The sequence below is a fragment of the Amblyomma maculatum genome, chromosome 8 (assembly GCF_055883805.1).
Source record: "Amblyomma maculatum isolate TAMU_Amacu chromosome 8, ASM5588380v1, whole genome shotgun sequence".
In the NCBI taxonomy this organism is placed as follows: Eukaryota; Metazoa; Arthropoda; class Arachnida; order Ixodida; family Ixodidae; genus Amblyomma; species Amblyomma maculatum.
Window position 1 is genome coordinate 127,466,230 of NC_139351.1, and position 72,089 is coordinate 127,538,318.

Sequence of the window (72,089 nt, forward strand, 5' to 3'; positions counted from 1 at the left end):
AATTGAAATCAAGTGAGTTTTGTAAGGAGCACGTAAAGTACCCACTGGTGATTTTTGTTCAGCCTGCTTGAACAATATATTGATATTAATTAATTAATATTTTTAAACGTCGCTCTAAATGGTCGTGTGAACGAGAAATAGTCAAGGGCCTGATATTAACTAATTAACATTTTTAATCATCGCTCTAAACGCTCGTGTGAATGAGAAATAGTCAAGCGCCAAGAAAATAGTCCAACCCGGGTGTTTTCGACGAGATATCTTTAGCGTAGCAGTTTTTATTCGGCAAAACTGAAAGCCCGTGAAGTTTAAAACAATAGCACGATACAGCGCGCTCCGTGCGCGCGAATGCCTCACGATGTCTTTGCTTTTCTCCTGTGACATTTTTTTTTTCTTCTTCTCAGATTTAGCTGTAAAAGCACGTTCTCAAGAACTGCGGTAGTTCACTTCGTGATGGCTTAGCTGATCAAAAGCAGCCCTGCGGCTCCTGAAAGATAAGGAGCTTTGCCTGTTACCCCAGAGTCAGTGACTGCACGTCTATTACTGAAGCCTAAAATGCCAGTATACTGGAGCGTAGTCGGTGTGTATGCATACTGCTACACATTGTGCGAAGTGTTATAGCTCGACAGAAGAGATATCTGAAACACGGTGCTGCAAGCAGGACGGACCAGACTCTGATCGAAGACAGTTCCAAAAACCGATCGGTGGTGCAATTTATCCCGGTAAGAAGGCAGGTTGTGTAGTATTACATGATGCAATGCTTCCAACGTCGGCATATTGACATTCGTTTTCTGAACTAACACAGGCGCTTCGATTATTCGATCCAGCCGTGCCAAAGCGACGCCGTTCTTTGTGCGTGCGTAGATATCGTCAGTCATTCCAGATCGACGGACGGCAGGTATACACAGTATGGAGGCGTGGATCTATGAGGGTATACGTCAACAGTGTGTCTCCGACCGCCCGCCCCCATTTTTTGTTTTGTTTTCTCTCGCTCTCGATCATATCTCTGGGACACTATTGCTCTGCTTCCCGCTGCTTTCATCCCGTGCAGCTTGTTCGTTTCTTGTCCGCGCTTCTTTATCGGCTGCTGTTCAAGTTCAACCATGTATCCTTGCTAGTAAGACCCAGATCTCTCCTCTTTATCTAATAGCCCGAGTAGGCTTGATAAGGCACAAAAGGCTGACGAACCTGACCTCGTCTGCTGTGAAGCATGCACGAATACAGCGCTGTCGTCAAACTAAGCGCGAGTACACATACACGAGATATTAGCGTATGAAAAGTAAATATGGGTGGAGCCTATTCAAATTCCTAGGGAACCGCATCTTCGAAGTGAAACTGAACTGCGCTCGTAGTCAGCCCCCACTGGATAATGGGTTCTCGTTCTGCCGTTATGTTTCATGCTGCGCTGATAATACGCTTCTTCTGACCGGAACCATGGGTCGTCGAGCCGAGCATAAAGCTTAAAAATGCTAGTTCCGTTATACTGCACGTGTTATATTTTAACAATTTGCGAAATGGTTGCATGCTCATATTACGACGAAGGAAATTAAAAAAAAAAGATAATTTGAAATGACGTCAGCATTTCATATTTTATATTGCATTTCAACATTCAACATTCATAATGTGCAGCAATATTTTTTTTTTTGTATGTGTACTGGTAAGAATATTCAAAACGCAGGTGAAAATCATTATGCGCTAAAGCGCACATAGATCTTAACTGAATATGCAAAGTTTACTAATAAATTTTATTTGGATCTCGACGAATGTCGTCTCTCTAGTCTAAATATTAGCGCCAGTTGCTTAGCAGAATGCGGCACTCAGGCTTTCGCCTTTCACTACTTTAGTCGCTAGGTCCCTCGTAATTTTTGGAATGTATCAGACTGGTTTTAATTACTATTATTTTTAGCGCTGTGGTGCTAATCATAATGTATAGTCGACTAAGTGAAGGCGTGAATCACATTCCAGAAGCACAGATTGCCTCTCACCCCGACCTGTCGAGAGAGCTTTCAGCCGTGACGCCACGGAGACCTGCGACGAGAGATTCCCGTAACACCCCTGTCGCACCTTTCAAAGGCTATTGAGTCGAGAGCCGATTCTCAATCGCTATCGAACTCGAAGGAGTCTCGAGGTGCCCTTGATAGCCGTCGACAGATTCCATCTTCTCAGGTGTTGCGGCGTCTCTGTCACTGTGATTTATTTGTTGTTGCTTTTTTCATTCTCAAAGCCAAAGCATTACAAAGAGGGTCATGGGTCAAAATACTAAAACATAGCACTACGAACAGAATTATTACAGCAGGGCTGCAAAATATAACCAGTAACAGCAACTTTAAACAAGTCGATATTTGTTATGGAGGCAATGGAGGTGGCTCCATTACTTGGATGTCGTTTGGATGAATGAACCTAAATGTAAGTTGGGACAAATGAATCTTCTACTGGTGGTCTCTGCAGGATGAAATGTATGATGGCGGCGCAACATGCGAATACCTGAGTTGATGATTAGAATTGTAGATTTTGTGCAAAAGCCATATATATGCGCGAAATTCTGATACATATTGAAAGATAAGCCAAGTTCGGGTTTTACTTAATTAGAGTTACGCTTGAAGTTCGAGTATAGTTAGAAATAATGAATCGAATGACACCGCTTTGGATATATGCAATCTGCACAGTTAGCGAGTTAAGGTGTGGGCTCCATACTGACGATGGATATCAGTTTTTGGCCTGACTAGTGTTTTGTAGACTACAAGTTTCAAACTAGTGGGCGCTATTGAAAAGTTCTGTCGTCTTAACCCAAGTTTTCGGTTTGCGTTGTTTGTTATGTAGTCCACGTGCGTTTGGCAGGAAAAGTTGCGAGAGATATGCGCACCAAGGTATTTGTAATGGGAAAGCTGGGTAAGTGGAGATTTATTAAGCGAGTAATTGCAATGTAGTTCATTAGATGCATGACGGCAAGCCCTCATAGACCTGCATTTAATAAGGTTAAGCATTCATTAACCAAGTATTACAATAAGCAGAAATCTTATTAAGGTCGGATGGAAGGATAAGGCGGTCTGCAGAACTTGCTATTTGGTGATAAGCAACGCAATCATTAGCAAAAAGTTTCGTGGAAAAGTTTAAGGCAAGTCTTTAATATATCAGAAAGAGAAACGGCGCTAATCCATCTGAAACACCAGAAGTTACATTGCAAGAATGAGAGCTACGGCTGTTAGCAGTTATATATTGTGCGCAGTTAGACATTCAATCCATTTTAAAACATTAGGGTCCAGATTAGGCTTGCTTAGTTTCAGGAACAGTAGTCTAGCTGTGATGGACAGTGTCAAAGGCGATGGTGAAGTCAACGAAAATACAGTTAATAATTAATGAAGAATCAAGAGCGGAGAGCAAATCCTTTGTGAAGCTTAAAAGCTCAGTTTCACATGAATGAAGCTTGCGAAAACGGTGTTGCTGAGCCTGAAAGAAAGAGCTTGCCTCAAAAATAGTTACAAAACTTAGCAAGAAATCCGCCGACAAGTTTAACCTGAATATATTATAGGAAGCAGGTATCGTTTATTTTAATATAACCGGATCAATGACATTGTTATTCCGCAGCAGAGTTCAATGTAGAAGCGTTTTTAACCCATGGACTATCTTTTTCTTCAAAATAAGTTTTAATGTTGTTAAGTTACATAATTTCTCCGCGATTATATAGCTCTGATTTCATTCCTTAGCCACGAATCTACGAGTGCTCCACGTCCGATCGTGCAACCCGGCTGTCGCTCGAATGCGTTTGAAATCTCGATCCGCCAAGTTCTCGCTGCTCCCTTGACCCGATAGAAGGCCCTCAAAAACATATTGGTATACGGAGCCGCATAGAGAAGACCATCCCTCGAGTGCCAGGGGCCGGAAAACCGCAAACATAACAATAAAAACATAGATAAAACCGATACTAAAATGAAAATAAATATGTACAAAATAAATAAACGAAAAGTATCGTTCTTTGACCACAATCTCTCATCCTCCGCCGCCTAAACGCCGGACAGTCGCCATTCGAGTATGTCTAGGATAGAACTGCCGAAAGGATACAACGGTCGATATCACAGTCACTTATCCTCAGACAGATTCAGACTAGAAGATGATAGTGAGGGCCTTGTTTTTTTAGACTGTCGATGTCCGTCCTAAGTTCACGCAGATTAAGAAGTCGGTACCTCTTTTTATTTTCACAAAGAACGCATGCCGTCTAGGGTGAGGCCGTTCATTTGATTTTAGTTTTAAAACCAGCCTCATAGTAAAGCTGACTCGTGAAGCATTAGCACAAAGGGTGAAAGGGCGCATCATAGCTACAATTCCGCTGGTCGCATGTTTAAGACCCCCGCGATGGACTCATGCCCATTGAACGGTTCGTGTTCAGTGGCTTTTCATTGAGTAATGTCGGTTAAAGGACCTTCGAAATCCCGATTAAGTCAATGGCCATTAAGTTAGTATTCGAGGATATTCAGATCCAACCGAAAAGCGCTCCCAGAGCTCTTTTGTGATGTGCCACACTAACTGAATGCATTGATGTCACTTTTAAGACAACGAAGCGCTTGGTTGGCAAAGGAAGGAAGAAAGAAGACGCCGTCACGAATATAATCGCCAGCAAAACCTTAAACGCCGCCGAATAACCGCTTATGTTGCCAGTTCGGAAGAATTCATTTTTCTCGATAATAACACGCTGTACAGCCTGTTGGCAGAAAATAATAAAAGGGCTCTATGCACCCTCCATCCACCAGGCACCAGCACCATCGATTGCCATGAAGCGCCACCGCTTAGCTGCTTTTTCGTATAGCAGTCTCAAGGGGCTTCATGGAGCTTCAGAACCTTGATGTTTTTCCTCTTTTTTTTTTTATCGTGTAGCAAACTTGCAAAGGCGACAACTTCTACTTGAAGAGGGTTATCGCCGAGAAATGCATTCCGCCGGAAAACACGACGCCAGCACGGGTCAAGGAGTTGTGTTGATGTCACAGCGTTATTACTAGAGTGCTCTTCGAGATGCCAATGACATTTGTTATCGAAACGTTGCCACTTTTATAGGTCTACGACAGCCGGTGAATCAGTGCTGCCACACCTGCGAGTGCCGCGCTGGCGTGACTATGAAGTTCAGCCACACTGATAGTTGTTGCCGCATGTGTTCAAGAATACAGGTGTAACTGACGTACGAGGATGCATGATAAAAAAGAAATGCAAATAAAGCGGCGAATTTGCGTTGCGCCGTTCGAATTGCCTGTAGTCATGCTTGTACCTAGGTGATGACAACCAGAGCTTTTGGATAATACCAGTTGCGGAACTCTACTTGAAAAAGTGACCAAATTTTGTATTCATTTTTCGTATGCTTATGAAATGTCGCGCCATCTGGAAGCGATGAAGAAAAGCTTTTTGCAATTGCCGTCATTGCATTTTAGAAATCGCATTTTTCTCTCTTTTCCATTTTAATTAAATGCATTGTTGTTATCTTTAAGAAGTTTTGCTACTGCAAGTCTTCAACTAACTTTTTTTTTTTTTCATGATGGTTGTGCATTTATCAACAATCTGAAAGTTTTCAATTTAGACGCAGTTTCTTTAATGGCCGTGGGAGGCGCCACCAGTCGTATACACCTAGCAAAAGCTAGCAAAAAACGACTGGAAGATTGGTGGCTTAAAAGCAGAGAAGTGACATAATGTTAGTAATGTAGAAACAAAAATTTAATAAATAGAATGATGGTATAGTTAACCAATCTAAAACAATAATTAAGATATAGGGAGAAAAATGAGCATGATAGTTACTGCTACCACCCCGTTTCAAAGGGGACGCTCCTATATTCCATCCATCCACCCATCCATTCATCCACCTAAATTTTGGCCAATCAAAACCGCCGTTTTTTTATACATGAACCCTATGGGCAGTTTTGCAACTGGTAGTCCAGTCCAGCAGTGGTAGCCCAGTGGTACCAGTCGAGAGCGTGGAGCTTTCCGTCTTGGAGCGAATTGTACTCGAAACTGTCACAGTTTCATCCGCTCGTCAATAAAATGTTTTAGACGTTATACACTACCTAAAAATCAGGCCCCATAGACTTAAAAAGCAGATTGCGCTTGATTGTTTGCTATCAATAAAGCTGTTACTTTTCAGTGTATGCGAAAGGCATTGACGTCGGTCATGTGTGACGTTCTATGGAGAAGTCAGGTGCCCTTTCACTAAGATAATCATTAGAGAGCGAACTCGATTACTGTCAAGGGGCAAGCGCTTATTGAATGACAAAGAAAGGGCGAAATTTTGTATATGTGATGTATAGAAATATAGTAGCATATTAGACTTCAAGTGATGCATTTGGATTGGAAAACATTTATTTCGTTAAAATGCAGATGCGGACGGTCCGCTCTAGATGGCCTCAAGTCCGTGGCTGGCGGCGACCTTAGTGGCCCACTCGGTGGCCAAGGCTTGAATGCCCGGGTTTGAGCTGATCAAAACGGCCTCCCATTGCTCTAGAGAAGGAATTTGTACTAGATCTTCCGGTGGAGGTTCTACTTTACATTGCCATAGTATATGATCATACGTGGCTGTTTCTCCACAGAACCTGCACGCGGGGTAAAGTCATCCGGGTACATTTTTGCTAATAGATATGGGTTAAGAAAGGATCTCGTTTGGAGTCTCCTCCAAGCAGTCTCCTGTGCCTTATCCAACGTTTTGTCAGGTGGTCGAAGTTTGTGCCGTTCCAATCTGTAATGACTTGTGATATCGTGAAAAGATTCCCGCCCCTCCTTGGAGTAACCCATGGATACGAAGGACCCACCGACTCGGTTGACGAAACCTCGAGCCATGTTGTGGGCCGCCTCATTTCCCGGATTCTCCGAGTGAGCCAACACCCATATCATCTCAATTTCTCTGTATGGTAGCCTGGTCAGTTTCAGTATTTTCTGCGCCTCAGTCTGAGCTATTGCTGTGATTTATAATCTCCTTCCAGTTCGGCGCACATTAGTTCAGTAACGAAGGGGACCTTTCCCCAATTCCAAAAATAACGTTTAGTGACGTACCGTTATTTCGGCCCATCTAATCAATTAAGGACGCGGGAATATTTGTCTGGCGACAAATGAATAAATACAAATGGTATTTAAATACTGCGTGCTTGGCGAGTTCTTGTACTGGATGTTACACAACACAATACGCCAGTTTTCGTTCTTCGAACGCGACCCCGCAGGCCGAAACACACACACACAAAGAGTGGGGTTTTAAGCATGGCTTGAACCTAGTCATGCGAGTGAAAGTTTTATTAAGCATAGTTTTGCATTGTTTAGCAAGGTTGTGCACGGTTCGACTTTAAGCCTTACTGCTTTTCATATGATGTGACGACGTGACGTCAGTTCTGCCACCGTTGGCATTTCCCTCCTCCTCCCCAGCGCAGCTTTTGTCATTTCCCCATACACCCTCCGATGTCCTTACGCAAGACAAGGACGATTATGGCCGAAAGTAATGACGAAAGTGAGACACCATTCAGGGTGCGCTTTGATCGAGCTGGCTAACTTAAAATGTTTTTGAACCACGGTTCAACCTTACTTTTCGCTGGCGCTCTTCGTCATATTGTACTTCATTGTATTTTTCATTGTGAACAAATAAAGGGGAAAAATATCGGTGTGGAATAGGGGTTAGTGCGCTCAGTTGGGACATGTAAGGATGGTGATTCAAGTCATGGCGAGGGCTCGATTAAATTGCTCTTATTTTCACCTACGTTTGACCTTGGTCAGCACTTCGAAGTCTTTCGATCCCGTCGAGGCGAAAGCCGAAGTTGCACCCCGATAGTGCTTCCACTATAACATTTGGGAGCTTACTGCAGCTAGGGTGCTTTAGATAGCAATTTCCACGGCTGGCAACTTTGTTTGACTTGTTTTCTTTTTTGTTATAATAAACCACTGTCATCCGCAGTGAAAGCTACATCGATGCTGCGGAGTTACCCGCGGGCGGCTACCACTGGCCTCTACAGCGCTTTCTCGGTACCGATGTTACATTTGCAGGGTGCCTATCGCAACAACTTGCGTGTGTCGTCGTCGCATTTTTTTTTTTCTTTTTTGCGGGGTTCTGTTTTGACTCGGTACCACTTTGAACAAAATGCCTTCTAATTGACGAGTTTACCGCCATTTTTTGTTGTTGTGGAACGAAGCATTACCACACAAAGAAAACGCAGAAGCTCGGTGAAGGGGGTGAGCAAGGCGAACCTTATACAACGGGCTTGAGTTAGGTAGCATTTGCTCTCAAGAGCGCTTCTAAATTTGCCTATCCGCTCAGTGTCGTAAATCTCGTCATGATTTGCTCTGTGAGAGCCTGCAGTCACACGCTTGTGCTTTGTTTTGTTTATTTTTGTTTATTTGTTTGTTTTGTTTATTTCGTGAATGCTTATTCGTGCACTTTTATTTTCGCTTCTTTAATGAATAACTGAAACAATATACGAATTTAAGCGTGCACAACGCTCTACTAGTCATAAATTTGCAATCTGGTCGTCGCCATATTGCTTGTTGGGGTAGCTGCAGAAACAGTGCTAGCATGGTCGAAGTGGTAACATCAGGAGCGAAAACTATTACTGACGCGTTAGCGTTAAGGCTCTGTCCTCTAAAACATCCCGCGTTGGCGTAGTGGGCACAAAACGTAATTACCGGCATGCCTCTGGCAGGCGGCCGTTGGCGTAACCGGGCACTGGTTGTTCGATGGGTAGCGTGACGTCGCGATGCCGCGTGACATAAGGCGGATAACAGCTCGTGCAAGTCCTCTTCCGGGCCTCATCTTTCCAGGAAGTCCTTCGTCTTTTGTGCCTTCCTTCTCCCTATTCTACCTTTTGTGCCTTGCTTTAGCAAAGCACAAAAAGAGGAGTACGGAGAAGATCTTGTTCTTTGTTTAAATTTTATTTTTTACATCCCTGTTTTCCTTCAAATTACGTTCATTATTCTGGGGGTCTAGCTCCTTTTCATTTAACTTCAATTGGTTTAAGCCCGGGAAAGCTCTGCTGGTCCGGGCTCCCTCTATATTTTTTTTTTCTTTTCAAATCTTTTATGAGAAAACAAATAAAACGGCAAAAAAAGGAGCTGCCAACACTGGTGGCTCCCTTGAGGTGACAACCGAACCTTCCGGACCCTTGGAGCCCGCGTCATAGAGGCAGTTTTGTTTGCTTTGGGGGGCTTTGTGTATTTAAGTCTGGTGTTTCTTCACATAAGTACTTCACGATTGTTTGCTGTTAAGTATGTGAAGTAATAGAGGAAGAAATAAAGCATTAGTGATTATGTGAGTAGCAAAGGGCATGTATGCAAATGAGGATCATCATGTGGAACCGCCGATTGGATAATCGACGCTATCACGTCACAGCCCTGAAGGTGAAGGAGTTTCCCAGCCTGGACAGCAGCCCGGGCCCAGCTGATGACCTTCCGTGCAACCGGTTATTCTAGTAGTTGCCGCACATTTGGTATTGATCGATGCATAAAGAGGGTTATATTTATTTAGCAGGTTCGGGTAAAGGAAGGTGTTGCGCGTAGCTGTCCCTAGTGCACTTCCGTTTTATATAGGAGGGTGGTGGAACGCAGGAAACTTGCGTGAGCTATAGCTTGCAGTGTTGAGTGATTTCATATTAAGAAGATGGACCATCATGCCTCCTTGATCGACCTCTGTCCCGGGTGCCGTCTGTGTCCAGCCGGAGCAGCGGTGTGGGAGACTTCGTAGCTATAAAAAGCCTCAGTAAACGGGGACCAAGGTGATGTTGATTTAGGGGATGTGTTAGTAGAATCTATTTCGTCTTCATGTTGGCGAACTATGATGGTTGCATATGTAGTGGCCATAACACACAGGGCTATATGAATACTTCTGCCGCATCTGGCAGATAGGTTTTTTTTTTTTTTTTTTTTTTTCCACGGATGTGCCGATTAGTGCATATTTAGATTTTGTGGTCTTGTTCAACTGTAGCTAAAGAAGTGGCTCAGATCCACTTTCCGTGTGCTTACGAATGGCGCCGCCGTTTGGAAGCGGCCAATAAAAGCTGTCGCAATTATCTTCTGAAATCCTGGGAACCAGGATTTATCTACAGAGTGTCCAAAGTTCCAGCTTTCAGGATTTTCAAAGAAAGAAAAGATAGCTTGCGATCGTAATATGAAAAACAACAAAATGCAGCAATTAAGGTTTATTAACTGCAGTTAGCATGCGTGTTATATTGAAAACTAATAGGGGCATTTTATGACTATTCTTTCTTGCGGGATTTCACTAACGCGCTTGTGTCCCGAGACAAGCGCGTCTGGGCAATCCGTCTACTTGCGCAATCCGTCTACAAGAAAGTGGAAACAAATGATACCGATAACTTTTCGTTATCGGCAAGCGCTTTCATTTTTGGCCTGCGATTGCCACTGTGCAGAGGGGTGAGGGCGTTTTCTTCAAACTACAGGTTACCCGGCCAAAAGCGAAACGTTATCACCGTTTCTTGTCACACATTCTTGCCAGTCAAAGCGCAATGTGCACCTTCAAATAAGAACGAGCTGTGACATCAGGTGCACACAGCAACCCTGCAAGCAGAGCGTGGGGGCGCCCCGATTGGGAAGGAATTTTTTGCTCTACTGCCACTACCATTAGCGCTTCTAAGCGGACAAATACAGACACCTGAAGTGAACTATATTATTAGTCTAACTTCTTCCATATTGCAAACTAACTTCTGTGCGTGAAAAATAAGGCAGCAGGAATGATACAACGTCTTGACATGCTCAATAATTCAGACTGTACAGCAGCTTGTTTAGTGTTAATTTATTTTTAAATGAACACAGGGTGCTAAAGACAAGACGATGATGATGTCATGGCAGGCCGTCGATTCAGAGCCGTGACCAGAAAGTTATCTGGTGTGTTGCTAAATAACATGCATTTCCATGGAACGAACCGTGCACACAAGTGACATGCTGGTACGTATTCATACCCTGATACAAACTGACTTAGACATCTGACCGACGTCGGGCCCGCTCGAGTGCCAATGTCACGTGTTCTTCCCGACGTCCGGATAAACGAGACGAAACTTCGACACGTCCGATGCGAACAGCAGCTGACACGCTGAGATTCCAGTTGGCAAGAGATAAGGCACGTAGAATAAGCGAAACTTTAAGAAAGTAGGAACTTCGCACACTTTCACCACAGTGCGAACGTGATCACAGCAAACAGACGGTGCAGTACGAGCTAGTACACCAGTCGAGTGGAAGAATTATGGAGGCAAATTACGGCCGCAGTCCCGGCTTCATCACAAAGCGAAGCCCCGCTATCAGCCAGTCCCAGAGCGTCCGAAGTTCGTCGCCACTGAAGACAAAGTAGTCAAACCACACCGCAGGTATAGCGCGGCGGAAGAGACCATCTGAAGTTCGGGACTACAGCACAAAGAGCTCACTTATCACGTTACTTGTAGGCGATGCCCGTACGTTGAAACTTGCATTGTGCTGCAGTCATTCCATGCAGTCATCCGGGGAAGTCGGACATTAAAAGATAAAAAACTCGTTTCGTCTCCACCTCACGTTCGATGGCGAGGTAGAGGTCATTATTAAGCTCCAAGGCAGAAACTGGCCTGGAGCTGTCAGTAGTGTAAACGCGTCCGAGGTGATTACAAAGAAAGAAGGCAAGAGGTGAAATTCATGCGAGGCGGAGCCGTTTCAAGATGCGGGAAAAGCGGCTGCTTTCGAAGAGCGCCGAATTGACTATGGCTAGCAGCACAGCCAGAACCACGATGGGGAGGACGACTGCCACCACGTAGTAGAGGATGACCAGCAGCGAGGCAAGCAGCACGATGGAGACCAGGAGGAGGGCGTCGGCGCCCCACGGGTACTGGAGCAGCTCGGCCACCAGGATTGTGGCGGCCTCGGCTATGCGTCCAGAGAAGTGGCCGCTCCCGGGCTTCAGCGGGCACTCGACGATGCTGCTGACTGGAGGAGGAGGAGGCCACGGCGTCTTGTCCAGAGGCAGCACGTCGGAGTCCCTGCGAAGGCCAAAGTGAAAGGAAAAACGTCACGCACCGTCCTTAGAAGTGCTCACGCACAATCACCTCAGCATAGATATTTAAAGAGGACTATATATAGGCCGAAAGCTTCACAAAGTCACACATAACTAATCTACACATCATCATCTATACAAAACCTCCGACGTGGCTTAGTGGAATAGTAGAGAGAGAGAGAGAGAGAGAGAGAGAGAGAGAGAGAGAGAGAGAGAGAGACAAATTTACTTCAAAGCAATTTTAAGCATAAAGAACGACCTCGGCCATAGGTTAGCAAAACCAATTTGTGCGCCAGCTGATCCGAGACTATAGTCAATCCACCAGGTTGGGAGTGGGGAGGGGGATTGTTTGAAAAATGAGTGAGGAGAGTTCATAACAATGGGACAGACAGGAGAAAAGACAATGTTCAAATCCGCATAGAGGTCAGAGCAACTAGTCCATGCGAGAGAGTGTTGTATACCGTACAGAAAAAAGCGGGCAGGAGTAAGAAGTGATCTATCCGGGCATTCGCGTCGAAGAATGCTCATTTGCGCGAAAAGCACGAGAACATCAGTTTCAAGTGTCATGCCACAGGTTGCAAAAGAAACCATGCCAACTCTTTTTGAACAGATGGCATCGCAAAAGGGACAGGGACTGGACGAGAGGACAAGACGGCGCTGAATTGAGACGGAACGCCGCGCTGCACCCTTGACACTAGTCATCTCTCTCTCTCCATTGCATTTTCAGTTGCATTGCAATGCCCGTTCACCACGCGAGAAGCACGCCCGCATTAATCGAGCCATAACAGCTTGGTACTTCCGTGATGGGAGATCACAGCTTTCGCTGTGTTGGAGAAAGAAAATATACAAAGAGCAGAGTCCTTTCTTCGCTGCGTCTCTATTTTCGTTCACTTGCAGCAATGAATTCAGCCTCGGCGATCAGCTGGTTGTGCTTGATGTGATCGCTGCTGCTTCTTGAGCGGCCAATAACTTCAGAGAGTCGCAGACCGATGTGCTAACGACTGACCGAGGAAATTGATTCCTTATCCATTATAGATAAATAAATACAGTTCGCGAATAAAACACATCTGTGAAGGATTCAATGACCGCAAAAGAAAGATGTCGTGCGGAGCGCAAATGAGCGGAGATAGCACATTTAAAAAGAAACATTCATATCGGGAGAAGAACGTCCGCATCATTATCATCAGCCTCCCTTCTCTATTAGCAGGTCAAAAGCAACGCTGCCATCCGATAGACAACCGCATGGAGTTTCCCTGCTGAATGTCCGATGTGCGTATTCCACATCTATAACAAAGTATATGGATGGGTAGAAGTACAGTTCTGGCACAAAGCGCCAGATGAAACCTGCGATGTCTGTGTAACAATTATGTCGTACGGGCAGTTTCAACTGTTGTCCAGTTGGAACGATAGTTCAGTTTTCAACCTCCGGTATCAAGCGTTTTATGTGTTCGCAAAAGTAAATATATTCAGCAGTGCACAGTCCTCGATGATGGAATACCGACTCATCGGATCAAATGGTCGTGTCCACAGACCGCGTGAGCGTGGTTACTTCAGAGCGAGGAGTGTGTGGGCCAACAGCAGTTCCTTCCTCACAAAGTGACGTGTTTGCAAGTGGACACGGTTGCCCGACATGCGGTTTTAAGCAAGCAGCAACAGCTCTCACAGGGCGAGGCTCAACTAGTGCGATTTAGTCACAGCGCTCCTTATTAGTCTTATTTGGTGCATATGACTTCTATTCCACAGCTTTCAACGAGGAAAGTCCCTGTGTCTACTTTTTCAAAACCTCAAAGACATGTCTCAGAAAAGCTTTTTTTTTTTCTTCATTAAATATATGCACTGCTTAGGCTGAAACATCTTTGTTATAAAAATCGCCGCAACCAACATTAACAGCTGTAAACTTCACTGTTGGTGATATCAACCTTAGTAATTATTGCCTTTAGATTTAAGGTTCCTTGTCTATTGTGGATTTAGTCTTTTTTTAAATCTAGTTTTTTTATGGCCTACGCGTTTGTAGCCAGGGTTTAACAACATGGTAAAAAAAAAAAAAAACAAAAAAAAAAACGTCACATGCTTTTGCTTTTTTAACGAAGACCCTGTTTCTATCTTTGGCTGGCGACACTTGTGTTTCCTGCGCCCTCATACAGTGCTACACGTTCGGCTGGGACGAGCTCGAAATGAGTGGTTGGCACCGTGCGACCGTGGAGACCAACGGCGGAACATGGCAAAATACCGTCGGACAGCTCGCGCTAGCAGACGCCACGGGCATGCAGACGACGCTGACGATGAAGCTGCATTTCACTCTACAATGACCGATGACAAGCTTCGATGGAGAGATAAACGAGACGAAATGTCTGAAGTGGGCTTGTTTGAAAGGAAAGTCGAATGTGGCAGCAATATTTGCGCTGGACTCGCGCAGCCACCGGCCGACAGCCCGTGCGTCAAACTGGAGCTCTGTATGAATGCATCGGAACTGCCAGGCATGTACGCCGTGGCGTGGTGCCTGACAAACATGCACCACCATAATCACATTTCGCGAGCATGCGCTGTCTTCCCTCGTTACCCATGGTTTGTACGAACGTAGAATACACCACGAGATCTTCGAGAGCCTCTGGAGCCCCGGAGAACATGAGACAGAAAGAGCCTGGCGGCACTTTGCGAGTGTTTTGCACATTCGGTCAAGACACACAGAGAAGTCATATTCTTGTCGCGCTTGACACCACTTCCTGCGTGCCTGCGCGCAGAGCCAGTTCCCAGTTCGTCTCAACCGAAGACATAAGACCAATGAATGTTTAACAGCGCGCAGAAATTATAGTGTCATGGGCGTGACTGCTGCCGCGCTGTAGAGAGAACTGGTATCTTAATACTCTGAGCGTATGTTCATCCTATGCGTTTGGCAGAAATCAGCGAGTAATCTCGGGAGCGGAGTGCTGAGTCACGTGAACAAGGCGAACCATACAGGGAAGACAGCTTTTCTAACATCCGAAAAAGCTGTAAATTCCCTGGTATACGCACCGCATTGCACTCGTTCCTAGGGACAACTTAGGCTCTGCTGCAGCAAAACAGATCAGGAGCTTCCATACTTGCTTGCTTGTGTACATTAATGCAAGTAGCTAATACGGCGAAGAAACAAAATTCATTTAACTGCCAGCTCTCTTGAGTGATCACCGTTCTGGTTGCATGTCGCTTCGCTATACACGCAGGCAACTCAGCTGACAAATGTTACACAGAAGAGGCAGAAGAAGGAATAGAGTGCGCCCCGCGTGGTTGGCACGGGCCGCATGCAAGCTCGGGAAACTTTGCGAAGTCACGGCCTTCGACGGGGAACTTCGAACCGCACCTAGGGGAAATGCGTAGCTGGCGATATCAGTACCCGCCAAGTTTTGGCGGGCATGCATCGTCTCTTGCTTGGTGTTTTTTCTTTCTTCTGCTCTTGTCGGAAAGCGTTGTCTACCGATACTGTGCGTGCAGTGGTGAACGAAGGAGTGTACTGCGTATATTGTGTTTCGTACCACATGTTTGATATTTCCGACGTGCGCAAGCCTTCTCGCAGAAAGCGAACGAAGGCATCAGGCGCTAGGCCTAGCTATTTCACACCTACTGAAGGCAGTGATGTGTTGTGTGTCAGTGACTGGCCATGAAAGCGAACCAAGTGGAATACGTGTCTTAGTGGGTGACCTGCACTCCCTGGTGAGGACACAAGAGCTTCCCGTTCCAGGCAAGTGATATCTGTGCAATATAGTAAATGGGTAGCGATGATAAACAGCCTCACCGCGCCGCATATCTGCCCGCCAGCCTTGGTCGCGCCTAGGAGAGGGCGGCCATCGGCACGGCAGCCATTAACGTTGGCGTCTCGCTGGTCGCTACAATTTAGGAGTGACGTCATGGCCAGCCGATGAATATAGGCCTGCGCTAGACCGTTTTGGTTATGCAGGCAGCTGTTTGAATCGGCGCTGTATAAGGTCGTGGTAGACTGTCAGGATACATAACGGAACTTGTGCAGCGACTGAAGCCTAATTGCGTAAACGTACCGTCTTTGCCCAAAGTAATCAGGCTGCTGCGAAGGCTGGCGGAGCAAGTGCGCGGCCGTGTGGCGGCGTTGCGCTCCCTGTGGCTTATCGGTGCTCGTCAGCTCCGAGGGTACAACAGCTGACGTAACTTCGCACCCTCACTCTCGCCCGTTGGATGATAAAAACTAGGCGCTTATGATGTGCGGGCTGCGGTTTCACGTGTGCGAAGCTTGGTTATGCCAAGCGAGGGCGCTCAGTATAGCGACGGGGCTATTCGCTCTTCTCGGCAACTGCCCTGAAGCAGATGTCGCGTTTCTCGCTATATAATTATACGTGCTTGTGTTCTGCAATCCGCTAGTGAAACACACCAGCAGAATTGTGCTTTCCTGCGTGTTTGATGCGCCTGTACGTAAAGAATGATAACGCACCTTGAAATTTCAACATGCTTTCTCCGAGGTGCCTTGCGTACTGCAATTTTACGGACCGCAACTCCGGTACAAAGTTATGGGAAAGCTTGTGAACCTTTCCAAGCCACCTTATCTCTCTTTTAGGCTTGCAAAATTGTGCTAGTCCCTTGGGGAGGCTGTGTATAAATAAGATCAATGTTTGATTCTAACAAATTCTTGCATTTGCTTGTAAGTATGTTTTGGTATAGGTGACAAACGATAATGAAAGCTTCCTCACGCTTAGCCATTATATGCACACTGCTTTCTCGTTCGCGGAACCCTTATTTCAGAGCAGCATTGTCTGGCAAATCTAGCACATATTCGTCCTAGAAACGAACAAGAGCTCACCGTGTCTACTACCACCTGCTTTTCTGTTTTCCGCAGTTGCCGAGAAGAGATAATAGCCCCGTCGCTATACTGAGCGCCCTCGCTGGGCACAACCAGGCTTCGCACGCGTGAAACCGCAGCCCACACATCATACGCGCCTAGTTTTTATCATCCAACGGGCGAGAGTGAGAGTGCGAAGTTACGTCAGCTGTTGTACCCTCGGAGCTGACGAGCACTGATAAGCCATAGCGAGCGCAACGCCGCCACACGGCCGCGCGCTTGCTCCGGCAGCCTTCGGAGCAGCCTGGTTACTTTTGGCAAAGACGGTACAGTGGCACGTAAAAGCTGTAAAAGATTTTATGCTTGCCTTAGCAAAAAAAAAAAAAAAAAAACAACGACAACAACAACAACTAATCATCAGACCAACTTTATAAACAGAAGCATTTCGATGCTTCTGGATTGTTTGGTGGAGACAAACATCAAAAACTGATTTTCTTTACTGTTCAACGGAGTAATACACACGCCGCGTGCCATGGCCCATAGTTAGCCACTGCTGCTTTGTTTTTGTTTTTTAACTTGCATCCTACTACATTCCTGAGTGTCACATCATGGCTTCTACCCTCATCGTAGCTGCAAGGAACTACTTAGAGTATGCGCTTTGTTTTGCAGCCGTATCGCAGCGTTTGAACGTATGCTGATGTATTACTCCCCTATGGAAGGAAAATTTGTGACCAAAATAAGACCAGCCGGCTAGCTGCTTTTTAATGGCATGGTGCACTTACGCTATAAAAACATATTAACCGCTGAATAATAAAGAAATGTTTCGCATATTAACCCTTCCGGTAGGCATTTTTAGTGTCAGATCTAAGAACAAGCTGATCCGAGTTGGCGGCGAGTCACTGCTGGCGGCTCGCCTCCAGCAACTTTGCATTCAGCTACGAACAGATTCAGCGGGAGCGAAATGTACTGCCGATCTTCACCGCTCTTTTGCGATCCTGTGTCACGCCCCTACAGGAGGACCCAAACGCCGTTGTATTCTTTTTTATTCAGCTGCTTTTATTTGTCACCATTTCGTTGGGAGGCGAGTAACATTTACAAATGGGGTCGACAGGCGTGCTCCGCAAAGTGCATGGCATACAGGGAGTGGCGCAGCCGTGATACGTGGTCTGCGCGCATTTCGTGTCGTTGGCATCGCCCTCGCTGTCTTCCTTCTGACGAGGAAGACACTCAGACATGCTTCAAAGTTAATTTTACTCTCTACCCTTCTGACCGCATTGCCAGGGCACGTAATGAGCACCGTCGACGCGCCTTCAGTCAGCCAACCGACCTCGTCACTGGGTTTGCGTGTCGCGATGTCAGAGAAGGCGGCCAGCACTTTAGGCCTAATATGCCCAGCAACTGTTCCAGACCATTTGCAAGGAAAAGAGCTGCCACATTGGTTTCTCTCTCCTTCGTCTGCTCTGTTTCCACAGAGGAAGTAGTTGCCTTCAAACCAGGAAGGACCAGTAGATATCAGGAAGTATTTACCGGTCTTGTTTGGTCGACGTGAAACCGATCGCCATCGTGTTCACGGATATTGTGCCCATAATGGATGCTTCGCGTGTTTCTTTTGAAGCAGTGTAGCTATACCACAGGGTTGCAGCCGGCCGGAAATGGTGTCAGCTGTTCGGGGCGCCCGACTCTGTTCACGTGTATTGAACTAGCGATGTAGGCCCATCTCGAGTACATCTTTATACGCACTGGCACACACCGAAATATTGGAGAAATTCTGGGGAAGAGTTTTTGAACGTAATCATTGTCACATATTGTGAAACTGCGCCATAATTTATATTTCCGCACATTCTTCTTCGGCAGTCTTGCCGTTTTTGCTATTTATTTTCACAAACGCAACGCGCTGGTTTGCTGCGGCAGTCTTAAATACAAACTGCATGTGCACAACATATACGTGCGTAATAGTATCTCACAATATGCCGCTGCTCCATCACAATCATAATAGCACCGTGTAATGCTGGACTGAGAACAAACAACCTCTGCATTGGTTTCAGCACCAGGAGCCTCCACTTACCTCACGGCAACTTTTGTGAGACAGTCTGTGCCCTCTTTACAAATAAGAGGATCGTCTCGAACTCAGTACTTCTGCGATCGCATGCCAGGCTTGTATAACAACATGTTTCCTCCTCCTTTTTTTTTTTTTTTTTTTTTTACGCGCGATGACACAGTGATTATAAAGGACGCCACATTAAAAAGGTTTTAATTAACTTCGACCACGTGGGTTTATTTTAGCACAATTAATTTGCTCTCTATAGCGAAATGTAGGCGCCGCCGCGTCTGGTGCCAAACTGGCGTACTCAGCAGCTTAAGCATGATGTTTGCCTGAACCAAATGTTTATTTGCAAGCAGACTAAATTTTTGAAGCGCAATTTTTTTCGTTTTATATTATTTTGTATTGTGTTTAATGGCACATAAGTAGCTGAAGCTATCATGCGCCGAACATGAGGTTAAAAAAGGCTGTAGTGTTTAATGGAGTAGAATTTATTTAAATTTCATTTCGTTTCAGACATATGTCCAGTTCAGAAACCTGAACACAGGATATGTTAACACGGAGATTTTCGCGTAAAAGCAACATTTAATGAAAAGGGACGAATTCACTGTCGAACTGAGTTCCGAACTCACTACACGATAATTCAACAAACTGCTCCCAAGCGAAAAAAGTGAAGTGCGCCAAAAACTGTCATTTGAAATTGCGACTACTATCAGCGGAATACGAAGCGTAGGATATTTAAAGCTTGGATAGGTTTGCTTGAAGATGGTTGTGCACTAATATACTATTACAAGTATAGAGATGCGACATACAGTGGTTTCTAGTTAGCTTATAACTAATGCACGAGGGCTTATATTTCGACCAAACAGCGTCACTGTTTGGACATTCACCATACGTTATATGTTAGGGAATTTAAACGATGACTGCAGGAGTAAGGCAGATGCAGCTGAATAGTAAGGTCTAAGCACATAAAGGGGTACTAACTAGTCACGCCCTTAACTCGTTCAGCATAGCATTCTGCCCATGAGCAGTGACGCACCCTGTATTGGTAACAACCGACAGTCAGGCTATTCTAAATATGTCGACGCGTTATGTATCGCATTGAGCAGCCAGTTTGACCTCGCTGCTTTCAAGTCGCTCCGCCAAATGCCAGAAGAAAAAAAAAGTACCACGAATATCGCATGGTTGCAACATCGCGTGTGCGCCGTAACGCTGAACAATAGCTTCTTCGAGACGAAGAAGGAAATTATTTCTTAAGAGATGGCCGGACATTCTCTGCTTCAAATACACTTTCCTCACAATGGAGGAGAAATGGAGCCCGCTACTCAAGTGCCTCGTGTGCTAGAAAAAAAAAAAAAAATAGAAGTGTACTAGCTACGACCGGCCTCCGCAGAAGTGAACATCGCGGGGGTCCACAGTAGCAAGCGCCATGCCCGACTAGGAAACAGCAATTATATCTGGCGAGAGATTCGTCCGGCGTGGTGCGCCACACAATGGCGAGGCCCGGTTGAGGGCGAGGGTGATGCTGGCTGAGGGTCGTCTCGTGAAGCTCCGCTCCCTGACGAACCTCAAAGACACCCAGCAGCTCCAGAGGAAGGAAAAAAGAAAAACCTAGAAAGGAGCGTTGTTCTTCAGTTGCGAAAAGCTTGCAGTGGTGGAGCTGCTGCGCCATTTGCACCAAGTTGTGCCAAATGGATTACCCTGGTGCATAATGCTATGAAATCAGCTCTTTGCTACATGTTGCGCCACACTTTGGCGAGTATAGAAGACATGACTGACCTTTGCTAATGAGTGAGCATAGCACTTCGGAATCGCGAAGGAAAGTTAGTCGCCTCACCTTGCTAAGTCGCTGCCTACACCAGGTAAAATAAACATGAATTTGCCTACATGCGTCTAAGCTCACTTTACGACCAAGCACACGCAGGGACACGCACTGGCATCAATTTTCACATTTAATGATAGCTTTTCCCTAGAACGGAATGCTTTACCTCCTGACATTATTTTGTCCGGTTATATTGCAAGATAACGTCACCTCCTCATTTAACGAGTTTCTCGTTTTCTATTATGATGCACTTTTTTTTTGTTCGCTTCGGACCGGTGAACTTTTTTTTTTCTCTCTGCTAATGTTATATGCATATGCTCGTCATTTCATGCCTTGAATAATGTTTGATTATGCCCCTCTTGCTAGAGCCCCACAGTGAAATAATTACAGTGAAATTCTGCAATGTTTGAAATAAAAAAAGCCTTCAAAAAACTTCGGCGAGAGCGAAATTGAAGTCGCGCTTTTAAACTTCGCTGCGCCTTTCTTCCACAAATGTGTAAGAAATGGTATAGGGTGCAGAAATATACACTCACATAGCTACATCGTGCCAAGACTCAGCCAAACACTGGCATTGGCACCAGTATTCCAGCCCTTCTCGTTCCAATGATGCGCGACAGCATAGAAACTAAGCTGAGCGACGCGTGGCTTCGTCACACAACCAATGTCAGAGATGAAAATAGACATCTAAGGCGAATCTCAAAATGGAAGCTTATGGAATCAACCCGCTGATGTCGATTCGTGGCGACCATTTTCGGAGTGTTCTATTAACCCATTCCGGACAAGAAAAAGTGGAAGTCCGAGATAAAAGTTTCGGAGCCAGATCAGGCTGGTGCATTCAGCACAGCGGAGCGCGCGCTCTGTCTCGAGGTATATAGCATAGAGCAACATATATTATAAACTGGATGAGTGAGGGCACCCCCGTATGCCCATGTGGCCGACTTCAGCTTTCCGCAGAACTAGATGAGGCGAGCAGGCGTACCAGACTTATAAATGACCGCCGCATGCCGCCAAATCTTGGAGGCTACAGTCACAAGCTGATGATGATAAGCCACAAGTATGTGCGACACCATCTAGCGGAGGCTTGGTACGCCATGCTCGGCCCCGAAAGAGCGCGAGCGTGTACTCTTAGCTTTTGTTAGTCTATGGAAATAGATTCCTTCTCGCACTTTCGGTTCCAGCCGCGCATAATCACGTGGAGCATCATTCGGAAATTTCCTGGCGGTGTCTGAAAGGTAAAGCTGTCCGGCGCTCTGAAAGCACGTTGCAAACGTCTTCGGAAATTACTATCACTTTGGAAACGAATTAAATCATCACAGAAACGTTACTGCGTGACTAACAAACTACCAACGCCAAAGGCAGAGCAGACAAGCATTGCCGACGAGCTGAGAAGAAAGTATCGCCATCTAAATCATTCCGCTGTTTATCGAGCAATTCGATAAAATTTATAAATTCTTGGGAGACCAGAGTACGGCACAACCGATACACGATCACTAAACACGCTGCTGAGTAAACAACATTTGGCCGGAATTCATGTCCAAGGAATGCATAAGGAATGACGCATCCGAGCTTCTCGTTCTCTTCGCAAGAGTCTCTCGTTGCGTTCAGCATACGATGGACCCAATCATGCCTGTTCAGAATAATTAAATGCAAGAAACGCTACCCGGGTGTAAATCTCAAGAATTACATTCTTAAATATTGTGTACACCTACTGAAAGACGAAAAGTTATACCAGGCAATAACCTCACATAATCTCATCAAATCACATAGACTCTCATACGGTCCACATCATTATCATAAAATATCTTCCATAATTTATGTTAATGTACAAGAAACTAAGATCTTACGCAAATATATGCGACTTGTATGTGATTTCTTATGTGATTTGAGTGAGAATATGTGAGAAAATGTGAGGTTGTTGCCTCATATAATTTGTTTGCTTTTCATCATCTAGGTTTCCCGGCGGTATAAAGATGAAAGTTAATGTTACGATTCAAGTTTTGTTTTACTGCGGTTACAGAGAAAATCTCAAATTGCTAGCTCCAACAGCCGAAGCTTTTCTACTACTCCCCTTTTTATTTTTTTTCTGTTACAAAACCTGTTACAAGGAGCTAGTTGTCATCTCCACTACTGCGCTTGCGTACCACGCGTGTGGTCGACCTTTCCGATGCAGCGCATAATAGCTGCGCATGCATTGAGCAGACCGGCGCATCCCAATGAATTTCAGCAAGTGAAGTTGAAAATGACGTTATTTATCAAGGTCTCTTTAAGGTTGCGTGCGCTAAAATAAGAAATCAAGTAGCTTGACGAGGCAGAGGTATAAACCCGACAATGTAGCACGACGAAAGGCCGAAACGTGTCAAACACAAATGCAAGTTTGATGTGGCCCTACACACTCGGGGTATTGCCACAAACCACCGAATGAGCTGCTTTCACAGCGTCCGGCGGTCTCAGAGCGCGCAGCTACAACCTGTCAGGCAGTCGCGACACTCGACGCAGTGAGGCGGAAGAGAAACTATTTTTAACTATATACTGGAAAATGGGGTCAACCGTCCCCACTTATACTCGCTTTCAACTTCCGCACACTCACTCACTTCCGGCTTGCTGCTCTTCGCAAACGTCCGTTGGAAATCTGAATTGTTGGCGCTGCGAGCGAAAAATCGCGAGCATGGCTGTGGCCATGGAGGAAGGAAACAACTTAGGAGAGGCCCTTGCCATTCCCAATGCATTGAAGAAAGTGTGGCGGAAGTGACGTCAAAATTTAGAGTTAGCCAAGTCGGGCCATTAGCAACGCCGACGCGGTTGCTATGAAAACTCGGGGCGCTAGCAACAGCGTTGCTAAGGGTACGTGAGCGTCGCGGAGAAAGGAAGCTGCCAACTCGGGGCTCTTCCTGCAGATGGGACGTTGAGATCAGAGTCCAGCCTTGCAAGGCCCTAGCATTCTGAGCCAGACACGCTCTATACACCTAGGTCACGCAGGCATGCTTGTGTAGCTGAATAAAGCGGGGTTTTATATCTATGCGAGGTGGTCTTTACATAAGGCTGCATATATACTTAAGAAAATTTTGTTGGAGGCGCTTGGATCTCTCTGAAGTGCGGTAAGGCGAAAGCCTTTCGTGCGACTCTTTGCTCCTCGCCTTTTCGCTCATTTGATTTTCTTCCAGATTTTTTTTTATGCCCATTTTAACCCTTGGTTGTTTTTTACCTTTTTTGTGTTTACTCATTTTTCTCTTTTACTACGTTTTCCTTCTTTTACTCTTCTTACTTTGGAGGGTCAAATTCTAAAGTTAAAGCTCGGCTACTTTGGTCATCTGATGAGAAGAGAGGAGTCGCTGGAGAGAGATTTGATGTTGGAAAAGGTTGAAGGTCGCCGGAGAAGGGGTAGGCAGCGAACGCGATGGTTAGATGGCATCCTCGAGGCGCTGCAGATGAAGTTATCTGATGTTAGGAAGATAGTGAGAGACCGAAAAGCGTGGCGTGACATGGTCCATAGGGTCACGAAGAGTCGGACACGACTGAACGACTGAACTGAACTGAACTGAACTGTTTTCGATGTTGTAACGCAATTACGAGGCCTGACATTAAAGTTTTGCAGCGTTTTTGCACATGTTTTTGCACAATTTCGACGTCCGTGGCTGTTTTGACGTCTGCACACTATATCGACGTCTATGGCTATTTCGACGTCTAATTGACTTTTTCAGCTCTAATGAATTAAATAATTACTCCACATCAACGTAATTTCGCACATGATATTTTCCTCCTGTACCTCACACAACCACAATTTCACTCATAAATTACGTCATCCTTCGACAGGGGCGCTGTGACACCCTCTGCGAGTGGACACTTTCTGCACGCACCCATGATCCCATAAAGGTTTTCGCCTCAATATGTGTGAGATATTAGACTAGGGAGTAGTAGTTTGGCGAGTTGCAGAGTCCATGTACGCGATCCGCAAGGAGAGTTAGCAATTGTCGCGTCATAAACTGAACGACAGAGCTTAAATGATTCCCCTATTTTTTTTTTTATTTTTTTTTGTGAGGCCCCCCATTCTAAAGCTTTCGCGTCACACCCTTAAAGCTCGAGATTTAAGCGTGTCCCGAAATTTTTAACACTAATTGTCACCCAGGAAGCTAGCTTAACGCTGCCAAACAGACTGGCCGAATACGGGGCAAGTTATGAACTATTCCTTCTTGAAAAAGGCATGCTAAGCCGACTGTTGCACTGGGTGAAGCCGAAGTGGTCTCAAGCCAAGGTGTGTACACGTGGCTGACGCCAAACTTGATACCGGCTCTCCCATAACGACGACTGCAAACCAGGAGGGATTTTAGCAGGGTGGGAATATATCATTGGGAAAATAATAATTGCAGGCAACAGAATGAAGTGAAGAAAGAAAAATACACTGCCACATCAATAGAAAAATCATTTTTAACACAGTGCACTGCTGAAAAAAGAGGAACCAAAAAATCGAAATGGGCATAACTGGGTTTTTATGATCGGTTGAGATGGGCAGTAAACAAAGAAGGTTGCGTCACTGTTAAGCTAGTCAGTTAAGGTCCATGAAAAAAAAATATTTAATGCAATTATTTTTTACACGCAAATGGTGTAATTGTTAGTTGATGCCTCTTCCCGGTGGCATATAAGAAGGTGTAATTATATCAGAGGTGCTAAAATTGTAATGTCCATTTAAAATCTGATACGTGAATTTTAGTATGGAAATTGATTACACTGTGTTAGTTGCGGCAAGTTGGCTAGTTTTAAAAGTTCTGCGACTGAAGTCCCGCGGGAAAAATTATTGTATATAAAGCGAGCCGCCTTTTACATGTCTCCTGGAACAATTGATAACCGTCTAGTAATACTGAATGGTACAGAAACAAGACAGTGTTGCTCCATGAGTGAAAACTCGGCCAGCCGAGTATTGTATGCTCATTTGATAAGGCTGGAAACAGCGCACGGATAACGGAAAAAGTATAGCGAAGAGAACTATCTGTATGGCGAGGTTGTACAACGACACTGGCACTTGCGCTTGCGCTTCCACGCCACGTCATATACGTGTAACAAAGTATGGTGGAACGCGTTTTCAAGGGCCGATTCATATCGCGCATCGGACGCGAAGTCAGGTTCAATTAGCTTTTGCTTCTTGAAGACATATAAAGACAATGGCCACTCTGCGTGGCAAGCAAGGGCAAGTATTGTCGCGAGGGGCATTTTCAATACGGCAGGCGTGCCATACACCATCCGATTATTCAACGGTGCTCTATATATCAGAGTGGAAGGGGTTTGATCTGCACTTGACGTGTGGAGGAGGCTCACGGTGCATACGAAACAGCGTTGTTTTTCACTTTTTTTGCCATATTTGTTCTTTCCACGAAGCATAAGCTTTTGTTTCCATCTACCGGCCAGTGAGACAGAGGCACCTCTGTGACTCATCCCATCTGCCTCGCAACAGGACGACGCAGCGGAGGTCGTGCCCATAGCTGATAGGATTTCCTTGCATTCCGCAGTTATTTCTAAGGACGCGCTTGCTACGTCGAATTGATAACACGCCCAGTTCAATGCACTCGCACGGGCTTTGTCAAGTGTCAGGATTCCCAGAAAAGCTTCGAAACGTGAAGCACCAGCCTCTTGCAATTCAAAATAAAAGCTCTGTTAAATGCACATCGCCCGTGTTGGGCAGTACAAACAGCAAATCCTTCGTGTGAAATTAGGGCGACAAAAATACCTTTCGCTATTTACCAGAACGAGAACCGAAGTGCAAATTAAATATGGCTTTGTTTGATGTTATTTTGTTTTGTGCATGGAGTTTAATGTCCCAAAGCGACTCAGGTTATGAGAGACGCCGTAGTGGAGAGCTCCGGAAATTGCGACCACCTGTGGTTCTTTAACGTGCAGTTACATCGTACAGGACACGTGCGCCTTGCTTTCGCCTCCATCAAAAAGCGACCGCCGCGGCCGGTATTCGATCCCGCATCTTTGGGTGCAGCGGTCTAGCACCCAAACATTACGCCACTATACGGCGCGTGCGTATTACGTACGGGTTAATATGGTTTCTGAAGAGGGAGGAAGCAGTGGACCTATTGTATACACCTTAGTTGGGAAGATACGCCTTCTGTCATCGATGTGCACGACTTCTATATAAGCAATATTTCGATATATTCGATACCAGCTGGGCTCTACTGTAATAGATAGTACAGTCAACCGCAACAATGCGCAAAGTATTTTACGGGCGACAAGAAGACAAACTCAAAGGCAGCAGTGCTAGAAATCTAAAGCTTCGGGATGAGCCGAGGCTGCAGAAAATGAGCAGTGAAATGTAGTCTCGAGATGCGACTGCGCTTACATTGCAGCAATCTTCCGCTTGGACACGCAAGAGAGTGTATTCGTACAAACCCGACGTGAATTTTTTTTTTTTTTTTTTTTTTTTTTTTTTTTTTTTTTTTTTTTTTTACAACGCCGCCCACGTCCTGTTTACGAGAGAGGATAACGCGGGTGGCAACTGACACACCGATCTGAGTCACGTTCGCTTTCCTCTGGTCGGCTGACGAGAAACACAGCGTTGTGGAGTTGTCTCGATTTCGGCTTTGATTTGGTGGCTTGCCGTTAGAATTTCTTTTATGTGTGTGTGCTTGTATACTAGCTATTTTATGAGCCTCCTAACTATGTGTCCAGGACGCCTTGTTTGTAGATTCTTGGCTCAATTAATAATGAATCCTTTCGTCACTTTGAGACATTGATTTTCGGCTGCTTTCGCTCGAACCAGCTTCGGGTGGTCAGCAGGCACAGGGCACTACAACAAGCATCGGATCACTTGCATGCATAATTTATGGAGCCAAGTATAGCGAGTTGTAATCGATTAATGAAGAGTGGAGATGTTGCAAGAGCAGCTTGAGAATCCAGTCTTGGGGGGGGATTTAAAGAGCAGTGCCGTGACGTTGGACGTGAAATCGAAAGAAATGCAGAAAGAACAGCTAGCGCCGGTTTGCCGAGATTCTGTGGCAAACGGAATAGTCTGGGGCTGTAAACAGACTTACCGCCTGTTATGTCGTATTTGGGGGCTCTTTGATATGAAAATGTGTTCATGCAGCTTTTTGTATATATCAGGTGGAACAGCTTGACGAGGTGAATTTTATGACTGCATATAGTTGTAGCTGTTTCCTCTTCGTTATTCTCATCGCGACTCTTCCAAGACATGAACATCACATCCGCACGGCGACAAACTAATTGACAGTCGACGTCCCGATACCACTTTTCGTGAAGCATGCAGGAAAAGAAAGTACCCTCCGTTACAACTATGGTCACGTGACTGAGAACACTTCCGGGGTCACGCTTGTGGACATTTTCTGGCGTCAGATTTAGCGACTTATGAACCATTAAGAATTTCGTCTTGAACGTTAATTACCAAATATTTAATTATCAAATAAACATAATTACTAAAATAAAATAATTACCAAACTTTCTTTCCTGTTTTCCTGTTTTCTAATGCTCGCAAACACTGGTACAACTTTGCCGCAGAAGTGTTCATACCAAAAACCTATTTTTAATAGTTAGCGGTCGGCTTCTACAAGACGCCGAGACACGAAAACGCGGGCATAGTTATGGCATGGTTTAGTAGGTGACACGTGACGTGGCCGGACACTGGTTTGCTGATGGTTTGTGTGACATGGTAAAAGCTGCCTGCTCTGCGAGATATTTCAATATGGGAGAAAGCATAAAGTTTCTTACTCTTACCTGGAGGGAAAGCTGTGCTGCCATCTGGAGTTTACATGGAGTTTCCTGACGAACGGTTCAGCCACCATGGGCGCTCAAAGCATCAGGGTCCGGAGAGCTACCGAGTGCAGAACTACAACTTTTGGCCAAAACTAATGCGAAGATAAACGTTGTTCTACCATAAACAATGCTCTAATATTAAATTCTGTGACTACAAATTGCAAAAAGAGAGAGAAACAGCATGTTAGTGTGAAATTTATCCAATATAAGCGATGGCTCTTTCTCCTATTGGCTGTTTTGAGCAGCACAAATACCAATATTTCGCACTTATAATAGGCACACTTTAAAAAGAAAAAACGTTTTGAAAATATTCATGGTTGCGCAATCACTTAAGGAAGTTTTTAGTGGCATTTCGGGAAACAGAAACCTTTTATTGGCAACGTCTGCTTTTGCGCCTTCGCTACAATGGCTTTTGCAGTCTATGTACGCACCGCAAGATGATGATGAAAAAGGAAAATTATAGTAACGCCACTCCGCGCACCCGAGAAAAACCGACTGTCCCGCACCAAGTAGCACACCGGCCCATGAGCCTTAGCGCGCCCATGGTGGCTGAAGTGCAGCGCCCTCAGCTTTCCCTCTAGTTAAGAGTGTAAGAAACTCTATGGGAGAAAGATGGCAATCGAACCCTTCGGGTGTCTGACACCTGAGTCAGACACGATACTCCTATATGCCACGCAGGCAGTTCACACTGCTAGGTTAAGGAGCAGAAACATTGAAATTTTCTTACTCTATTTCTGCTCTAGAATTATGCGGAATACATTAGTAAACACATGTCCCCTCGTGAAATTAGCCTGCACTCAGTAGATTACTTTTAATTGAATTTCTTCTGCCACACAGTTTACCAGTTGTTTTCAGGTTGCCGAACGAGGGGGTTCCGACATCGCGAGCTATTATGAGATCACGCGTGACGCCCATAAGAACGGTAATAGATACTTTTAGTTGAGCGCTACCGCTTACCGCGGCCGTCTACCGCTACCGCGCACCGTCTGCACAGCACGCGCTGATTGGTCCTCGCGTGCGGCGTCCGCCGAAATTTGACGGGAACGTGGCGCCATCTGTCACCATCAGGGTGATCTGCGCATGCGTACTGACGCTCGCGCGGTAGCGCTAAACTAAAAGTCTCTAATAGCTCTATTTTGAGCTTCTGCCGTTCCAGCTTTGGAGCAGCTTAGCGTAAATGATTGCGTGAATCAAAACTATAAGGCAGCGAACTATTGCAGCTTTATAATGAATTACTTGGTGAACCATGCACTGCCGGACTTGACTGAACGTAAATCAATTTCATGCGGTGATTCATGTTTACCAATGGCTTACGCCTAACCGTAAAGCAGAAATACAATAAGAAAATTTTGATGTCTCTACCACTTTGAGAGGGGTTTTAAGTCTATGTCGCGTCGCCTTTTACATAATGTGTGACTGGGATTATCGCAGTACTAGGCGTGGTGCATATAGAATGATTTCTGAATCGAAAAAAGGTACAGCGACTGAAACATGGCTCATTACAGATCACGGGATTGTAGTGTCGACTATGTGGCATATTTACAAGCTGAAACGGCGGATTGAGTAGACCACTAGACGAATTATCCGAACCATCTGAATAACGCAAAGAAAAAATCATTGGAGGCATTTTGATCTCTCTCAAGTGCGGTAAGGCGAATGACCTTCCTACGCTTTTTAACATATTTGCATTCTTTCTTTTTGCTCATTTTTCTCTTTTCTCCACGTTTTTTGCACAATTTTGACGTCCGGGGCTGTTTTGACGTCTGTACACTATATCGGCGTCCTTCGCTATTTTGACGCGTAATTGGCCTTTTTGGCTCTGATTAATTAATTACTCCACATCAACGAAATTTTACAAACAGACAGCTTGTTTCACCCTCTACCTCATGCAACCAATGTTTTAATCATCAATCAATTCATTTCTCAACAAAGACGGTATGACACCCCGCGGACGCACAAATCCTGTTCACTCTCATGAGCCTAAAGAATCCGAGCATCTGAAAACATTGTGTCGGTTCAGAGGAACACAAAGAGACCGAAACGACGTTTGATCGCGCATTTACGTCCATTCGGTAAACGCGAGCGCTGTAGATTAAAAAAAAAAATCAAACTTTTAGATTTCGAGATTTGAGTCATCGTCTTACCGCGGTCTCTGTCGTCGGTAGACTCGTCGGCACCGGCGGCACTGCGTGTCCTCGATGGTGTCATCGGGTAGCGTCTGCGTCCTGCAACACAAGAGGAGGCATCCTGAGGTCGGTGGCCACCGCGTGAACATAGTGAAGGGCGTTTGATGGCACGGTCGGCAATCAACGCCTACTGCGCCGTTAATCGCTGCCAAGAGACACGCGATAAGGCTAGCTTACGCGCTCATACCGAAAACACCGTCGAGATTGTTGGCATCAAATGCCAAGTGACGTTGAAGCCGCAGACCCTGTGACCCTGTAAAACACTGCGCTTGTTGGTTTAGCTCCGCTTAAAGCAATTGCAAGAAGTGCGAAACCGGTGTTTGGTTTTCCGTGGCGGTTTAGCACTGAGAGGCTCGCAAAGAGCTTGACAAATTGTTAATTGCGTTCCCTTGCGAAAAATAAGTGTTCCAGTCTTTAGCTTTTCGGTTTTCGGGGAAAGGCTTGTTGATGGACACCTACAAATAATAGTACATATGTCCTTGGTTCAAATTACTATCGCGAACTACCCTCCAACTTGTATGACGTCGCTATAGACGCTGTACAAAGAACGGTTACATCATTTGACAGATATCACGTCATATTTTTGTTGCATTTACTGGTTCTACTTTCCATACACGTCACGCATGAAACAAGTAAGGCTTTCGCCTTAAAACAGCAGTTGCTAACTGTGGGCAATAGTACTAAAAACTAAACACAGTTAGTTCTTGATGTTTTACTATACCAAATCAGCCCAAAAAAAACATCAAAATTCTCGAGCTTAAATATAATCAGACCGTAGGACGGAAAGTGCGTCATCGCTGTGAGCGAAAAATCACGAGCATGCCTGATGACAAAGCGGAGCACTGATTGGTTGGCGGGGTGTGACGTCACGAGAACTTGTGTCGCAGATGAGTTGACCGGAGCAACTTGGGCTACTCTTTTGAGATGGGAATCGAACCTACCCCGACAATTGAAGCCTCGGCATAGGATGCACAGTCCATTGGGCCAATACGTTGACACTGACCGGCAAAACATAGGGATAGAGTATTACCAGCATAATGCCAATATTGGACCGGTGGTTTTTGCCACCTGAGAAGTCCGACACACGTTTGTATTTAGCTTAGTTAAATGATGGCTATGTGCCCGCGTCGCTGCTCCTTTCAACTTGGGAAGCATACATAACGTGGTCTGTCATCCAGGTAAAGTAAGTTCAAATTAGGCATAACGACGGAAAATGAAGATAAACCATGCAAAACCAGGGGACCACAGCTTCTTCGATGCCTTCAAACAGCGGAGACAGCTCCGGGCCAGCAAGACGCTGGGCGCCCCGCTCACGAACGAATGGTCGACCATGCTTCTGCTTTTGTTGTTTTATTGCCGTTGTCTTAATTTTAATGTCACGTGCTGCAGAAAAGAGGAGGGAAAAGTTATCTGGGACAGAAATTGGCGGGAAGACGAAAGAATGTTTGCGTCGCGTCCGGAGACAAGTTGGTTTGTTTACTAGCTTCCTTTGTTTTTGCACTGATGACATCTAGAAAGCAATTAAAGTAATTTAATTAATAAGCGTAACTAATGTACTTTAAATACATTTGTATAATTTTCAGCAAAGGAATTAGTAAATTAGTAATGTACATTTTTTCTTTTCAAAAGTAATTTTGATTCATGTATGATCCTAAGGCACTAATGAATCCCCCCCCCCCCCCCCCAAAAAAAAAAAAAAAAAAGTTGTTCTGCTTGTTCGAGCTCGAATAATTCGCGTTGCAGAAAATTGCTCTACAAACACTAGTTATAAGAGCCCCTTTGTTATTTGTTTTGCAAAAGGACTTCACTTCCGCTACAACTATGTTTGAATCGCAGAAGGGGGAAACGGCGCCGCGACATCCGAGGTCGCATCCCTTTTTTCGGTTGACCCATTGTGTCTGTCGTCGCCAGACTACCACTTCATTATGGGAAAAAGGCTCTCCTGACAAAAAGAAAGAAAAAAAAGCAAGAAAAGGCCTCGTGTCCGTTCGTGAAATCGAGTGGCATTGAAGTGGTGCTCTTCAAGCACATGACGAGCTGTGTGGTGTATTCACGATTTGCCGCTATTTGAGCATAATTTTAGGGGCGAAGGTCAGTGCAACAGCGACTGACCTTTCATCCCATGAGCAATGATGGAGACAGCGAACCGAGTTGGGTCAAGGACAGAGTTTGCTTGGACAACGATAATCAGTTGGAGATTGCCCCGTCTTGCCCCTCCGTGGCGGTGCACTGGTTAGGGCGCCCGAGAATGCGAAATCGAATCCCAACCGCTCTTCGATGGAAGCGAAAAGCATATGCTCATGTGCTGTGCTGTGCGATGGCAATGCACGTTAAAGAACCCCAAGTGATCCAAATCTCCGCAGCACTGCGGCATCTCTCGTAGCATGTGGCGCTTTGGGACGTTAGGTTGGTCTGATTTGTGGAGTAACGTCTCGAAGCAACGCAGGCTATGAGAAACGCCGTAGTGGAGGACTCCGGAGATTTCGACCACCTGTGGTTCTTTAACGCGCACTGACATCGCACAGCACACGAGCGCCTTGCTTTTCGCCTCCATAAAAGAACGGCTGCCGAGGCCGGGATTCGATTCCGCATACTTGGGCACAGTAGTCGAGCGCCAACCACTGTTTCACATCGGCGGGTCCTTTGGGACGTTAAACCCCATAAACCAAACCAATCAGTTGGAGAGACTCTTCAATTTTTAAAAGATAATTTACGATATGGACCTGCTAATTGGAAAAGTGAACCTCCTCGTGATAGCGGGGAATTTTAGATACAGCAGGTAAATGAATTTTCTTGCCTCTTCTGAAGACATTTTCTACCTAAACGTGAAGGTCACTGTCATAGCAAGGCGCAAGTCGGCTGTTAAGGCAACCTTTCGTTACCGTTGCCTTCCCGGGCTTCTCAAATAGCACCATTATTTTGCTTCTCGGTTAATATTTCATGCATTCCCTCTCTTTAAAGGAAAAGAACCGGGAGAACGGTTCTCAGACAATAGTGGCAAGGAAGTCAGCACTGAGCCTCACCGTGCAATCTTATCTTAGACATGCAGTGCGCTCGCGGCGCGTTTTAAACGGCTCCGTTGTTGCCAGTCTGACACTCGCGACAAATAGTAGTTTGTATCTATAGGGCACCTCGTTCCTACACGAAAATACCACAGCAAAAACAGTGCTTTCTTAATTTGGAAAAAGAAAAAGAAATCAGAAATGATAGTGATAGTGTAGCCACAAACGGCCTATTTCGCGAGCAACACATGGACAGCAATTTCTTTTGGTGCATGCCTATGTGAGAGGCGTCAGTCAGAAGCTACACTGCCATTCCCTTCAAACCGGTGTCAATCACTTTTTCGGTAAGGACGAAAAGATTTTCAAGAGGGGAGATTGTTGATATTGTGGAAGAAGGCTAGGTCGAGACGGCGAGGTCGTGACGGCAAGGACAGCGAAGCCTTGTCTAGCGTTTTAATCCGATCACGAACCCAGGCACGCGCCGGAGCCGGCGCCGCGGGACGATGATGATGGTATGTACAAGAGGAAGACAAAGATCATGGTATGTACAAACGAAAGAAGATCCACAGAAGGCTCACAATATCCAGTTTTTTCACATCACTGTAGCCCCCGCCGGGGTGGCGCAGTGGTTACTGCGCTCGACTATACTGTTCCCAAGGATGCGGGATCGAATCCCGGCCGCGGCGGCCGCTTTTCGATCATAGGCGAAAAGCAAGTCGCCCGTGTGCTGTGCGATGTCAGTGCACGTTAAAGAACCCCAGGTGGTCGAAATTTCCAGAGTCCTCCCCTACGGCGTCTCTCATAGCCTGAGTCGCTTTGGGACGTTGGGAGTCGCTCTGCCTCGTTCGCTGTTCAATGTTACAACCATCATTCCCGCGACGAACTCATCACTATTTCTTTCTATTCTAAGCTGTCCACTTGCCGCGATAAAATGGTACTCGGTTACCATTTGGTCGACTATAACAAAATTGGTGGGAATGATCCGGTAGATCAAAGTCGGCGCTGGACGGGCTTATCTACTCAACATTCTTCCGAATACTGTTTAAGGTGACCCATAGTTCCTGACTCAGCAGCAGTGACGTCACACACGTCAGGTGCAGCTTCGTAACTTCCAGTTCCAGACGATATACAGATGAATATGTCGCGCGCAATACGATCACTGCCTGTTCGCTGAAGTCAAAACTAAAAAAAAAATATCCATTTCCCCAGAAGGGCGTGGCGGCTGCTTAAGGAACAGCAAAGAGAGTTATGGTAGCTGGTCAGATACTACCCGCGCCACGGCAGAGGATTGTGGGCCATGACGCTGTTCAATTTCTGGGTCGATGATCATGCGACAATCTTCAAATCAGGCTCGACTCTGCGTTCATTTTTATGCTGTCAATTGTAAGTGGTGGTGTCCACCGAGAAGTGATACAGATGCTGCGTGTTCCTTTATCAAAAAAATAAATAAATAAATAAATAAAATAAAAAACGTTTAACGCTTTGCCAAACTCTGTAACAGTCTCTATGTCGAAAATTCTCTAAATGAAAAAGCGGTGTTAACTGCGCTAGTCTACTTTTTTTTTTTTTTTTTTTTGCCTCCCCAGTTATAACCTTCTGTTTAGTTTGCTGCATGCCACGCAGAAAAGAGAGCAAAAGTGTTATCTGTCGCCTTCGTTTGTGTATGTACCTGAGGAGAGAGAAGTGATAAGCCAAATAATCCGACCCCATGTCGTTACTGTCACACTTCTCAGTGTACCGAGGGTTTCAGCGAACACTGAACAACTCAATGAGTAGACAGTCCCAAATGTAGAAAGCGAACGAACTGTCAGCCACGACGGACGTAATTTACCCCGAAATCTTTTTTTATTTTATTTTTTATTTATTCATACTGTTAACCTCCGTATGAGGGTCATTACAGGGAGGGAAACACATGCAAGTACAATTCTCTTCGGCAAAATACACTGTATACAACATAATTATAGATTTGCACTGTAATGCTCCAAGAACGTGTTAACACCTCTCAAATTTTTCTCATCATCATCATCATCATCAGCCTGTTTATACCCACTGCAGGGCGAAGGCCTCTCCCATATCTCTCCACTTAACCCGGTTCTGTGCTAGCTGCATCCACTTGACCCCTGCGAACTTCTTAATCTCATCCGCCCACCTAACTTTCTGCCGCCCCCTGCTACGCTTTCCTTCCCTTGGAATCCAGTTTGTTACCCTCAGCGACCATCGGTTATCCTCTCTTCGCACTACATGTCCTGCCCATGTCCATTTCTTCTTCTTAATTTCCACTAGAATGTCGTTAACTTGAGTTATTTCTCTGACCCACTCTGCACGCTTTCTATCTCTTAATGTTACCCCTACCATTTTTCGTTCCATAGCCCTCTGGGTTGTCCTCAACTTAAGTAGAACTCTCTTGGTTAGCCTCCACGTTTCAGCCCCAAATTTTTCTACTTCTGTTTTAAAATCACGCAGATAATTAACAAACCTTGCTGGTTATCTTTCCAGTCATTTCCACATTTGTATGACTAGTGTGCACGTTAAAGATCCCCAGGTGGTCGAAATTACTCCGCAGCCCCCCAGTACGGCTTCTCTTTCTCCGCATCTACTTTCCCTCCCTCTTCCTCCCTTCCTTTACGGCGCGGTCAGGTGTCCACGGAACAGTTAAAGATCCTCAGGTGGTCAAAATTACTCCGTAGCCCTCCACTATGGCTCCTCTTTCTCTCTTTACACTTTCACTCCCACCTTCCTCTCTTCCCCTACGGTGCGGTTGAGGTGTCCACATAAAAACAAATGAGACAGTTACCGCGCCTTTCCCTTCCTATAAATAAACCAGTTTTTGTCCACGGAACAAGTGTGACAGATACTGCGCCTTTCCTTTCCTGTGAAGCAATTATTACTATTATTATTATTATTATTATTATTATTATTATTATTATTATTATTATTATTATTATTATTATTATTATTATTATTATTAGTGCCATGGGCAGTTCGAAGCCGTGGACAAGACAATGTCATATCAGTTCTTGAAATGAAGAGAAATAATTGACTAAAGTCTTACGTAAGAAATCCGGCGCTTTCATCCACATAAAAGGCGAAGTTATAGCGCATCAGACTCGCAGGAAGTTCGGCGGAAATCAGACATCCGCTGATGTGCGGCAATGAGTATATGACGCCAAATTCGAACATCATGCTCTGCTGTGGTGCATCATGTAGTACATCCTTTTTCTTTGCCACTTGTGGAACAGCGCAGTCATCGCCAAATGCACAGTCCTTACCTTTGAGAGCGACAGAGGAAGAGAAAGTGCAAGACAGTAAAGGAGGCGTCATATTCGTTGCAACACGTCACCGGCGGACTTGATGTTTTCAGCGAGCCTCCTGGGCGCCAAATTGGCTCGGTTTGGGTTGAAATCAGAGCCACATTTCTTTGCACAGCTGGACTTGCAAAACTAGCTTTTGTACGTTCAGTCTTCGGCACTAAGTTAGAAAGTTGGTGAGTTGTGGTTAATTTACTATTAATTATTAACGTTTTTACAGTAATTTACGTCCGCAGCAGCTGAAAAGATGTTGCAGAAAGGATCTTTTTTACTATTTAAAAATTCCTCATCTTAAGGAATTTTTGAAATTGTTTGCTGAAACATCCCATATGTAACAACCGCCCTGTCATTAGTTTGTCTCGTGTAGCATCATAAATACCTTCTCGGGTGCGCCAAGGAAACGAGAAGCTATAATAGCGTGTCACTGAGCAATTGGAAAAAAAACCGTGGAAACATAAAAAGTCGACTCGCACGTAGCGTTATCAGGGGATGCGTATCGGATTCCTTCAGCTTATGCACTACCATGTGGCATTTTATAATATCTTGAGGCAGCTTTCGTATGAAAAAAAAAAAAGAAAAAAAAAACAATAAGGAAAAAGACATCAAAAGCATGCTCAGTAGAAACGGGGCTGCGGTTTGTTTCAATTTGCGGGAAACATCTGGATCCAGTTTTCTCGGCGGAAAATATCTTGCGGCCTGGCAAGCTTTAGCGTATGCAGAAGCAGCCAGGCAGTGAACATGCTTGTGAGAACAATTATTGGGCGATGTACTTCACTGCTTCCCTTAAAAAGCACTGGCAAAGAGCGAAACAGTGTTCTGCGTGGCAGATAACGATTACAAACAACTCGACCGCGTCTACAGTAATACGGAAGCTATTGGACTTCCTTGTTCCGTCAGTAGTTACGCCCTTGCCGCAGTAATGTAGGCACATGCGGAAGCGTCGTTACCTATGACTATGTATTAGTTTTTTTTTTTTTTTGCTTCCGCTTGAAAAATGCGGGCCGGAAATAATAAAAATAAAGAGCAACTTTTGAATTCTTTCGCGTACCACGGTCACTTGGCGGGACAGGAAAGGGCCACATGAAAGCATGGTTTGGCCCGAAGGAGTACAGCAGAGCGAAGTGAAAGCTAAGGGAACTCTGCACGCGGGAACTGCCCAGGAACATAGGACCACCTGACATACAATGTATTATTATGCCCTTTCCACGGCTCATTTGGCTCTTCGGTGACAGACGTCGCCTTTCCGTTTTCCGTTTTGCCTAATTTTGTCAGGCAGGGAAAGGTATGCAAGCTTCGAGCCTCGATTATTTTCGGGAGCAGAGAGTCCCTTTTCCTCCTCCGATATGCCACATCTTTATTGCACTCTGAAGCGAAAATCGCAGAAAATTAGGACAGAGCGAAATAAAAGAAAAAAAAAAGCTAGGATGACAAAAACAAACTAACGCAGAAATGGAACAACGCCACTTGTATTTGCATTTCTATACTTTGTCGCGGTATCCTCTCCGGCCGTTTCTGCGTTTCTTGGTCGTTTTCACGGTATTCATGCCTAACCGAACAGCACATAGAAAGTTTTTAATCGCATGCCGTGAAAAATGCACCGAAACTACACTCGAATTATGCCTGTCAATCGCGCGTATAGGTCGCGCACTGCCGGTACGCAAAAGTGCGGGTACTCACTGGGCATCGGCGATTGCCGGTCTCGAGGCCGTCGTACCCTTGGTACCGAAGCGAGAGCCCAATCCTGCGGGGATCAGGATCCTCCTGACACGCTTCGCGGTCCACGAAGACATCGGAACCTGCGGCATCGCCGCCGTCAAGCGTTGTTAGCACAGGGGTCACTTTGAACCAGACACGTTCTCTTTCGGCCAGCACGGGGCGACCGGCCGCCGGTTACGGCGTAAACACACTTTCTAGAATCTTCCGAGTCGACTCCTCCCCCCACCCAAACAGCTGTAATGTGTGGCGAAGAACTGTCGCGCGGGTGAAGTGTCGGCGCGGCATGCTGCGCTGTTGCGCTGTTGCGCAGCCTCGGGGGTGACAACAACAGTTTATCGGAATCAGCTTGTTTAGACTGGGGGGTGTGTAGAATACGAGAAGAAAGAGGCGGGAGAGAGGGGAACTTCTCTGTTCCTCTCGCTGCATCCACTCGGGCGTACGGCTCGTCGTCGGCGTCCTGCTTCCGTTCGGAACAGGCTGCTGTCTGGCGGCGCAGGCGCTCGACGTCGAAGCCCCGCCGGAGGCGGACACGCTCTCGTTCGCCGTAGCACTGCCTGGGGCCGGCGCGGCCCCGTTACGTAGGGGTCAGTCCGTGCTTTCGTTTCTTTCCTGCGCTCAATGCAGCCGCTAGTGCAGTTGGACGCCGTACAAAAAGCTACGCACGAAGCATCAAACGCTAGCAAAAGTTTGAAATCTAGGCTGCTCAGGCGTTTCCTACTATTTCCGTCAGCGCTAAACGAGGAAAAAACAACAACAAAGAAAAACGGAGTTAGGAGAACGGAACACGAAAAAAGCAGCAGTCTTAAAGGTCACAGCTCGAGTTTCGGATCAGTGTTGTAGCCTCAACGTCGCGGTGTTTCAAGCAGTAGGTTGTTTGGCTTGTCTGTATTTTATTTCTCTTGGGAGTACAGCTGTTCGTCTCGTGGCAGTTCTATCTGTTTGGTTTTACAATGCCACGGTTGCGTCGGCTCTGTATGGGTCGTTGTAGTGGCTCTGTCTTAGAACAGTTCCTTCGTTCTGTAAGTGAGCCGTATGGGTATATGTGCGCCCTGCCAAATTTGAATCCGACGTGTGCCGCGAATGTGTGCGTACCGCGGACAGATAATCGGCATAAAATTAACCAACACACAGATATAGTAACAGCCTTGAAATAATTGCTGACACATTCTTTGCTTTCGTCACACATAAGAGCGTGCACTGAACTTTGACTTCGAGACCGCTTGCATGAAACCAAACACAATAGCGGGACGAGCCACTCATCCGCGTCTGTCACGCCTCTCCTTTGTTCTGCCGGTGCGCGCCATATCATGCGTGCCCGGTCGCTGGCAAACAATGACGAAATGTGAACACCGCAGTATTTACATAGTCGGGATGCGTGCTGTACGTGGATGCGTGTTTCTGGGTCTCTGAGGTTGGTACAGCGTCGGGAGATGAGCTTGTAGGTGATCTACACGTTTCGTGTGTGATCGCCTCATTGATAGGGCCTGAGATGTCTGAAGACATTTCATGGTTGTACAATAAGAACTGGTGGGCGAGTTGGTCTGACATATCTAGTGAAGCAGCGCAACAGCACAAGGCCAGAGGAAGAAATGGACAAACACAGCGCTGAACTGACAACAAATGTGTATTCCGGATGCTAAGCATAAATATATATACTTTAGCACAATCGAAAAAAACGAGGAAACAAAGAGGAGCGGAAAGAATCAGCCCAGTCACTGTGCGCACGCAACCGCTTCGCGTGTACAACGATTATACGATATCAAATAGTTATGCTCTTTCGACGAGATGGCTATGGAAGGAGTGCTGATACAATTATCACCCAGCTTCATGATTTCAGAGGCTTCGATAATCTCTCGTGTAAGTTTATCCTTGTGCTTGGTAACTACTTGGCTGTTTTTGAACACTGGGAAACATGAACAATCACGACAGTGAATACCTATGTGGCGGGCCGCGTTATTAACGTTGTTTCCATGCTCCCTAAGTCTATCATTTATACAACGGCCAGTTTGGCCAATGTATGAACCACCACACGTCAACGGGACTGAATACACCACGTTTTCTTGACATCACACATTCTTCATCTTGTGGTTTTTCTTGCATTCATGACCACATTCTGATCTTCTATCTGGGCCATTTACCCTCGCACACAAGCCATTCAGTCCCACGGGTGCCGAAAAAACAACATCAACTCCAGCCTTTTTACCTATTCTCTTCAAATTGTGGGATACAACATGGACATAGGGTATTACTGCCAGATTTCGTTTGGAATGAGGGACATCGTTGCCTCCCCTTTTTAGCTTTTTCAGAATCCCCTTATATATATACCGGGTGTCCCAACTAACTTGAACCAAGGGTTACAAGAAATACATTTGAGTTAGGTCAGTGAAACCAATTGCATTTAACTGCCAGCCTACTTGCGCACTACAGGCGATTTTTTGTTTTGCAATTACTTAATTAGCTAATTATGTTAATTTTTCTAATTGATTAAATATCGACTTTAGACCAAACATGTGAATTGGAAACTTGTAGAGCACCTTCAGAAACCCCCATTCCATTAATTGCGATAAAGAAAGTCTCACGTGTATCTTTTTTTCTGGGCTCAAAAGAAAGCCCGCGAAATACCAATAATACCATGTGACTAGCGCATTTGTGCGCCGCGATTGTGGTGCACCCACACCAAGTTCGCAAGGATGACGACGGTAGTTACAGTTGTGGCAAAGGCGTTCGCCTTTGTGAACATGTGCCACATTCTTTACGCTTTTGACTCTTTATGGGCAACTGCGGCTGCAAGAAGCGACTGCTGTCATCCGATGCCAGGACCCGTAAGTTGCTTTGGGTGAAGTCATGGTATTCCTCAGATAATCTGGCGGGGCAATTTGAAGAGGGAGGGCAAAGATACGCACAGAGAGCACATCGACGATACGGGCTTGGGTGACTAGGTTTTTCATGCTTTCAAAATGAATCATCGTGGCTGTGAGCAGTAGCCGGACACGCGCACAATGGGAGAGAATTCCCTCCTGCTGTCCCATCCGGTTCGAGTGAAGTATTCGCGGGAAAAATGCTCCGCGGAGTGCGACTCCCGGCCAGAAGCTGAATGGGGCCCAATGGACCTTTCTGCGAGTCTTCCAAGAGAGCAGTGTTTGGTACCAGTTGAAAAGCGCTCGACCATGCATAATGCATAATGTCGGGTCATTCTGGGCCGTCTGGGAATACTTCAAGGCCTCTCTCTTATAGCCCTCACCTGAGAATAAAGTTCTGCATCACTGTATTCACTACAGGCCATGACACTTTCCAGTAGGATTTCTAACTTTAAACTTCGCTAAACATTGCTTGACAGCAGTAACTTTCACCATAGGACACAAAGCAAACCAGGAGCTCTGTTATTTTTCTTTTTTGTGTGTGTTTCTCAAATATGAAAACTCTATGTATTTCTTTCTATACTCTCTCGATTCCTTTTATATCCGCTAACAATGGGCGCTGCCGGCGAAACATTATTTTCCTACTTTTGATATGTGCGTTTTTGTTTTTTGTTTGGATAATCCACTGCCATCACCTGGGATAGTTTGGCTCCACCGCAGCTGTGCCATTTATGCATGATCGAGCAGCCTTTTCCGTTTACGTTGAAAACTGTCCCCGCCAAAATTAAACTCTTGGTAGTCCCGAGTGCTACTGGAAATAGAAACGCAATAGTTTATGCGACTCACCGGCTTTGAAGACCGCGCGGTCCTTTCGCCCACCGGTGAAGGGGCATCGGTTGCTGAATTGCCGTCTTCGTAATCGTCTACCTACGCGCACACACGTAAAAAACGGAAAGATCAGACGTAAAACTAAAGAAAAAAAAAAAAAAAACAGAAGAGGTCTTTCTCCTTCGAACTTATTTTAAGGCGAAACAAAGGAGTCCTCACTACGATGACCTCTTTCTAAAGCAAGCACGGACGCCTCGGCATTTGGGTAAACGCCGGCTGCGGTGTTTTCGTGAGCGTATACTGCAGCGGCATATGCAACGAATTCTCCCTTAGTGGTGATGTAAGTATAACTTCAGTTCATCCATTGTTCACGGTTCTGAGCGTACTGCGTGCACCGACAGCGTTGTTATCACATGTAGCTATAGTAATTAGTACTCGACTTCCTAAATTCACGAATAACTAGCGTATTCAAAGGACGCGGGCACGGTGTAAGGTCAAATAGACAGAATAGTTGTGCTAGAAAGTGATACAATGACAGAAGGACAGTCAGTCGCATTTTTCCCTGTTTAAGTGTCACGTTTTCGTAATTACCGTGCGATGTAGTCATCAATTGTTGAAACTCCGCGAAAGTAGGCACTGGGACTCGTGCCAGACAAGTGAAATCCCTGTTGCACATACCAACTCGCCTAACAGTCGATTCTTCGGTTGTCGTTCGTCGTATACATTGCTTCACTATGACACTTCAGAGAGGGATATCTTAAGCCGTCCTACGTTTTATGACGCAGGTTACTTATAAGCTTCTTTAACCAACAGAGCTTTGTATAGTTATCCATGAATCCTACTTTGTTTCGTTTTCTTTTTTTTTTCCGGGGGGGGGGGTGGTGGGTGGGGGGGGGGGGGGGAGAGATGTTATTATTACGTTAACCCAGACGTAATATTTCTCAGATCATATAGGTATATATATTGTAATCAAGCGGTTTACATGGTTCGCACAGCAATATATTTATCATACGTAGCAGCTACGAAGGCCAGCGTTCACAGCGACAGCTCGAGCTTCGTCCGCTTTGTCGTCTTCACTTCGTTATCGTCTTCGGCACGCGACGTCTCTGATTTCCTCTTCTTTCTCTTTTCCACAGGTCATGCATCTCTCTTATGTATATATATATATATATATATAGGCTTTACTTCATTATCTTTGTGCGACCAGCCTACTTGTGTAACAAACCTGGAATGTTTGCATGGTTTACTTAGGTACAGCTGATAATAAAATGCAGTGAAATTGAAATGGTGCATTCGTAGTTAAGATTACATTTCTTTTTTGTACATAAAATGCTAGGTGCGCTTGGAAAGGCCTAGTTGTGCATACTGCAAAGGTATAAAGAATGAATAAATAAATAAATGGAAACATTACATTTGAAAGCGAAATAAATTATATTGCCAGTTATTTTCTGAATATCGCGTAAATGCAAATAAATTGCACGACTAATTATTGCGTGCAAAAATGGCATTACATTACAATTGCTTTTGCAGATCGTAAATAAAACAGCATCCTCTCTGCAGACACGAAGCACACATTCTTTCGTATTTCCGTCAAATTATAGATGCCCGCATAAGTGGCAGCAAAGGACGCAAGCGGTCTCAGACGCACGTACAGTTCTATATTCAGTTATATCATTTCGCCGATCCTTTACGGTCGCCTAAGCTTGGCGCGCTAACGGACGTACGTTGTTTTTCCTCTAGGTACAATACGCAAAGGTACACCTTTGCGAAATTGTTTCGAAAGGATATAATTATTTTGCTGCGCAATTACTGCCGTAAAGTAATAGATTACATTACAAATTACCGGGGAAAGTTGACGAAAACAGTGATTTCGTTACTGTAATTCAATTACTGCCGTGCGTGCTGGAGTCAGGGTCTTGAGACTTAATTCCGGTCCGAGAGCGGTGTGTAATCGACCAGAGCTGGTTTTATCGATTATTCCCTATTTCAACGTGCGCATTTTATTTTGCAAATAAAGCGCCGTTCTCAGCTCTGAAGATTACCTTTTCGTATAGGCTGGTTACGATATTCCACTCTATGCCATAGAATTGAAGCCATGTCGAACCAGAAAGGGTCGGCAGTTGCCGCCCTGAAAAAATAGGGTCGACTTGCGCAGGGTGCGACGTCACGAATCACGCGATTGACAAAGGCTCGTGGCGGGTGAGGCAGTTGCATTTGAAGGTGTGAGGACGTGTAGACGACTCCGCGCATACAGTTGGAACGGGGCCAGAAGCAGGCCGATGGGGTGTCTGTGCCATGTCTATGCTGTCGCACTGACGCACGTAACGCAATTAGGTATTCCCCCAACGTTTTTTTTTTTTTTATTGTTTTGTTGTCAGCATGGTAGTACGTTTCGTCGCGATTAATTTCAATTCTATATATGCCTCTTTCCGTCTATGCATTGCTGGCTGAATTTCCTCCGAGAGCATAAATCGCATTTATTGCTAAGAACATTGGATTTAAAAGTGGAATATCATGGTTGCCGCCAGTCAACACGAGTAAATGGCTCCGTGGCGTCCGCTTGGAAGCGGAGGGTGCAGCCTTCATGGTGAGTCATCCGCGAAAGCACACATAAATAAACAATGCCTTGAGTGCACGCAGTTTGCGAACACAATACCTGCGGCAGCGAGATCTATGTTTTATTTTAATTTTTTTTTTCCTTTTGCTGTAGCTTATAAGAGCCCACTTAGCCAAGACGGCGTCTTCGTATATAGAACGAGCTCCTCTTCGATTTCAACCGCTCAGCTTCTCAACGTGTACTCGTACTGAACATGGGCAGTATACTGACATAATAATAACACACCTTGATTTGGTTTATGGGGTGTAACGTCTCAAATCGACTCAGGCTATGAGGGACGCCGTAGTGGAGGGCCCCGGAAATTTTTAGCACCGACATCGGGAAAAGTACGCGGGCGCCTCTGTTTTCTACCTCCATCGAAAAGCGACCGCCATGGCCGAGATTCGATCCCGCGTCCTTGGGCACAGCAGTCGGGCGCCTCAACCACTGAGCCACCTCGGCGGGGCGCAGTCGCACTTGTTTGCACAGACGAGTCGATCAGTCTTTTTGTGGGCGCTTTCTCAGCAGCCGCTTTGAGTACACGTGCGGCGCGCTCTTCCCTCTAAAGGCACGCTTCCCCCCTTCGCGGAGTGCAGCGACTTTGGCTGCTGTTTACCTCCTACGCGCCTTTTCCGCGAGAGACGCTGTTTGCTGCGACGCGGTCTGCTGGATGCAGGAGGTGTTCGTCCTCAATTTCAAGGCAATAACGTTTGTCTTCTAACACCGTCGCCAACTGCTACAACCAGCAGCGAGGTCACTGTGAAGGTTGACAAGCAGGAAGGCGGAAATGATGTCCTATCAGAGGCGTATAGCTCAGCTAGACTGCAGGAGCCGTGGTGTGGCTTCGTGGTTTGAACGCATGGCTTGTAAGAATGAACGGCTTTTGCTCTTCGGAATCCGCGGTCTGGCTGTGCACCTGATTGGAGCTGGGGTGTGAGAGCTTAGTTTGTGTGTCGACTCATTGGGGAAAATGGGGTAAAAGATGAACGAGACAGCAAGACCAGACAGCGCTGACAGCCAGCTTACGAGCCAGCTGACATGTATTGCGAAATATATAGTATACTTATGAGGAAACAATAGGACAGCTTTAAAAGACGTGGGTCTACAGAAGTATATGAAGGCGCCGGGAACAACTTGCTGCAGATTGGCGCGGCATGTGACAATTGCTCGTCGCGTTTTTATTACCTTTTTTTTTTTTCAATAAACAACTGCTGGCTGTAGTTAACCACGCACATATAAGATCGCTATCTGTTATGGGTGCTTGACAGGTTGCGTCAGCGTAACGCTGGTTTAACCTGAAACCGTATAAAGGGTGACACGAACCCACGCGAACAATGGCAATCAATGGCGACGTAATGGCAAGACGATGCATACCTTTGACTCTTTGTGCGCGCTGGAACAGTGATACGAAATATGACTTCAATGATTGCAAGTCAGCCAAGCCGGCTTTTAACTATACCACATGGCAGTAAAATTTCGTGCATAGGCACATCTAGCTATTATTGCAATTTTTATCAGGGGTGGCACAAGATATAATGCCCATGTATGGACAAAAATAATCATGGCCAGAAGCTTTTCTAGCTGAGCGGTTGGGATGTCTTGTCTTTAGTGCAGGAAGGACATAACTTCTTAATATTTGGTGCACTTTCCGTTCCATGTTTGGTTCGCCCCTTCGGAGCAGTCTTCGGAGTGACTTTGTCAATCTGCAGAATAATTTCCGAACCGCAGCAGACAGCAGCCACCGAAGCTTAGAACCGAAGCTGCCGACGTACCTCCTCGTGGTGGAGCGATCGAATCCGAGTTATCAACAAAAAAGGAAATAACCCGACTTCTAGCACGCTCCCTTCTTGGGCAATCAGCAAACGACAATCAGGTTTATCAACTCTTGCCCATCGTCGTCGCATTGCTTCTCTTAATCTGTTCCATAAGTTTTTTTACAGCTCCCTCGGCCAACCACCCTGCATCCCACCGTCAGCTCGTATATCTCATCGCACCGGCCATCCACTAGTAGTTTCATGCCAGCGCGCCCGCACCGTCACTTTTTATGCATCATTCGTTCTTTCTTCGCACTGCAAAAGACTGGAATGGCCTTCCCTGCGATGTTGATGCTATCACCTGCCCATCAAGTTTTGTTAACAGTTTAAATATGCACTTCATAAATATCATGTAGGCAATCATATTCAATCAATGTTTGTACTCCCACCCCTTATGTAATACCCACAATGTGGGGTCTTTAAGGTAATAAAGTGAAGTGAAGAGTATGCTGCACAAGCCTCGAGACAGATTTCCATCGCTTATGATACGGAAGACTTAAGGTAGGCAACATAAGCAGATTCTCTCTTCAAAATATGGGAAGATTTTACAGCTACCAAGATTTTAACTGGGCTATTTGTACTTCAAGACATCTTGTGCGGTAGTCAAAAGTCTTCTTTCATTGCTATCCGCATCAAGTTACTATATGATATCAGGTGGAAATATGTCTCCGCGGGCAGCAGAATAGAATTCCATACATTTTGGTTAACGAAATCTACCTTGGGGCCTCTGTAGAATACCATGAAGGACCTATTATGAAGTGCAATAGAGGGCTGCTTAATCCCTTTGTATATTCTTACAGGGTAATTCTTATGCACGTTTTATGATAGTACGCCTGGAAGCGTAGAGCGGGGCTAACTGGTTGCAACAAGGGCATGACATGGCTTTTGTGAGGCCTGTACCTTCTCCACGCTGTTGTGATTTGACCTGCGCTTCTGCGACCTCGCTTTTTTTTGCTAGGTAACTGCGCAACATTGGTGTGGTTATGAGCATATTAATATGTATGGTTAAGCCTTCTGATTTGTAGCGAAATTTGCAGTGCGCTCGTCCCTAGCAAGTAAGAGAAAACTAATGATTTTTTTTTTAAAATTATACCGAGACCGTAAAGGCGGCTCACGCGTACTTAAGCGAAAAATCACTCGCGCAGCGACGCCTAATTTCTACGCTTCTCCTAAAGCCCCTCTAGCCATCTACTGTGGTGCGCGCCACCACGCAACTGGTAGCTAGATGCCCTCTGTGCTCTTCATACTTATGACAGCACTCTCTTCGCTACTCTGAAAACATCCACTGCGCTATAGGTCACGTGTGAGGAGATTAGTACATATAGTTAGAAGTGCAAGTGTCTGTTCGAGTCCACATCGCTAATTAAACTGACAGATGCATGCCCACTAGGCAGCGAAATGACATGACACCACCCGGAGATCTACACGAATAACGATGACGTCATAATTTTGATACGAAAGAGAACAAATCGGGCCATATAGAGGTCCGTTAGTGATGCCTTAAATAATGGCGCGCCAGAGGTGGGTATACCCATGGTCCAAGGCTGGATAACGGCTGATGACACTAGCACGACGCATGAGGCGGGCATCGTTAGATCCCGTTACTGTACAATATCTCCCAGTTAACTTTATACCTAATTATCACAATTATCATGGTCCAAGGCTGGATAACGGCTGATGACACTAGCACGACGCATGAGGCGGGCATCGTTAGATCCCGTTACTGTACAATATCTCCCAGTTAACTTTATACCTAATTATCACAATTATTTTATTACTTCCGACGTCTCATGACTCTCTGAACCGCTATACTTCCGGCGGCATGCTGTGCGCTGCAAGAGGTTATGATGCTCTAGAGCACTGTAATTAGTTGCTTTCGCCTTAATTAGCAGCAGCTGCAGGAGCCTCAGGGAAGGATATACTGATTGTTACGGCGCAGTATGACAAAAATTAGGCCTATAAGAAACTTAATTCCTATCTAAAAAGTGCGCTTGTCAGAAATTTTTGGGTGTGACTGCAGCATACCTCTTTGAAGTCATGCCGATGGTGGTTGCACTATACGTTAAGCCTTTGCAGAAATCTGAGCTGGATAATTTAAAAAGTACAACGTTGAAATTAATTAGAGATCAATTAACGCAGGGATAACGTTACGAGACGAGAAAGCAGATCGGGTCAGGTAAAAACGGCACTTCATGATATTCGTAGTCGAAATCAAGAAGTGAAAACGAAGGTACAACCATAGCCTCATATATTTTCAATGCCCAGTCACTGTCGCTCCGGCGCGGCCGTTCAACAGTTTATCAAAAGCTCGGTTTGATTGCGCCGTTTTGCGAGGCGCTTCGAAAATTGTTCGCCGCAATGAAGCGGTTTGTCATAAAGAGGCGATCGCATCGCAAGGCTCCCGTTTGATACGCTGCGTTTCTACTTGCGCGGTGATCTGCGCTTGCGATTCTTGATACGCGATGCATGCGTCTCATAATTGTCGAGAAGCGCCTCAATCATTCATTCGTCGCAAAGAACATCTAGTTTTGTCGCTCGACGTGAAGTGGCACTCACAACAGTTATATATAGCCTATATAGTAACTCTTAACTCTATAGACATCACCCGCCCACTCGGGCTGCCTAATTCTCAGTGGAAGAGGCGACAAGCTAGCCTTCGAGGCGATTTGAAAGTGCCGCGAGGCGCATTCAGTCTGCACGGTGCGGCCGCAGGAAGCAGCAGCAGTACTGGAGGCGGTGGCGCTGGGTACCAGCGCTTACCTGATTTCGGTGCATATATCATGTTCGAGTGTTCTGATCGACCTTTTAAAGCGGGGGCAGGTTAGTTTATAGCATTGCGCTTTGAATTGCGTCTTCAGGAGCGCTGAAAAACGGTACCTTCCCGTTGCGGGGCGCGTAGCCTCTACTGCAGGAGCACTTGTTCTCTTACTGCTGTAGCCGAATGCGCAAAATGTTGAAGACAGTGCATGGGTTATGTACTAATTTGCAGTTGCAGTTGGTGAGAATGCGCGGGTCGGTCCTGCAAAACCCTATACCCCCTTAGCTGAGTTGCTGATTATGCAACCAGCTTGGAATTGCTCTTGGCGACAAAGTTACTAAAAGTTTTTGTCAGACAAGGTCACTGGAGTCTCCAGCGGTTCCGTCTGCATCACTGTTCGAGCAGACGAAGCGTGTCTTTTAGATAGGAAATTATGTGATTTGGACAGTAAGAAGCGGCACGAAAGCTCCCACTTGTTTAGAATCTGGAGTTTAACTAAGTAAGGAAAATATAGAAGGCTGTGGTGCAGCGAGTGTACGGTGGATACGAAGAGAATGTAATTAACATCTACTAACGCAGTTCATTGACGTCGGCACATGGGAAGCTTTGGTGGACTGGTTATGAGTAGTTACTTATTACTATGCTTGCACTCCCTCTAAAGTACTTTAAGGGGAGGGTTAACTGGAAATCAGCGGCTGAGACTGTCGTCCCCAGTGAACGCGGTTAAGTTTGTGAGGATGATTTCTGTTGTCATGACGACATGTCACGCCAGAAAGGAGAAATGTTATCAAAATTTCCGTATCTTCCTTCGAGGAAAAGCTTTGATCCCTGGCTCTGAACGTAACGTGTGAATTGGAGCGTATATTAGAGAGTGGTCGTCAAACCATGGAGCACGTGCGGGGCCATTTTCTGTTTTTCCCAGGACTTATTTCGTCTGGAATGCGCAAACAGTGGCCAGTTTGAAGACGCGGAAAGTGGGCATTTGCTCGCCCTCCAAGCCTCGACGGGGCCGTGTTGTGACGTTGGCAGCAGAGCTTCTTTTCGCGTACACGAAGACAAACGCCGACGCGAGCAAGGGAAGCACGTTGGGTTGGTTGCGTTGCAATCTCATGGGCCAGTGCATCTAGCTGACGTACGCACCTGTGTGTTAGGCAAAAGTAAATAACGTTTGCGGCCGCTGCCTGTTTAGTTTGGTAAGAGAAAAGTTGAAGCCGCTTTGCAGCTCTGTGTCATCCCTGGCGCGTTCGACTACATATAGTGCTTTGAGCGTATAGTGCGCTTGTTTAACCAGTCTTGCAGGGGTTTCTGCGGAGCTGTCACTACAAGCTGTGCGCGTGTTTGAAGATGTCAGGCAAACAGATGTGGGCCTCCTTGGTGCGGTCGCTAGCGAAGCAAAAGGGCCTATGCGGAAATGCGAGCAAAATTTATTACACTGTGCTATGAACATTAATACGTCGCTGACTGAATGTAGAATGAGGATTCAGCTCTTTGACAAATCTTTTATAATTTATCTTGAAGTTGAGGAAGCCAATTGTTGGCTATTTTTTCTTAAGACATCCTTACTGCGCGCAGCATTTCTTAAGGCATCCTTACTGCGCGCATCGAGTACGAACCAAGTGGTGATCATCGTTGAGTCTGTGAAAAGGACGTAATTAGTGGGGCACGCATGCTTATTGTTATCTGTCCTTGCAAAAGCGAAACGTTCGAATTTATGTTGGTTTGTTCAAGTTAAACTTTTGTTTATCAATGCAGCCTGTCTAAAACTATATCCATGTGCTTTCTGTATGCATCCGCCATTCTGTCTTGTGCTTTGGCGCTCAGTTCGCATCATTCGAGGTAGAGAGCAAGGGCTTTTGATCTATGCCATTCAGGAAGGTTCCGTGCAATCCAGGACAGTGTTCCTCACTTGCAACTGGTTGCAGAATTCTTGTTTAATAATAGACCCTTTTCTCTTAGGTATATCAATGCCAGGTGAGGCTGTGCACCAGAGTACAGCCAAAACTTGTTAACTATATAGCATGCTGGTTTACTAATATCGAATAGTTGACTCTTAAACTGTTACATTTAACCTATTCATTTGTTTGCAGCACACATTACGTAATATCCTTAGACTATTTAGATTTTCGCCCGTACCGATATACCCCTTCTACTCAAGCGAAATTTGGGGCCGCGAACGGACAAAACCGAAACCGAGCGGCGAGATTTATTATTATTATTATTATTATTATTATTATTATTATTATTATTATTATTATTATTATTATTATTATTATTATTATTATTATTATTATTATACAACGCGTCTGCAGTAATCGCAATGCACAGCTCCTGCGGGATGAAAAAAGCAGCTCACTGCTGAACCTTTTCTCGTTGCCTAATCATAAAGCTAACTATGCGACCAAACGTTAAGCTGGAGAATCCCGACGTCTCTTGCACGTTTGAAGTAGTTAGATATCAAAAACTGATTTCGTTTCTGTTCGCTGGTGTAGTATACACACACTGCGTGCCATAATAGCCCATGGTAGAAACTGCTGATCAAAAAAAAAACAAAAAAAAAAAACACATCGCGTGAGCACGCATCATTCAGCGGTGCTGCCATCACTAGCCAGTACGATATCAGTTTTCGCAGCGTCCGCGGATGGAACCTGCGAGCTGGCAGAGACCACGTGAATGACACGCCTCTGTAGGTTACTCTAGGTACGACGTGCCCGCCCTCTCCGGCCACACGATTGTGGTTTCGGCACTGCGCGGACCCCCAATACATTGCACTGCTACCGCGGCGAGATTCGCATTTTCCAGACTACTACGACAGCAGGTGCCAATCCTAGCAGAACCTTTTCCTTCCTTTTCATATACCCGAAAGTTCCAGACAAGCTCATTTTTTCAACGGATGTTTTTCATCGCATAAAATTCCACTGTCACACTAAATATATCTCCCCTCGGAAGGGTCACGTTTTCTATTAAGTTTGCTACTGTGATTGAAAAAGTCCCTTATCGATTTTCATTTAACTACATGGTACGAGCACGGGAGAAATTTTAAAGAGAAGATCTTACTGCGCACCGCCGTAGATTGAGCGATTCCCTTCAATATTTCCACAGCAGCAGCTAACAATATTACGTAGTTGCCCGACAATTAAAACTGGCGTCCAAGAAAGCTGGACCCGAATCAATGGTAAAAAGTAAGGCGTGTACGCCCTCTAGTGGACGGTGGCTACTTTGATGGTTACATCCCTGTACCAAATTTCAGCGGGCACGTTTTCATCAGCAAATCCTCCTTATGCACCTGTTGTCGCATCACGCAAGACGCTGCTTCCCAGCGCGAAATATATGTGATTGCCTCTCGGACGGCTGCTCCAAGTTGCGCCTCGGCTCGGCTGTCATCTGCCGCGCGGCCTTGGACAGATATGCATGACTCACGCTGTTCACCACCTTGTCGCCTCGGCACGACGCTGGCTCCGTGGCGGCGTCGCCCGGATCCTCGGCGGTCTTCGCCGGCTTGTCTCCCGACTCGGCGGAGGAGTCGCGCTGCAACAGCGTAGAGAAGCTGCTCCTAAGATAGGGCAACATCGGAGACGAAGAATATCTTCGCATCGAGCGTTACGGAGAGAGGCGATCGAAACAGCGCAGCAGCGGCCACGTTGTCAGATACACGCGAGCGTCTCGCGGCGAATGTCTGTCCCTTCTAGTGTCGTTTTTTTTTTTCCTTTTCGATGAGGCGCGCCCCCGACTGCGTTGCTGGCAAAACGCGCAGCTGTTTTGGTTTCTCTCCTCCTCGACTTCCTCCTCCTCTTCGCATGTAGTGCACCGCTCGAGTTCTCGTGTTTGGACTGGCTCTTTCTTTTCCTGGCTCTCTCTTTTTGTTCTTGTCGCTCAGATTCTTTGTCCCTGGCAGCAAACTGGCGAGAGTAAAAGAAACACATGTTTGAAAACGAGTGACCTCACATGTCCTTTTCCTTTCCCTTCTTTTTGTACCGGCGTCGTCCATGCAGACGCAACATTGTTGGCGGTACTGCGATGATTCGTACAGGTGTATGGAAGTCAAACTTGTGCTGCTCCCGGGAATGGAAACAACGGGACACTGGCGACGCTATTCCCGCCGTCCTGCTAGTGCGCTTTGGGCGTTCCCACGACAATTGAGCTGACCTCCGTTCGGCTGGCAAAAGATGCAGCTTGATTTTTTTTTTTTTTTCGTGAGATGCAAAATACATGCTCCGCACCGCGTAGGAAGAAATAAGAATATCTTCGTGCGTCAATATTGCTCGTATTGATCACACAGATTGTTTAGCATGTCGTACCCTTGAATGCACCCATAACGTACGTTGCCGGCTTGAAACAGTGGCATCCAAACTTACGCTGAAGCGAGCTTTCAATCTCGCCTTTTTAGTGGCCGTAGAAAACGTGTCTGAGATGTAATGAGTTGGTTTGCGTCATATTATATTTTATTTTTAAACCGATATCGGGGTGAACTCCTCATGCTCTCCCCCTTCTAAAATGCCCAATTGGCGATGTTTGCATGCTTAAAATTTGCCAAACCATTTTTTCGTAAATTTTCAAATATTTACGACATAGCGACAAGCTTATGCGTCTTGTCCTAAAGTATCTAGAGACGGCGAACTATCACCGAGAAGCGATCGCAGATGTTGTGAGCGGGTCGATATTTCTAATATTTAAAAGTAATGTGCAAGGTATAGGTTTTACAAAGGACGCGTAGCGCAGGAATCAAAGAGCGGAAGAATCTTTCTTAGAAATTGTTTATAAATTCGCTTGGTGACCGCGTTCATCTGATACGTTATATCCCGGCGCATCTGGATGAAAAGCTCTTGGTGCATCGGGCATTAATCGGCAAACAAAATCAGGGAAGGTCAGGGGCATCGAGATGCATAAGAAAGGAGTCAACAGCCACTGATACAAAGGAAAGCGTGAAATAATTTTCAAGGCGCAAGTCTTTCTTGGCTTATGGGCTGCCGAAATATTCGCAGACCACCAAGCCACGCCAGGCTCATGAGAAACCGATCGTAATTCTCTTTTTCTAGCGTGAGGATGATAGAAGCGATGACAATGACGGTTATTTCGGTTATCTCCAGCCAAAATTCGGTTATTTTGGCTGGAGATTTTAATTCGCACCATGTATCGTGGGGTTACAAGACGGATCCCGGCGGCAAGCGTCTGTGGGATCGGCTTTCAGACAATAACCTTCACTGCATGAATTCTGGCTTACCAACTTTTGTACGTGCTCACAGTCAATCTGTGATAGATTTAACTTTTTCCAGCACTAGTGTTTCTGTACTAAATTGGTCGACAATTGATAGTGGCACCTCTAGCGACCATATACCTATTGTTTTTGAGGTTAACTGCCGCTTAACTCTGCCGACATCTCAGTTGAGATCATACGTAAATTATAACCAGTTTCACTCATTTTTGATTTCGTTTCTTGAGTCAGTGGTTGAGTCTACGGAAGAGTTAAAATCACAAACATTATGCTAGGCTATTGCATCCTGTCGTAAGAAGTGTGAATTCTTAGTACGTGCATCTAAAGGCAATGCATCAACAAAATGGTGGAATGCAGATTGTTCGCGCGATTATAGAAGAAGAAAGGCTGCATGGAAGAAGCTCCTTCACAACCAGTGCCCCCAAAATTGGCATGATTATAAATTTTTTGCAGCTGCATTTAAACGCACAGTCGCACAAGCGAAAGATAATTATGATAATGATTATTTCAATTACCTTTCACAATCTAATAACTGACGTGCACTTTTCAGGTTTTTAAAATCGCGGAAAAAGATTCCTGTCTCAGAAAATTTACCCTCATGTGTTTCGACTCCTAAAGAAGCTCTTAGAACAGTAGAAAACATCGCTAAAGGTTTAGAAAAGCGTTTTTTGTCACTACTTCCCAAATACCCTATGTTTGTAGGCCCTGTATATACGGTTAAGGATATGCCTAAAATTACTTTTTCGCAGCTTTCTTCGATTGCAATGACGTTGCCAACTGCTGCGCCTGGCCCTGGCGGAATAACGTCAAAAATGTTAAAAATCCTCTTTGAAGTGTCTCCAAATTCCTTGTTAGAATTGGTAAATTACTCAATTATTCATTCTTGGATACCTGGTGACTGGAAACTAGCCAAAGTGATTCCTTTACGGAAACACAATGGTGGTGGCTATACTTTGGAAAATATCAGACCAATATCTTTAACATCAAACTTGGTAAAATTAATTGAAAGGGTCGTACTCAAACGGGTTACCGAGTTTGTCGAACAAAAACATATTCTTATCCCTATCAAATCTGATTTCGAGCAAAATTTTCAATATGGAATGCACATACCGACCTTGAGAGTCGAATTCTTCTTGCGCGGCGCAAAAAAATGCATGCTGCATTGGTGACTCTAGATATAGAGAAGGCTTATGATAGTATAGAGCCCCGAATTTTATTGCACAGATTAGAATCGCTATGTTTTCCACAATACTTAATTGATTGGATATCTACATTCCTACAAAACAGACAATTTTACTGTTCATTGAATGGAGTGCATTCTGGCAAATATCAACAAACCAGAGGTGTCCCTCAAGGGGCAGTTCTCTCGCCCGTGCTCTTTAACATTTTAATGAGTTCAATTCCCACTCATCAGGAGGTTCGCACGTATGTCTATGCGGATGACATCGCATTCTTTACGGCTGCACCTGACATTCAATCCCTCAACAGGCGCCTGCATTCGTACCTAAGCTCCCTTCAAAATTGGTTAGGTGACTTAAGATTTAAATTAAATGTTAAATAGTGCGCGTTCCTTGTTTTCCAAATTCAGGATCCGGTAACTCTTGCTCTAACATTTAAGCAGGAAATGATTCCTCAAGTTAAGTCTTTGAAATATCTAGGGGTGATTTACGATGATCATCTGGCATGGAGGGATCACATTGACATGTTGCAGCGAAGGGGGCACGTGCTGTGGGTATGTTGCGCAGGTTAAGCAATCCAAGGTCTGGGATGCGGCGTGACGCACTTTTAATGATTTATGTTATGTATGTCCGCCCAATTATAGAATTTGGATCTGTGTTATTTTCTGGTTCACCTGCTTACAAAATTCGTCCGCTTGATCTTTTAGAGCGGGAAGCGCTTAGATTATGCTTTGGGCTCCCCAAATTCGTGGCTAATAATGTATTATACCTTGAAGCCCGAATACCACCGTTGTTAACTAGATTGCAATTCTTGACTGTCCAGACGTATCTGAAAATATATGAATCACAATTCCACCGCTCCATATCATTTTTTTGTTGCGAGCCAGACTTTTTTGGAGTCGGATGGCCTCGGTTTCATACCCCGCAGGTAATTCTAGTGCAAAATCTGTTACAACCTTTGCACGTAGTCCTTTCTAACATCCTTCCAACAAAAGTAAGTGCATCGTCGGTTCAAATTGTCTATGATGACATTTTCCCAAATAATGCAAAACACTTAGCACCTCACATTTTAAATGGATTATTAGAAGATCGTTTACAAAGTCTTCCCGTTAGCATAACGATAGCAACGGATGCTTCTCAATTTAATGAAAAAGCCGGCGTTGGAATATACTGTCCGCTTTTAGACTGGGCTTTTTCAGTCCGTCTTCCGGATTTTACTCCAATTTTCCAGGCGGAGTTGCTGGCGGTGGTGCTTGCTCTGCGCAAACTAGACCCAACATACTCAACAGTGGCTGTAATTACAGACTCTTATTCTTTGTGCTTGTCGCTTTCTTCGAATATGGACTCGCCAATTTTAAACACCTTTCTTTCATTGCTCCCCTCACATTTGAGCCTCATACATATAGTGTGGGTACCAGGACACAGCAATGTGACAGCCAATGAGGTTGCAGACAGACTAGCCAAAGATTCTCTGAACGGCCCTGTATTGCCCATCCTCCCGGCAACAGCGTACATAACAGCAGCACGATTTCGGCGGCGTGCCTTATTAAGCACGCAGTCTGGATCTATTTTATCCTCGGATGACTACCTGCACCTCAAGTATTCCTGGAATAGGAAATCATGTCAATCAAGGCAGACTGAGGTCTCTCTAACCAGGCTACGCTGTCGTATTCCGCCCCTAAATTTCTATATGCACAGGTCTGGATTGGCGCTTTCTCCTGTCTGCGCATTCTGCGGGGAACCGGAAACAATAGACCATTTCTTGATATTTTGCCGCCGTTTTACCATGATGAGAAAGCGGTACTTAGAGAAGCCGTTACAACAGCTGGGTCTTAATTTGAGCAGCCAAATTTTATTATCGTTTGGTGCCACCATGCTTGGGTACAGCCACAGGTATGTTTTCAACGCCATTCAAAACTTCTTAATAGAAACAAAACGTCTACCTGGCTAATATACTTTGAAGTTTTAATCTGTACATATAAATCTTACTATTCTCCTACTGCGTGCGTTAGTATTTACTCTTATATATTTCGGTTTATGATATTTACATTTCCTTTCCTATTCCCTAGCATTTATTATTATTATTTTTTTTCCGATTGAGTTATACATCTCAAAATCTAATATCTCTGCACCCCAATTCTTGGCCGATCCCCCTGTGTGGGTATGTGCCATCACATTAGAGGAGAACAACAACAATTAGCGATGATAATGACGGTGCAGTTAGGGGTAATGGATTGAATTAGTTCTGATACTTCCCCCTTTCTTACGGGTTGATAATGGTGGTAGTAGCGATGACAATGACGGTGCATTTAGTTGATAAGGATGATAGTAGCGATGGTAATGATAGTAGGAATGACAATGACGATTCAGTCAGTACTGCTGTAACTGTTTGTTGACAAATGTCAAGTAATAATTAATAGTATAGGTAGTTGATTAGAAAGTAGATGAAAAAATTCATTATGGTGACAACTGTTTCTCAGGGACGCTATGTGACCTAGGATGCGCGCATGCGTACATGCGCGTAAATTCGACTGTCGTCGCAGCTTTCGATCATTAGGCTTTGTAATCATCCTGTCAATGTTTTTCAAGCGTTCTCTTATTCGTGTCATCCTTTTCTGTTTTCTTTTTTGCCCCAAGTTGTGTCCGTGTGTGTTCTTTTTTGCCGTGTTGCCATTTTTTTTAAAGATGCGCAATGCTAGTAGACTATTCGTAAGCTCACAACGTCATCTTTTCTCTTTTCTTCTTTTTGCGCAGAATTGACAAGCTGCCTCAAAGCATAATCGCTATCGACAGGTTTTTGTACAGACTCCTGTTTCAGCTTCAGTTCTTGAAATCTAAGATGGTCCTTTTCTGTTCCAAAATAACAAGTTTTTGTTGAACGACTGAACTGATATCAAATAATTTTGAAATCGAAATATGTTCAGCAGTAAAAACATTACGTGTTTTCTTCCATTACCAGAAGTTTTGGAATTTCCATACAGACTACCTGGGCTCTCTGTAGGTTCTTGGAACCTTAAGAAAATGTCAGCATCTAAATCCCCCACCACTAATGCGCATATTGTACTACTAGCTATTTCAATCACAACCTAAATGTTGCCATCCAGTTTGATGTAATGACACAAAACAATCGCTTCATAAGTTGCAGATTTTGCAGAAGAATGCCTTGCAAGCCGCGTTGCAAACACGCCATAAAGTGTTCGCAGTGCCACTTTATTTGAAAAACACAAGGTTATAGATATAGATTGCTCGATAAATATCACCTTCTAAAGTCATTTAAGAATGAACTACGCAAGCATGTTCCGCAGTTAACTTGAAAGAAAACACTTCGTCTCGCTCCACAAGGTTTCGTGGACTCTGACACTTACCCTTCCCCAGCGTCAGTTATGGTCTACACATCTGATGCAGTCTAAGCCTTCCGCGCACACTTAATAAGTTTAAAATTACAATAGAACAACTTCACCTATTATCAAATAATGTTTTTGATGCAGTGTTTAGTTGAGGAATAAGCTCCTTTTCCTTTGTCCTCACAAAGGTTTGTTCGCCTTTCTTTTTTGTGTTTTTTTTTTTTTTTGTTGGAAAACTTATAAACCCACGTGCCTTGAATGTACTATTGATGTTCTTGGTCTGTTTCGGCTGCCCTGCTCGCCAACTTGCGGGGCCAGCCAAACTACGTCACACACAGCTCTTTTTCCCTCTCGCCCCAGGTTGCCGGTTAAATCTGCTGTACGTGTGTCGTGAAATAAACTAAAGCTCTTTACGAAACAGAAACCGAAAAAAAACAACAACAACTGAAAGGACAATGTAGCATTAGCACAGATGCTTTTGTGATTTTCATGACAGCTGCTCATCCACGACCGAGTGCGACAACCTTGTGACATGTTTGTTTTCACAGCTCGATGAACCTTTCTCGTATCTTTTGCGCTGCCACATTTTTCGGCGCTCCTTCCAAGCACACCTTTATTTTTTTTACCGCTTCTTGTTCTGCTATTTGAACCTCGCTATAAAAACAACCCACCACGTATCTAGCTAAAAAGCTGGATGCTTTGATCGGAACTACGTGCAAGTGCGTACGCGAGATGGACATAAGATATAGTTAAAAATAAAACAGCGCGAAACACACAGACGAAAGAATAGAAACAGACACCACCAGCGCAAGATGGTGCTGTAGAATATATTCTTGAGTACCCTAACGAAAAGGAGGAGGAACAAACTTTTTCTTCCCGATGCCTCTAGGTCTGAGGAATGTTCGGAGCCTAGATCCACCTCGGATGCTGGCCAAGATGTCTTGTTCCTCGCGGCCTCCTCGGCCAGTCGGACTAGTCGGTGCTGGGTCGAAGAAGAGGGTGATGTGAACTAGACGCAGGGTCTGCTTATATCAACAATAGAATGACCGAATGACATGTGCCATACGTGTACTTAGGAAAGAAGAAGGCCGAATTCTAGTGTCGGAAACTCCATCCGGCCAAATACCTTTTAGTGCGTAGCACTACTAGCCGCAATCACGGATTTCGCCGATGTCTGTCCGAAGCCGCTCATTCTCTCTCTCTCTCTCTTCGTGAACTTGAAGTGAAGAAAGAGAAGGTGGTGACGCGCGCGTCGCGCGGCTCAGCATTGAGGAGGCGGAGCGGCCGCATAGCTGAAGCAGAAGCCGCTCTCTCACTCTCTCTTTTCATCATTTCTCCGTGAACTTGAAGAGAAGGAAGGGAATGTGGTGACGTCCGCATCACGCGACTTAACACTAAGGGGGTGGAGCGGCCGCATAGATGCACCCAGTGATAGAGGGGCGTGTCAGTTGCAGACGTGGCGGCTTTCACTGGCAGCATTTCACAAGCGTGTGTTACTCCGGAGTGAGCAGTCGTGTATTGCTCGCGTGTCCTCAACTTCGCGTCTTCAACATCTCTCCCCTCGCACCAGTCACTCCTCAGCCTTCACGGACAGCAGACGTGCACGCGCGGTGCGCCCTGGACCTCGGCTCCGAGCCGTTTGCCGCGTCGGAAAGCTGCTTGTGCTTACCTCATCGTCGCCTTCAAGCGCGTTTCCCTCTGTCTTTTCTCTTTCTCTCCCCCTATGATCCCGCCCCACACCTTTCGGCCACAGAGCAGTGCTTTGTAAAGGGGTACATGTGCCTGTTTTCATCCATTTCTGAAGATGGTGCAAGGAAAGCTGAGGACGCGGCTGAGCCGTGCGTTTGCTTCGCGTCGCAATAGATGAAGCCGCGCCGTCAGGCACTGCGGCGCAGGTTCTCCGTGCTGGACGGACGGGCTGAAGCACAACGGTTAAGCAGTGCTACGCACCTACTTCGCATTTTATTAACTATGCAAATCGGGCATAGTTTTTTTTCCCGCTATATAAAGGTGCGAAGCTCCTACACCCCGGCTCTAGGTCTGAGGAATGTTCGGAGCGTAGATCCACCTCGGATGCTGGCCAAGATATCTTGTTCTTCAGCGGCCTCTTCGGCCAGTCGGACTAGTCCGTGCAGGGTCGAAGAAGAGGGTGATGTGAACTAGACGCAGGGTCTGCTTATATCAACAATAGAATGACCGAATGACATATGCCACGCGCACTTAGGAAAGAAGAGGAAGGCCGAATTCTAGTATCGGAAACTCCAACCGGCCATGGCATGGTATGGTTGGTTCATAGGAAGGGAAAGGCGCAGTATCTGTCACACTTGCTCTGTGGACACCTGAACCGCGCCGTAAGGGAAGGGATGAAGGTGGGAGTGAAAGTGGATAGAGAGAAAGGGGGGTCGTAGTGGAGGGCTACGGAGTAATTTCGACCACCTGGGGATCTTTAACGTGCGCTGACATCGCACAGCACACGGACGCCACTTCGTTTCGCCTCCATCGAAACGCAGCCGCCGAGGCCGGGATTCGATCCCGGGAACTCCGGCACAGTAGTCGGGCGTCTTACCACTGCACCACCCCGGCCGGCCAAATATACCTTTTTGGGCAAGGATCCGCCTCCACTTTTACCGACACCTGCAGATATGAACGCTGGTATGTTGGGCTTAGGGTAACAAACTGGATTCCAAGGGAAGGAAAGCGTGGCAGGGGGCGGCAGAAAGTTAGGTGGGCGGATGAGATTAAGAAGTTCGCAGGGGTCAAGTAGATGCAGCTAGCACAGAACCGGGTTAAGTGGAGAAATATGGGAGAGGCCTTCGCCCTGCAGTGGGTATAGTCAGGCTGATGATGATGATGTTGGGTCTTCTCAATGAGTGATGTTGGTTCAAATGGTGAATGAGGATTTGAACGCGTAACGGCGCAAGGATCCATTCCCAAGTGCGCCCTGACACGCCTTACTCGGAATGGACGATATATAGTTAATGCGATAAGGGCGTGTGTGCGTGTGAGACGAAAATAATGTGGAAAGCGCATAGACTTGCGCCTCATGGTTCTTCTGGCGTCACCACCATTGTCAGAGTACCAAGGGGTGCTGACACATCCCGGTTGATCGAAACATATGCGCACGCCGAAAAGGAACCGATCCCGGAGTTCGAAAAGAACTCCTGCCGCTTTCCTGCCGAAATGGATGCGTATACTGGGAAGCCAACAAGGTTTCGATACTCGAGCACGGTGTGCCCAGACCTCTCCTCAGTATAGAAGAAGCAGGCTTACCTGGAGACCGGGCTGAAATATGGCTCACCAGATTAGGCCTGGTGCTGCCCAGTTGCGCTCAGCGCAGGGCAGAGATCTTTCATCGTTGTTGAGAGCGAACCTGAGTGGAAGACGCTTGGCCGAGAAACCGTTCCTGGCCATCGTGCGCATTCGATATCAGGAACCCATCGCGCCCTGCGATGGTCCCGTAGTTCGTGGTCACCGCTTCCCGCGAAATTGCACGAAAGGTCGAGCAGGTCCCGAAAGGGCCACAACTCAAGCGCTGCGGGGAGGGTTCGAGGTCTGTGTTGCGGCACCCGGCCGCCCTGCAGTCCTTAATGGAGGACTACGAGGTGAACTTGCGCTTTTACACCTACGTGGTGGTGGACGGTGTGGACCGCATGCTGCCTTCGGGTTTAAACTTCGCATCGTTGCCGAACACATCCGGCCCGACCGCCAGACTCTCAGGTGGACCACCTTCCGGTCAATGGACGTGGAGCACTCGGCTGATGAATTGCTGACGGGCCACGTCAGGGTCACTCGGAACGTGGCAAGCTAGGCGGAACCAGCGAGTCGAGCAGGTTGCAATATTGTCATTGGTTTGCAAGAAGTACACCAAACAGAATGCAATATTCAATCTTTTCCGTTGTATATATACTGCTGGATGAAGGCGGCAAAGCCACCATGTTTCCCGAAATCAGGCAAACAGTGGAATACGTCGTGGTGCTGATGAAGAACGAAGGTTTTTTTCCTCCGGAAGTATCCTCTGCAGGAAAAGTGTGGAGAGGACAGATTAGGGCGCTCGAGGCGGTCCGGTTTCGCATCGAGGTCCATGGGCTTCGAGGTCAACGGTTACACTTTGCTGCGTACACTCGCCAGGCCTAGCTGGTCGCTCGCGCCAGCGGTGCTGGTACAGTATACACTTTCACTGTGCCTATCGACATTCGCCGGGCCAGGGAACTGATCGCAATCTTTGCAAGTCCTCACCTTCGCCTGAGTTGTTGAAGCTAGCCCACGTCATTGTGACCGCTGTAAGATCAGGTAGCCGCCGCGTAGGCCTGTGTACGACAGGCCTACCTTAGGAAACCTTTCAAGTTCAACAGTATACCTTAGGAAAAAGAGCAGTGTCGCTCATCGTCAAAGTTGACCGCACCATCCTTTAATTTGTTCGTCTCGGGGTTGCTTGCCTTAAAGACAGCATTCGGCCCAAAGTTAACCCGCATTTTAAAGTGTCCGGTGCAACCCGACCTCTTAGATGTCATGCGGAAGATTGCGCCATCGGCAGCGCCTCAATATTTCCTTTACAGTTTGGCTCGAGGTGAAGATTATAATTAGTGATTCAAGACGTGGTTAACGAATCCTCAAGGCCATTTAGAAAATTATAATTGAAAATCATCCTGAATGCCTATTAGCCATGCATGATGGTGCCATCTTTTTGACACTTGGAGCATATTATAGATTACGACATTGTTTGATCACCATGTGAGGACATGGTTTTCTTTGTACTAATTAGATTTGACTAATTTTGACCACGGGTGCAATACATGACTTCTATCTAGCGGATAGGTAGTATTTTTGTTTTTTCGATTTTGGAGGGGGGGGGGGGGGGGGGTGATAAGGAGGTGTAATAATCGTTTGCATTCTGGATGGGAGGGTGGATCTCTTCTCCCTTAAAATAATGAGTGTAACTTCTGTAGCTTACCATTTATAGGGCAGAAACGTGAAGGCTAATGAAAACAGTTCATTTTAAATTACGACGCAGAGAGCTATAAAACGAGAAACGAATGATGAAACATTAAGAGACAGGAAGCTTGCAGATTGGGTTCGGGAAGAAACATGAGTTACTGAAATTTTAGTCATGATCAGGCAGTACAGGTGAGCATAGGCAGGACATGTAAAGCGAAGATAAGGTAACCGATGCCAGGCTAATTCTGAAACGGACTGAAATCGAAGGGAAGAAGCACGGCATGGTGTGGCAGAAAATTACTCTGGTAGCACTGAAATTAGATCAATGTTACATTTTTGTTTCAGTCGAACGTTATTGTGATGTTGTTAATGTCCATTTTTCTAATGTTTTAGCAACGTTACATATTAAGCTTGGTATAATGTTTCGGTAAACATTTAAACAATATAAATCTGACATGTATGCAACATAAATGTAACATTCGTGAAAATGCGGAGCAGCATTGCACGAGCATGTAGGCCCAACCTACAACTCCATATTACAGCACAACTCCTACACTCGCCTCTGAACAGATATCATAGAGTCAAGCTTTTATATACATCGCCGACGGGTGTTCCATCAGTGATAGTCCCAAAACTTTCTAACAAAATATTAGGGATGCGCTTGCATTCTACGAGGGGCATCATCTCAAAGCTCAAGTTGCAAAGAAGTGTTATTGAAAAAAAAAAAAGAAAAAATAAAAGAAAACGTGGTTACTGGAAGGAAAAGGGCAAAAGGGTTAGGACTTATTGTTTGAAATATATATGCCATGTTGCTTCATAGTTATGACTCAAATATTGGTGTAACGTTTAAAAGACAATACCGAAACATTTGTTTGCAATATTAAATAATGTTTATAGTGTAACATAAAACATTATATAAAATTATAAGAACATTCAAAATTCAACATTAGTATGATGTCTCTTTTGAATGTTTTATTAATATTATTTTTATGTGAAGAACGTTCGGCAAATTCAGACAACTTAGATAACAAATTGCATAACATTATTCTAATGTTCGGTGCTACCCTGGTATGTTTGACGAATGAGGTTTGGAACTTTGAGGGGATCAAATGGGCGAATCTGGTCCTGTGCCGAGATAATGGGAAGAACATGTGAGAGGACTTTGCCCTGCACTGGGTGTAGTCAGGCTACTGCTGCTCATGAATACGGCTATAGATATTCGTTATTTGCCGTGTAATACCGTACACGTTTTCCCGTGGCGTTGCGTTGATTGAAAACATTAGTATTAGTATTAACAGCAAAGTATTAACAGCAAAAAAAGCTAGAGTGCAGTTCTTGCTTTAAATTGTGCATGCAGCTCTCTATCTCCGATTGATTGAAACTCATATTAGACTGATGGGAGACATATGCAATAAATAAGGATGTTATTAGACCGATGCATATTTGTATTGAAATTTTGGCTGCTAATGTGGTGCTCGGACAGAGTAGGCCTCGTCAGACGCTACGTAAAGACGCGTACACGGTACAGGAAAATCCCTGGACCGGTCTGTTTCTCCACGTGCCCTATTGTTCACTTCACCGTTTCGACAGACAACTGCTCGGCCGACAATAGCTACTTTCAGCACACGGCTCCTGCGGACCACCGTGCTGCGGACAATAAACGGCCGCATGAGCAGAATGGCGAGGGCCGGACATCCAACTTCCGGGCGAAGGCGACCCACAAAGATGGCGGGTACATAAAAAAGAAACGAATAAAATGTAAGGTGATGAGGGGACTGGGCAACAACAATCAAAAATCAACTTGCAGAAAATCTGCAGCCTTTGGGCGGCACCTGAGAAGTTCTAATTTAGCCGACGACTGCTGTAATTCCATTCAGGTTCGAGAGATGGCAGCATAAGGTCAGAGCAAGTAAAAGCGAGTTGCCGTCATGGCTTGCGCGGGAAACATGCAGCTGTGTGTACCGCAGACAAAGGAAACAAGTCTCGTGAGCATTTTTCAATCCACCTTTTTCACAAAATGTGGCACCCTCAGGGAATGGTTGAAAATTCGTCTGCTACTGGTTGAAAACGCCCTTGGGAGACGCAGCCGGCTGCGAAAGGGCGGTGGGTGTTCTTGACAGCTACCGCCATCTGTCGCATACGCCTCTCACGAATATTAACTGCGCATAGCCTCCGAGATCAGCCCCGGTTGCGCCGAGATCAGCGGCCTTGTGAAAAAGGCGGATTTCCTCAAATCCGTTAGTGTCTCTACGGGGAAATTGTATATTTTTGTTGTGCGGCGTTGCAGAGCAAAGAACAACGTGTTTCCAGCAACGTAAAAGAAACGAAACTTCAAACCTGAGACGAAAGAACGAGCGCCAGAGCTCTCTAGTTCGAACACATGATCTAATCAGGTGTATGATCAGTAAAAGAGGGCGAAGTAAAAGTAAAATTCCGTTAAAAGTTTTGTATTTGCGATACCTACCGAGACGCGCGCCGGATTTGTACGTCGGATCTGTGTGTCGGATGTGTCACTTGTATGTATGTATGAAAACTTTGTTGTTCCATCGAGAAGGGCCCTCCTATTCTCCGGCCCGGCACGCAGGCCGGAGGCGCGGGTCAGGAAAAATACCCCGCGGACTAAGGATTAGTGAAGGTATACAATTATTTCTTCACGGCCTCAAGGCGGATGGCTAGCTGCCGGATGGCGGGATCTCCGCTCCGCAGCTAAGCTTCCCAGGCTCCTTACTATCTGTGTTTAAGCCGGCGCCTGGGGAATCAGCGCATTCCCAAATTATGTGATTGAGAGTGCCTTTTTGACCAAAGTTTTTGCATTTACAATTGTTTACATCTCCAGTCTGTGTCAGGGAGATCCAAACTGAACAGATGTAATTTCCACCTTGTAAACGCCTCCAAATGCGCGCCTCATTTTTGGAGAGAGACCGATCTGGGGGCGGATAGCTCCATCTATTTAGCTTATAGTGCTCGGTCATTTTTACACTGCAGAAACGCGAAAGCCGGAGCGTTGCTGCTGCACACTGTGTATCATGTTTGCTCTCATTATCATTATCACCGAAATGCACCGTCATTATCATTGCTACTATCATCATTGTAATTATCACTAATTGCAGCATCATTGTCATCGCTCTGTCATCCTTACGGTAGACAAGGAGGGAATCCTGTCTACTGGTGGAGACAGGATTTTTTATTATTATGACGTCACCAGAATGATTGACAAGTGACACATCATGATATGTTATAAGGGAATAAAAGATTTCATCATAACATATCATGATGTGTCACTTGTCAATCATCCTGATGACGTCATCATAACAATAAAAATCCTGTCTCCACCATAGACAGCATTCTCTTCTTGTCTACCGTAAGGATGACAGTAGCGATGACAATGATGCTGCAGTTAGTGATAACGACAATGAAGACAGTAGCAATGATAATGACGGTGCATTTCGTTGATAATGATGAGAGCAAACCTGATACACCGTGTGCAGCAGCAACGCTCCGGCTTTCGCATTTCTGCAGTGTAAATTTCAAAGTGCTGTCGGAATTTTTTTTCTGTAAGTGAAATTCAAAAACTTGAAGTGAACGGTGTTACCACACCCTTCATTACTAACTCAAGAGTTCTGCATTGCGTCATCACTTCAATTGAACCCCGCATCCCGGAGGCGAAAACTGCCGTCACTACATTCTGACGTTATCCATAGAGGGCAGCACATATCCAGAACTTTCGAGTTCATTCGTGAGAGTTATATTATTTATACGGTAGATGGCGTGATGCGTCCAGCAACATTGTAATATTTCCTGCGTACGAGTCGTGGCTACTTCGAAGCTTTCGTATTTTTTTCAATTCTCTTAGAGAAGGAAGCCTAGAACTCTGATTACTGGCACCTTAGGCACTCTATTGTTCATCTCCACCGGCGGGTAGACAATCTGATTAGGAGGGCATATAAAAAGCACTAGGCATTCCGACCAGCGTTGAGAAGCTGTTGAAAGCGGGGATACAATACGATGGCGTGAAATCGCTACAGGGGTGAGGTAGGCGCAACTCTGGACACTGTTCCACGAGGGCAGGAAGAAGGTCATACGTGACAGCGGAAATGGATCTTCAGCTTCGAAAGAGGCTGAAGATCGCTCCAATTCCGAAGAACATGTACCCAACACACTATAAGGAGCTCAGGGCCCGTGAGTGAAACCTATAAAAAGGCTACGAGGGGTAGACTCTAGTGAAATTGCGTAATGCGATGCGGCCTAGAAACCACGCTGCTGCTACATATTTCGTCGCAGCAACCCGGCGTGCTCGTTGTCGCCTTTGGCATTCCCAGTCGTTAGGGTGGAGCCGCCGCTGCTGGACAAGTAGTCTTGGCCAAAACTCCTGAAGTCAAAAAATTTTCGTCTTAGCCGCAAAATGAAGCTAATGCTATGAGGCAGTTTCTTTCTTTGGTAACGAGTCACTGCCTAGCATTTTAAATGCCCTTTGGTCTTTAATGATGGCGCGATGGCTTCATTTCGCGGAGACGAAAATCCTTTGGCTTCGGGACTTTTGACCATGACTACGTCCTGGGGAGCGACTGTAACTCTCGAGGCTGTCGATGTACTTATCGGAAGTTGTTTAATCAAGTAACTTAGGTATTGCTTTTCACTTTTGAAGTTTCGTGCCGTGGTCAGCGGTAGGAAACTTGCATAAGTTGTCACTGTGGTCACCTCATCGTCATCATCATCATTAGCCGGACTATACCTACTGCAGGGCGAAGGCTTCTCCCATTTTTTTTTTCGAGAAGTTTGCCTCAAGGCATAAGTTGAGAAAGGGGGAATGGGATGCAGGAGATAGAAAGTTAAAAGAAGGAGTGAAGTCCAGTTGCACTTAGGTATTCGCAGAGGTTGGCGGTGTAGTGATTGTCCATTGTCCACTTCTCGTAATCACAATCGCGGTTCCACCGCAGGCCCACCTTCATGAGTAGCTATTGTCTAACTGGAGCCGTTGCTGGACACGTCCACAACAAGTGACGCACATCACAGATCTCAGGTGCAGTGTCACAGTGAGGACACCTGTCAGTCACTGGCAGATCTTATCACGCCAACGATGTCGTACAGATGGGGTCAGAGCCGCCCCTGCCCGAATCCGGCGCACTGATACCTCCTCTTGCCGAGTAAGATTACGAGAGAGAAGGTGCGAACATGGAGGAATGAGAGCGCGTGTTCGCTGGCGCGGACCCTGAGAATCGGAAAAGTGGGACAGGAACGGATCTGGGGGAAGAGGGGAAGGTGGTTAATCGCCTGATGTGTTTACGTTCCTCATAGCATCCGCTTGAATATTATGTGGATCGCGAGCATGGCCGCGAATCCAGTGTATGCGCACAGGACATGGGTACTTTGAACAGAGCAAATGAATGGACTGTATAATTTGGAATGTGCGTCGAACGGCCTTAAGCTGTTTAAGGGCAGTGAGAGAGTCGGTGTACAGATGAAATGCATCGAATGTAGGAATGGGCGGAAGGTAATAAATGACATTGTAAATTTCTTGAAGTTCCAGTGCCAGAGGGATGCAAGTATCCGCGGTATATGTCACGTGAGTGTTGAGATGCGGATGAGAGGGACTATACACAGAAGTAACTCCTCGCTCTGCAGTATGTGATGCATCGGTATATAATACGCACTCTTTAGGCAGATGTGCGGACGATACCGACGGGGAAACAGTCGGGCGATTGTCCGTGAGCTGGCAGTACGACCATGGAAGTAGTGTCTTTAAACGATGCAGTTGTAAAGACTGTTTGCGAGCTCTATTTGCCATCCGCTGATCAATGAGATCACTGAGCGTATTTAGCTGGGCGTACTCCTGAAGTACTGGTATGAGTATTAATTAGACGGGGAGAGATGTTATTGCACGCATTTTCCTCCAATTAACCCGGTCCTGTGCTAGCTGCATCCACTTCACCCCTGCGAACTTCTTAACCTGATCCACCCGTCTAATTTTCTGCCGCCCCCTGGTACGCTTTCTTTCCCTTGGAATGCAATTGGTTACTCTTAGAGACCATCGGTTATCCTCTCTTCGCACTACATGTCTTGCCCATGCCCATTTCTTCTTAATTTCGACTAGAATGTCAGTAGCTTGAGTTATTTCTCTGAGCCACTCTGTACGCTTCCTATTTCCGTTTTCACCGTACCCTTTGTAAAATAATAATTTTTTCACAGGAAGTGAAGGCGCAGTATCTGTTACACTTGCTTCTGTGGACACCTAGCTGAACCGCGCCGTAAGGGAAGGGTTAAAGGTTGTAGTGAAAGAGGAAAGAGAGAAAGAGGTGCCATAGTGGAGGGCTCCGGTGTAATTTCGACCACCTAGAGATCTTTAACGTGCACTGACATCGCACAGCATACGGGCGTCACTTCGTTTCGCCTCCATCGAAACGCAGCTGCCGGCGGTCAGGATAAGAAAGAAGGAAACAAGTTGATTTACAGGAAAGGAAAGGCTCAGCAGATCGCGATGCCTCACTGGTTAAGGCGCTAGACTAATGAACCAGAGGACCGGACTTGAACCCGACCCGCCGGCGGCTGCGTTTTGATAGAAACGAAACGGAGAGGCGTCCGTGTGCTGTGCGATGTCGGTGTGCGGTTAACATCCCTAGGTGGTCGAAGTTTTTTCGATGCCCTCCACTACGGCGCCTATTTCTGTATTTCCGCTTTCACTTCCACCTTTCTCCCTTCTTCTACGGCGCGGTTCAAGCGTCGAGGAACAGTGTGGGACAAATACTGTGCCTTTCCTTTCCTAGAAACCAATTTACATTTTTTTATACGGGATATGGAGGACCAGATCAGCCTATAACCACAAGACACACAAAGCTATCATTCTCGTTTACAGTGAAGCAATGTGAATAGGAGTTCTTTTCTGTCCTGTGTCCTTCGACGCGAGATTTTGCAAACGTTAACAAGGCAAGTCTGACTTAACAAGGTAGTTTGTAGGGCGAGTTGGTAAACATCCATTCTTAATAAAAACAGCGCAAACAGGTAAAGATAGGACAAGATACAATGAAGCTACAGGACAAGCGCTGACTCACAACTTAGCTTCAGTATTTAATCCAAGGCCCAGACAAAACCAATGTGACGAAAACGAAGCCCTTTCGCGTGAAACATCCCTGAGTTCATATGCTTGTCAAATATCACTAAAAAAAGAAACCTCTTTGCTTGAAAGAGCAAGAGAAGTCTTGCTGACACACTTATTGTCCGTTGAAATAAAACATGCTTCTACCACTTCTCTTGTCAACCTTTCTCTGTACCGATGTAAAATTTTAACATGGTCAAATAGGGGAGTACACTTCTCCTTCTTCATTGTCTCGCAATGGGAGAGCAACACTTCACGCCACTGAGCCCGAGTCCTTTTGGGCGCAGTGCAAATTTTGTGGCCAGAAGGCAAACTTATCCGTATGGTATGGGCTTGTCAACAAAATACCAGTATTGACATAATAAATCAGCCAACGTGGGAAGGCTGGGAGGCGGCCCTGTCCAGCTCGGACCTCAAGGAACAACGAGCCCTCGCCGAAAGAGCACGGGCAGCGGCTTTTACCAACTGTGTCCCGGACTAGGGACCCGATCAGCCTTCCTTTAATCTAAACCATTATGGCCTTCAATAAACGTTTTCATAATCATCATCCTTGCCACTTTCCAGGTTCCTGTAGCCTCTTGTTGACAGACCGCCCTGTCTGTTCTATATAACAGCTTCCACATGTGAGCGGAAAAATGTACACAACACCAGTCTTTGCAACTGACGAATGGATCTCTATGTTCAACACCACATTCCTGCTTCCTAGATTCTCGTCCCCTTTGAATAGCAGGGCAGATCCTCTTCATCTTGAGCGGAGCGGTCAATGCGACGTCTACACAATACCTCTTGCCAACATTCTTGAGGTTATGTGAAATCCTATGTACATATGGTACCACCGCAACTTTCCTCCTCTTCTCACCCATACTGCTGCCTGGTTGTTCTCTTTATGCTCTTC

General features: G+C 45.7%; 1 protein-coding gene across 2 annotated transcripts; it reads right to left on the minus strand.

Annotated features, from left to right (window-relative positions):
• Positions 1 to 10,717: 10,717 nt before the first annotated feature.
• LOC146182520 (uncharacterized) lies at positions 10,718 to 53,118 on the minus strand. 2 transcript variants are annotated; one of them, XM_084577652.1, is made up of 5 exons: positions 52,856 to 53,118; positions 42,289 to 42,369; positions 38,546 to 38,664; positions 30,517 to 30,597; positions 10,718 to 11,954 (listed from the first exon to the last, which is right to left on the minus strand). In XM_084577652.1, the coding sequence occupies exons 1-5, from the start codon at positions 53,027 to 53,029 to the stop codon at positions 11,612 to 11,614; spliced, it is 798 nt and encodes a 265-aa protein (XP_084433778.1). In that variant the 5' UTR covers positions 53,030 to 53,118; the 3' UTR covers positions 10,718 to 11,611. The 2 variants fall into 2 exon arrangements, with proteins under 2 accessions (XP_084433778.1, XP_084433779.1); XM_084577653.1 differs by lacking the exon at positions 42,289 to 42,369.
• Positions 53,119 to 72,089: the final 18,971 nt, after the last annotated feature.

Bases quoted from the DNA above. Each gene is read 5' to 3' on its own strand.
- LOC146182520 (XM_084577652.1), bottom strand. From the start codon at position 53,029: ATGCGAAGATATTCTTCGTCTCCGATGTTGCCCTATCTTAGGAGCAGC. The intron at 42,370-52,855 runs GTGAGTCATGCA...GTGTGCGCGTAG, and splicing joins GCGACAAGGTGGTGAACAGC to GTAGACGATTACGAAGACGG. The intron at 11,955-30,516 runs GTAAGACGATGA...TGGCCTTCGCAG, and splicing joins TACCGACGACAGAGACCGCG to GGACTCCGACGTGCTGCCTC.